Raw genomic sequence first — 72,089 nt, 5'->3', positions numbered from 1 at the left:
ATCCTGCACTAAAAACTCCCCCAGCTTCAACAAAAAAAAACCCAAAAAACGAAAACGTGCACAAGAGAAAGTGCCCGAGAAGCCAGAGAGATCGGCAGAGCCAACCAGAAGGCCCCACTCTTAAATCTGGAGCATGACACTAATGGGATGGAATACTCTCATTGATCAGCCTGGATGTCAGTCAAGCTCTGCGCCATCCATGCCCCCTTCCTCGATGCCTCACACCTGTGGGCAGAGCGCTCAGAGTGTCCTTGGCTCTCAGACCAGAGCCATTAAAAACATTAACTCTGTGCTGGGGTGTTATCTTCTTGTTCGCAAGCTAAGTCCAAATAATGAGCATGCTAGCTATGAAAAAGAAAGGTTTCTAACTGCATGAAGAAAATTAACCCATTTTCAGCCAAACCAGCACACTGTACTATGATGCAAATATGGCTTTTATTGAAGAAACTGAGGAAAGAGTTTAGACATGTGCTTGCCAGAGCCGTCCTTGGGCTCACCCAGTGGCTGAGGAGCCCCTATCGACTCGCTGCCCAGCCTCAGCATCTGGCCACACGTTATCCTACAGAATTGGGGTCAGCCCCCTCCATCCCTGTTCTCTGGATGCTCCTTTGTATCATTGCTCCAGCCAAGGCTTCTCGCAGTGTCTTAGGGGTTAAGGTGACATAAGACGAATGTACAATAGGCAGTGTTATTCTAATAGAGTATTAAGTATAGCTGGAAGGACCTTATCAAGATAAGGAATTAGCTCACTCAAGCACTGAATTGTGTAGAGACGGTCACACCGGCTTGCTTGCTTCCGGATCTTTGTTTATTTACCATTATAAAAAGACTGGATGACAGCCAGCTGTTGGCTCAGTGAGAAGGCAAAGGAACAAGATGTCTACATTTGCAAAGGACTTTGCAAGTTGTAATTTATGTTACAGTTGCAAACAAGTAGAGGACACAGTACCTAAATTTCAACTCATAAAACCATTCCTCAGCCACATACACACACCACAAACCACACGTTCACAAATTCGACTGAACAGAGACCACATACAGAGAGAACCATACCCAGCATATCCTTTCTTAGGTCACAGGCAAACATGCATTTGTCTGCACTGCAAAACAAAAGTTCAGATTGGCAGAACCCCTCATCATCCCCCCTGCTTGGTCAAGGAAGACAAGGGTGAACTGAGAGTAGCCGCCAGAGATCTATAGGGAGCCTTGGTCGTACTAAGGTGGGGAGCTGCGGATCAAACCCCAGGCAGAGGCTCAGTGTGAGCAGCTCAGCTCAGTACAGCAGTGAGAAGGGTTGAGGTGAGAAGGTAGTGGGGAGGTGCAGAACACACTTCACTCCCTGTCCCTTGCACTTCATGGTTATTTCTGAAGTCATGAGCGTTAACTGCCTTTGTAATATTTTCTAAAGTGATGGTCTTCATATCACTACGGGAAGTACAATGGCAGGAAGAATCAAGGGGGTAGGAGTAGAAAGGTGTAAAAGGAATGTAAACTAACCTCTGACATAGAGTAAATAACACACTCAGAGCAGTGTGTTACTGAGGAGTATCCTCTAGCCATGCACTTTGTAAAAAGTGAATTATATGTAAGTACTATACCAAGATTAAGAAGAATAATATGAAAATAATACACTCAGAGGAGTGTGTCAAACCAGGAGTATCCTCTACCTATGCACTTTGCAGAAAGTGCATTATATGTAAATGCTATACCAAGATGAAGAATGCTGTGATATCTGCCTATGGCACTGGATTGTCCTATTGCCTCTTGTGACGAATGAAGACTGCAGAGTTAATAAATTCCTTCTCCACTCCCAAGTATGCCATCGGCTTTTTTTCTTTCTTGTCCCCTGGGAGTTTTGTGGAGGCAGTATATGTCAAAATAGACTTGAGCACTGCGATTCAGTTCCTAAGTCTGGGGCCTGCTCTTCTGAAACAAGATTTCTCCCTTTTCTCTGAGCCAGCTCCCACTAGCTGTAATGTAGCATGAGACTGCACATGCCTACAGGGAAAATGGGGTGGGAGATATATTGAACATAGTCAGTTCAAGGTTTTATGGCAAGTCATTAAAGATTTTTTTAAAGTTAAAAGTGGCAAGTGAAGAGGGCAATTGTCTGAGCCAGTGCTAAAGGTTTATAAGTAGGAAAGAAAGCACTAGAATAAAGAAAAATTATTCTGGGCCACAGGGCAGGTATCTGTAGGCAGGTGGCAACTCTCTGCCTGGCAGGAGACGTGCTGATAGCTAAGTGGTTCAATACTTTGTTCATAAATTAAGTGTCAGACTGCATGGAGGTGGCAAAAATTCCATTTAATTTAAAGCTTAAGTTGCATTAAAGAAAACCAGATCTCCAAAGAATAGATTGCAGAGAGGAATCCTGCTCTGCCAAGTAAGAAGTGTGTAAGGTGTGATCTAATACCGTGCCTTTTCACTAGGCATTTGTAGGACCCTGTGAAATGCATATGCTCCAGGAATGCCTCCTGTGTGTGTTAGAACATGAGCTAATTGTTGTTAAACTCACAACAGCTCCCAGTGGATTGACAGCCCAAGACAGCAAGGCTGCTTTTCTAGGAGCTTGTGTCATATCAACATGGAAGAGGCTGAATTTGAAGCCTGCCTTCCTGTTCTGTTCTGATGCCAGGAGTGCCAGTGCGTTCAGGTGGGCTTACCTGGTGGTTGCATGTGAGACAGGAGAAGAAATCCATCAAAGGCCAACCATAATAAAAATTCATCTAGTCTTGCTTCCCTTTATCAACAGCAAAAGTTGAAGCATTGACCTTTTCTGACTGATTTCTGCCTGACTTTAAGCCTATCTGATCATTTACAAGACACTAACTAAAGAGTTAGGACATTACCTGCAGCCAGTTTCCTGAAGCAATGAAATCAGCCGATACCCAAACGATGTTATTGCCTGACAGCACATATACCGAGAGGCACACTGCAGGATGCTGTTGTCCAAGGAGACAGTTGCTTTCCTTCACCTGAGAGAACTTTGGGATGCTTCCTGAAGCCATTTTGCTAGTCCTGGCTGCAGGTTAGGCCTCAAAACTGTAATGCTCTGAGATTGACTCTCAAGATGCATTTTGGATGCTTTTATAAAGCCCTGTTTTAAATTAATCTTTGGGAGGGTTGTGGGGTTCTTTTTTCCAAACAAAAGCCTTGCTTCGAAATTAACAACAACAAAAAATTCTTTGTTTTCAAAATCCTGAGGTGCAATACTTGACTTTTCTGGGTTGTCTTCTCCTTTCTTCAGCCATGATTTCTCCCTAGATATGTCCAGAGCTTGCCGTTACACAAGTGCTGCATTTCTCAGTTAATCCATCCCAAAAGCCCTCTCTGCAGGTCCCTTGTCAGTGCACTGCTGTTCCACACCATATGAAATCCTGTGTGTGTCTCATGAGGCACCCTGCTGACAGAAGCAATTCAGCTCTCCTGCCCTAACCTCTGATGGTTTGTGATTATAAAATTTTGGAGGTGAATCTCAGCCCTCCTCATGAACATAAGGCACATTCCCCTTCACTCCGCCCCACTACTGCAAGAAGATGAGAGGTGGTGATGGAATTTACCTTCCTCTGAAACCATGACATATTTTGCATTGTCTGAGGTAATAAAAAATGAGCCAGTTCCTATTAAAGCAAATCCCATTCCCCTGCTCTACAAGCTAGCCCTTTTCCTTACTCCTTCTCAGGAATTTCCGAAGTCAGGCAGGAATCCTGCAAGGAGCATCATCAAATGCAGAAAGGCTGCTACACTGCCTGCACCCCCTCTTCCCTTTTGAGCTAAAATGCCTTTTTTTTTTTTTTCCACTAGTAACTCAATATGATATATCTGTGATCTGGCAGGGGGATTGGACTAGATGATCTTTTGAGGTCCCTTCCAATCCCCTAACATTCTGTGAAAAGCTAACAGGGAAGTAAAAAAGATTTAAAACGGAAAGGAAGACAAACCTTCCAAGGCCAGCGGAAACAATGGTTTTATCAAAACTCGTAGCTCTTAAATAAACAGAATAAAGCAGAAACAGGTTTGTCCAAGGTCCAACAATGACTCTATTCAGCCGTAGGCAGTAGATGGCAGTAAAAGATCGGGAAAAGTGAAGATTAGACCTGTAGCTGGGAAACAGCAGGCAAGTTTCTATTTCAATGCAGAGGCTTCAGCATAACCTGGTGCCATGCTCTGTTTGAAATTAAATTAGACAGGCATAGTTTCTCGAAGAGCCATTTTTTCTTATGTCTCTTGTCTTTCTCCGTAGGTTCTTTTGGTTCCCTAAAGAAGTCTTGCAAGCACAATGATGAAAGTCAGCTCCCCCTCACTGAAGGCCCAGTAACTAACTGGTGCGTATGATCCAACAACTGAATGGCAGCTCCCGAAGAAAGCAAAAACTACAACCAGCTGATATGCACATAGCCAGCTGAAGTGACCCAGGGCCCATTTGTCCACAGTAATGTCTGGTCAGCGTTTGGATTAGTGAATTGAATATGGCAAAGAAAAAACATCCTGGGACCTTGACTGACTATAGTGGTCAAAGCCCAGGCTGTGCACTTCAATACAAAGCAAAACTTTGTGCAGCAGAACACTGTGTACTCCTGCATTGTGTGAGCTGAATGAAACACTCAACATTGTGGTTTGTGTTTAGTTCTGATGCTACTCTGCAACACCTGAGCACTTCCCACCTGGGCATTAAAGGACATGTCTCTCATCTGTCACACTGAGAGGGATGAAAAATGGGAGCATAAGCCTGGAGGAAGTCCTGGGACCCTGACTTTGCGTACATCATCATCACATATCTTTAGGAAATGGATTAAACTCCATCCCAAAAATACTTTGTTCTTCTGTTCTTTCCCCCTCATAAATGCCCTCTGATTATCACCCGTAATATCCCATAGTTCTATGCTGTACTTTGCTCCAGCTGTGCATATACCATATACACATATACCATAATTCTATAAACTGCAATGAACATAAACATAATTATTATTATATAGTATTTAAACTGTAGAATTAATATAGTTAGTGCAATTAAAACACATTAAAAAGTCTAAATATAAATACTAAAATGTCCAGTTCACGTTGGAAGCCGGTTGACATTTTTCACAGACAATGGCTTTTGACAAGGGAAAAATGCAAAGTTCTTCAAAATCTAAAACTTTTTCAGCAAGTAAAACTTTTCAAAAAACTTTTTCAATGAAAATAGAGGCATTAATTCCACTGAAAAGTTTTCTCAGGGGAAAGACGCTTAATCACAAGCTATACGTAACACCTAGAGGAAGTAGCATCCTTAGCTGAGTCACCTGCAACCACAAAGACTCCTGGATTTTATATTCTGGTCCTGTCCCTGATGAGAGTGAGAGATCCCTCATGTCACGGCCCTGTGAGGGTTTAAATTAATCCAACCTCGCACACATTGTGCCAGGCTGAACTTAATTTAATGGCTTCTGACAGATACCCTAGAGGGATATGTATTCTCTGAAGACACTTCAACAAGACCTTTTGGTAAGTCTCAGTTTTTTTGAATTTCTCCTTGAAATGTACTATTGTTCCCTTTCCTCTCCTTTTCATAACCACCACTGTTTTAGAATCACAGAAAAATGTATATAAGAAGGCCATCTAGTCCTGCTCCCTGCTTAGAGCAGAGCTAACTTCAAAGTCTGATAAAGTTGCTCAGATTTACTTGTAGACCTGAGAAATCTAATAAAATCCTGTAACTAGGACAACCAAAAAGCTTATTAAATGGCAAGAAAATTCTTTGTCATGGCATGTCTTTAAGCCAGAGCTGAAGGCATTCACTGACACACATTTGTTAATGCAGAGTTACATGGCCCCTGTTAGAGATTCCGTAAAGAACTCATATGAACTGCACATGATTCCCATTCCTGTTTTGTACGAGGTATGACTATCACTTTGCATCGTGCTTATATAAAATGTAAGTTACAGTATACAAAGCACTAAGGCACTGAGATACCTGGACAGGTATTTATTTACTGCCAGTAGTGACTTGTCTGCTGTTTCATGCCATGTCGGCTGTTACCAGCTTCTGTTCACTGTCTGGTGAGGAGGTGGCTTTACCTTGCCAGCTGCTTTCTGGAGTTAACTTTGGGGATCAGCAGTCCTCTGGAGGAGTGCTAGAAGTGACTACCAGATTAAGCTATGAATCATAGGAAATGCTTGTGGGGTTGGGCTACAAGGTTTGCACTTGAATAGAATCTGCCTGGGGATAACTTGACAATGCTGTGAAAGCAGTACCTGGGGCAAGGATTTTGACTGAATGGTAAATCTTAGCCTCAAGGTTCTATAAGTGGCTGGACAGTTGCAGGAAATGGCTATCTAAATCTTCTGGGTTTGATCTACATTTATAAGTAAATTGAATAAACATGCTTCTTCAATTTCTGTACACACTGAGCTTGAATGTCTTCTGGCCTCTGCAGGTAAAGTCAGTTTTGTGGTTCCACAATAAGGTGCAAAACCTGACCGTTCCTGACTGGGGAAGTGGAATGGGGAGGGGAAGGGGCAGAGCTGGAGTGAAAAGGGCAGGGAGAGAGCCAGCAGGCCTGGATGTCCTTATCCTGCTGTTCTCTGGGGAGGATGGCATCTGCCTCCCAGTGCCACGATCCTCTGGGGACCAGCTCCCAAGCCCTCCCTCAAGTAGAGCAGCAACAAGGCTGGTCTCCCTGTGCTGCAGCAGGGGCAAGAGCCTTGGCTATTGCTCCTCCTGTGTACAGAGTAGACGTGTTGTCAGCATCTGAATATGGTAAATGTTTCATTTCCTTATTTTTACTTTAGTGCTTCTCTGCTGTAAAGGATGATTTCAGAGTGGCTGGTCAGCAGCAAGGCATTGTGTTCCTATGGGTGAGGGAAATCTCTACACAGGGGTACAGGACCATCTCCCCAACATCCAGCCTTTCCAGTAAAAGATTCATGGGTAGTGAGGCTGTTCCTCCAGTAAGCTCAATCAGGCAGAGTGGGAGCTGGTGAAATAGGATGTTGTAAGCCTTCGATTAGTAGATTTATCCAAATGCTCCTTGGCTCTCCTTCCAAGAGGACAAATCCCAAGGACTTCTGGGAAGGTTGTTGCTCAACCAAGGGTACAAATCTCCATATGAATTTATCACATCACAATATTTTAATCAAGATTTAGGCTTTCACTTAGAAAAAGTGTTATCTAGAAAAAGTGGTTTCTAAATGTTCTCTTTGAAAAGAAGACACAGGGATCACCTGAAGAGCCATCCTTGATCTCTGGAAAAAGCAGCATGGATGGGTTCAGTTGCTTGAACAGAAGCATGTACTTTCATCTGGGCTGACCTACTATTTCTGAGACAACTCCAAGGGCCTGGCAGACATTACACAGGATCTACAGGAGACCTTCCTCCTTCTGGGGAGGCACCTGAAGGCCAGAAGGAAGACCTAGGTCATATAAGATGGCTCTAGGTGTTCATGTTTAGGCATCCCACCAGTAAACTGTCTGTACCAAATGGCTTTTCCATTCTGTCAGCAGAAGGTCTTCAGGAATCAGTTTGCATCTTTCAGAAATGAACAATTTGACAGTAATTCAGGCCTAGTGCTGTGCCTTGTTGCTACTCTAGCTTCTGTCTGGCTTCAACCAGGCAGGACATTGCAACTAGCCACCTGACCATTGTCACTGTCTCTCTGGCCGCGATGGGGCAATCAAGTTCAGATGGCCACCTAGAAGTCTGAGGGCTAGGCTGTGAGCTTGAACATTTATTGCTCCATACTTGAGGTATCTGTAGGAACCCTACTAACTGCTCTGGGCTGTCTGACCCTTTGCTGGAGCCATGACCTGGACCCTTGTACCTGAGCTGCAGCAGGTAAACTCTCAGTGACCCAGACAGGTAGGAGCTAGAGGGAAAATGAAATGGCTGGAAACAGGGGAGGGGAAGGGGAGAGTAGGGATGTCAGAAAAACTTCCCTTCCTGTGAGTGCCATGCAATGATCTGTTTGGTAACTACCACATCCTGCTCCGTCCTAGAACTATTTTTATCTGATGACACTTCTGTGCTGACTCATCCCAGTACTCAGCTTCTGACACATGCCTATGAACCACCAGGCAAAATACCCACCCATACTCATGCTTTATCTCTAAACTCGCTGTTCTCCTGCCTGTAATGCAGCAGTGCTTTTAACCATGAAAGGAGCATAACAAGATTTCTTTTTAACAAGACGCAATGACATGCACTTACCCGGTCATCACAGCACAGTGATATTATCCACCAGCTCCTTAGATAATTAAGACATGCCCAAATATTCTTAAAATTACAGTTAATGTAAGTAATACTGTTATCATCTGGAAGAGGTGGACTTCTGTAGCACAGCCAATATGGTCTTAACCATAGCTCAACAACAAGCAGGTCACAGCAGTAACTTCAGTTTTGTCTACTGAAAGTCTTACCGTTAGGAGCAGCAATTGGACAGAGAGCAAAATACTTCACAGAGCCTGAAAGAGATTGGGCAAAACTATCTCAAATTCGGTAAAATTACACTCTGCCTTCCCTCTACCAGGTCTGTCAGTGCAGAGTTCCTCCCTCCTGGACCTGATTCACTCTCATTTAAAAAGACCACCAATGGTGGTAGGCTTCCTACCATAGTTTACACACTGTAAATTGCCCACGTTGATGTTCCCAAGTGTCAGAACTGATCAGACTTGGTTAAATGGAATCACATTCCCTGAGGAATAATTTTGCTTGTTAGTTCTGTTTGGTTTCTTTAGATGACAGCATCCTTTCTATCACCAAAGAAACTGCTATGGAATCGCTTCAACTGATAAATCCTTCTGACTCAGATTTCCTTCTAGCACTGTTACCTGCTAGTACCTGCTGTCGCTGGTATACAGCTTGTTTTGTGTGGCCTCCAGAAACATTCTCTATCTGCAGCTACAGCGTCCAGATATAGACAGGAAATAATTGACTAATTCACCCTCTAGTCATCTTCTGTGTGACAGACCATCTTCTTCAGTGGTCCCTGAACACCTCAGCCACAAGGGATCCTCTATGCCCCCCACTTCCTATCTGTGCCTTTCACTAAATCCCATTTCATACATTCTCTAGTAGCTACAATCCCTCTGTGCTGAGCCATACTTCTACTAACTTTCTGGTTTGGTGCCACTTAGATGCTAGGATTTTAGATGACACAAGTTTTTTATCCTCTTGAGTATATGAAGAAACAAGGAAAAGCAGTTAAACTCTTCTGCAACAGGCAAGGTGACATAAGAGGTGAAATGAAGAAGTTGAGAGTCTGGGATGTGTTAAGTGATGCACACAGAAGAAAAGGAATGATTTCTATCACTTGCCGTTCTCCAGATCCACTTTCCTAGCCATCAGACCTTCCACATCCTAGATTAAACCTTCTCAACTACTGAAACCTTACAATCTAGTCCACACAGGCCTCAGGATTTGGATGAGTCCTGTGAGTCTCAGGCAAATTTTCTCTTACATATATTCTTCAGCCTCAGTTCATAAATTCTTTGCCTGGGAATACTTCAGAGACAATCCACTGAGATTGGTACTTGATTCCTGTAGAGCTTGAGAACAACCTAATAAACTTAATTATGGGCTCAGCAAAATCCTGCTCCCAAGTGTATCATGAGTTTTTTTCATGGCTCATGTTTGTTGTGTTTAGAGGTCATTGCTGAGTAAACCACTGTGCCAGCTGAAGAATCAAGTGTCATTTAAAGTCCTTTTCACTTCCATTTTTTCCCCTAATCTATTATTGCTCAGCTTCTTTCTTTGTCTGCACTGACTCTCACTTTGTAGAACCCATGAGAAACTAGAGTCAGGATCAGGCAAACATCCTGCTTACCATTCTTTTCACTTTACATGTTGCAGTCTTGACACAAAAAAGTGCCACTGGCTTAATGAGAATTACACCTACCTTGTAAAATGCTGGTTCTCAGACAAGATTGCCAAGTACCAATTCCACCTGGTGGTCCAAATTAGAGTCACGAATTGAAATGAGAAGGATTGAACTTACAAGAAGGTCACAATAGAAGTCATCTTCTTGGCAATGAGTCCCCATATTATTTTCAGTTTGAATATTTTTCCCCTGGAAATGAAGAGACTCAGTGGATGCAGCCATACCTCTTCTCACTGTGAATACATCCAGAAATTTCACTGTCAAGGCCAGCTAGAAGTAATCCACTTAAACTCCAAATAATCAGACGTTTTCTGCATCACATGTGCTATCTTTTCTGAGATAACAGCATAAACGAATGGATGCAAAACCAACTGGCAAGCATCTGTTTTCCTTCATTTACCCTTATTCTGAAAGATCTGAAATGATAATTTTTTGGGAACCAGAAACATGGATTACTGGTTAAAGAGGTTCAGTCCAGGTCACTGCACTGGCATTTCATGAAGTTCTTCACCTTGTGATCACTTTAACAACAGGTGACTTGGCTGCAACATCAAAGCCTGTGTTTTGCCCTCCTCTGTGTCCCTGCAGAGGACACCCATGTCATCTTCCTCACAGGTGTCCCAAACAAATCCCTCCAGGCAACAAAAAAATGCGTGGCATCTGAAAAGCTTCTCACCTGAGGAGTCAGTCTGTCCTTAACACTAGGGGGATCCAGCACCCACATTTCCATCCCTGCTTTTTCCACAGTCCTCCTCCTTCCTCTCTTAAATGTTCAACCATGTCCCATGGAGATGATGGAGACTGAGAAGGAGACCACAAGTGCTTTGCAAATGCCCACTACACAGTGAGTGAAAGCTTACTTTCAATGCGTAGTTGCACAGACCAGAAGGAGCTATATGAGAATGCTCTGGAAACCAGTTTGTCCTCTTAACCTTCATGAGGGATTAATGAGATGCTCATTTAAAACAAATCTGTAGAGGGAAAAAACCAAAAACAAACACAAAATTATTAAAAAGCTCGAAAGTTAAAGAACATTTTTCAAGTTGTGTGTTTACATGATGTTGTGAGTGAGCTCACACAATACTGGCAACAAGAAGCCAGCTTTATACTCACCAGAAACTCTCTTTTGCCCCAAATGATTTTAGAACCATTTGCTACTCAGACACTTCTCCCAGGAGCTGAAGGAAGTTTGATGTATTTTTGCATTGCTCTCTTTTTGACAGGCAAAAATACAGCATATAGTGGTTTTCTTCAGTAATTTAGGTACCTGTTTAATAAAGAGCAAAGTGAGGCTTACTGCTTCACAGTGAAGAGAACAACTGGGCACTACCATCCCATGGCCAGACACAAATTCAAAACCAAGAGTGAAAAATTTCTCAATTTATATATATATATATAAAATCATTACTACCTTGTACTAGCTAATCTTTAGTGGTCCTACAGCTCAAATACATCCTGTTTGACCAACCTGATCTCCTTCTACGACAAGGTGACCCACCTAGTAGATGAGGGAAAGGCTGTGGATGTTGTCTACTTAGACTTCAGTAAAGCCTTTGCCACCGTATCCCACAGCATTCTCCTGGAGAAGCTGGCAGCTCAGGGCCTGGATGGGTGTACTCTGCGATGGATAAAGAACTGGCTGGAGGGCCAGGCCCAAAGAGCTGTGAACGGAGTCAAATCCAGTTGGTGGCCGGTCACGAGTGGTGTTCCTCAGGGCTCAGTATTGGGGCCAGTTCTGTTTAATCTCTTTATTAATGATCTGGATGAGTGGATTGAGTGCACCCTCAGTAAATTTGCAGATAACACCAAACTGGGTGGGAGCGTTGATCTGCTGGCAGTAGGAAGGCCATACAGAGGGATCTGGACTGGCTGGATCGTTGGGCTGAGGCCAATTGTATGAGGTTCAACAAAGCCAAGTGCTGGGTCCTGCACTTGGGACACAACAACCCCAGGCAGCGCTACAGGCTTGGGGAAGAGTGGCTGGAAAGCTGCCTGGCAGAAAGGGATCTGGGGGTGTTGGTTGACAGCCAGCTGAATATGATCCAGCAGTGTGCCCAGGTGGCCAAAAAGGCCAACATCATCCTGGCTTGTATCAGGAATAGTGTGGTCAGCAGGACTAGAGAAGTCATTGTGCCACTGTACTTGGTGCTGGTGAGGCCCCACCTTGAATACTGTGTTCAGTTTTGGGCCCCTCATCATAAGAAGGACATTGAGGCACTAGAGAGAGTGCAGAGGAGGGTGACGAAGCTGGTGAGGGGTCTGGAGCACAAGTCTTATGAGGAGCAGCTGAGGGAACTGGAGTTATTTAGCCTGCAGAAAAGGAGGCTGCGGGGAGACCTTATCGCTGTCTACAACTACCTGAAAGGAGGTTGTAGCATGGAGGGTGTTGGTCTCTTCTCCCAAGTAGCAAGTGATAGGACTAGAGGACATGGCCTCAAGTTGTGCCAGGGGAGGTTTAGATTGGATATTAGGAAAAAATTCTTCACGGGAAAGGTTGTCAGGCATTGGAACAGGCTGCCCAGGGAAGTGGTGGAGTCGCCATCCCTGGACGTGTTTAAAAGGCGTTTAGATGAGGTTCTTAGGGATATGGTTTAGTGCTGGAGTTAGGTTATGGTTAGACTTCATAATCCTGAGGGTCTCTTCCAACCAGAATGATTCTATGATTCTATATTCTGTATTATACATTACACATTATTTATTATTAACTATACTTCTCAGCTCATGTCAGCAATAAGGAAAAGGGTTTGTTGCACCTAAAACCACCACTTTTCAGGATATGGTTTCAAACATTCAGCTGGACAAGAGACAAGGAGAAGAGCTAAGGGCACCCTCACTTCTGTTCTTGCTCTGAAACTAGTGCCTTCAGTTTCTTTGCAACTGCAGAAAGGAACAGAGGTTTCAGCCAGTGGAGGGCAGCAGCAGCTGCACCTTAACAGAATTATAGTTATTTTAAAATTGACCGAAAAATCTTTAGAATTAGCAGTTCAGCCTCAGGACACTGAGAAGCAGATTAGTACAGTGAATAATTATTTTAAAATGTTTATGTTTCTAATTTATTAATGAAGATGGTAGTAGCAGATTTCAAGTAAAAAGAAAGATCAAACTAGCCAAAATACTACTTAAGACAAGAACCTGAGTCCCAAATAATTTTTTGGTATCTGACAGAAAGTGAGATTTTCAGTTACAATAACAAATGTCAATAATGCCATCAGCCTTCGGAGAACAGATCTAAGGTCCTGTCAGTGACAAAAACATACACATTCTGAGAAGTCTTTGACGTAACTGCATTAAAATGCAGTTAACTTTCAGGAAGAACTGCATAGAGATGGTACAAGGAAATTAATGACATCAACTAAATTGATTAAATACTTCAAAAGCATCATGCGTATTGTTGAAAAACGATCAGGGAAAGGCTCGTGGAAAATGTTTCAAAAAGATTCTCTCCTAATTTTTTCCTTCATAAAGTCTGGAAGGCTAAGCAGCACAGTAAAGGAGAAATTTAAAGAGTAATAAGCCATCCTGCAAAACGTTGAGCATATTTCCAAGCAAACAAAGTAGAAAAGAATGCATACTTAGGCAAATATACCACAAAACCACAATTAAAATCTGGAGGGAGAAAAATTTCAGTAAAACCTTCCCCATGATGGCATAGGAATTACCTGATGATTAAAGCTTATGAGTCAGGAATCTTACCAGAGGGTATGTAGAGCCAATTGGTGATGTAAAGGAAGAATTCAAAAAGAGACAAAAACATGGCAAAAAAAGGCAAAGAAACTCTTGGCCTGTATTGTGAAGGTTAAGGAAGTTCCTAATGAGGGATGAAACAGAAGACCTGTCTCAAATTGAAGTATTAGTTGATGGGATTTTAATACGATGTAGGGAGAAGAGGAAACATGACTTTTAACAAGGGCAATCATAGCTCATCAATGTGCTGTAATGCTGTATATAGGCATGGGTGATCTGATTTATATAATATTTTTGGATGTTTTAAAATGTTTATAAGGAAATCTCTTGGAATGTCGTAAATAAAAGAAAAAATAAATTGAAAAGGTCATATTCTGTAGTATTGTCTAGTTAAGAGTAAGAACTAAAGATGAGAGATACAATGCCCGCATTCCCATAGATGAAGGTGACTGTTTATGTCCTGAATGGTACTTTGCTATAGCCTGTAGTGTTTTACATACTTGTGAATTATCTTGAAAAATGGGTACAGGGAAGGGTGCAAAATCTACTGACACCACATTGTTTAGGACCATAAAAACAAAAGCAGGTTATGAAAAGTTAAGAAATACTAAGTAAGTAGACAATAAACCAGCAGATATTCATTATTCTTTATTGAAAAATCCAGAGATGCACATGATGAAAAACAGTCGTACACATACAGATTGATCAGCTCTGAACTAGCTGCGGCCAGCTGGAGGATAGTGGTCTGAACACACTTGTCTTACAAGGACAGTATTGGACATTTCTGGTTAACAATTCTAGCTTATAGGAATTCACCAGGTGGCAGGGCCCAAATAACAAGAGCAGGAACTTTTTCCATGTTGTTAAATTAAATTGTCAAACACATGGTTATAGGATGTTGTACAAGCCCCAAACTTACATTTACACAAGAGAATTAGATAAATTCCTGAAATTCCTTGGAGGATTAGTACACACTAATATGCAAATCTTGATATGGAAAGCCACTAACTAACAGATTCCTGAAAGCTAGGAAGTAGGACCAGGGTTAGCAGCACTGCATAATTGCCCCATCCTTATTTTCTACCTTTCTGCCTTATTTTCTACCTATCTGCTTTTGGCCCCTAAGTGTGAGCAACCAACAGTGTAGGCAAATGTACTATCTGCCCCTGCACACAGCCTGCTGTGTAGCAAAAGTACACTACCGCTGATAGATATGGACCAGTTGAGTGACATCGCAGCCCTAAATGAGGAATGTCATCGCCAACTCAAAGCAGAGGGGAGCCCCATCCAAGAGGCTTTTCTTAAGATTTAATTAAAGCCTATCCAAATTGATGACAGTGAATTTGCGAAGTAGTTTGGCCCCTTATTTTAGAGAGGAACAGTGAGACTCGGAGCATGCGAAAGCCCGAGTTTTAGAAACGCTTAGATCACAGATTCAGGGGGCATTTTTGGTGATTTGCACATCCAAAACCAAAGCCAATGGATCTGTCACAGAACCTGTGACAACCTTTACTCACAGCCACCAGACCACCATGCAGTGTAGCAGCCTCTTGATACCTTAAAAGATTTTACTATCTTCTTCCATACTCTATCTGCCTACCCATTCCTCTCCTGTTGCTATTCCTGAAGAGGATGAAATTCTCTTACAGATCAAAACACCTGCTTTTGCAGCCTGCAGCCTACAGCCCCAAAGGTTTTATCCTGTGCATAATCTCTTTTGGTCCTTTTTGGTGTCTAGAACAACAATTCATTTCTTCCTCGTGGAGCTTTCAGCCTGGGATGGCACCTAAGAATTGGTAGCAAGAAAAGTAAGCCATACTAGAAAACCAAGTCAGACGGAGCACTGAAGAAGACAAGTCAGGTAATGCTCTTCAGGGTCCCAACACATTTAATCTGTGTCTGGGGAGCTGAAGTGATCACTATTTTGGCAGTATACAAGAAGCCAATTATGCTGCATCAACCAGAGCTGTAGCTTTCCATCCCCGTTCATCTTTGACTTGCCAAGCCAGCCAGGAAAAGAATGATGACATAGACTGAAAAATGAAGTGGTTTTCTGAAGGCTTTCCACAGAGATTCCAAAAGTGATTTTTGGTTTTTCTAGTTTATTTTATTTTGAATTCAGGGCTTTGGATGGTCCATTTTGTTGCTCTTTAAGAATAAGTAGAAATATTTCCAGCCCACAGCACATTGTTATCACCCCTAGCAAGGATATGGATAGAGCATCTTTTACTGCTTGCAGGGAACTTGACCTCCAAGCTCAGCCTAGCAGCCAGGGTTCTCTATCTCTTGGGCCTCTTACTAAAGAATAAAATTAAGGCACTACAGCATGGCAGGGCAAACATTGTTGCTGATTTATTGCAATCCAGATTCTAAGAATAACACAAAGGGGATTCAAGGCAAATTTTACAAAAGGATTCCTACCCTACAAAACAAATTCTGTACTTTAGCAATCAAATGTTCCTGTGATGAAGCTGAAATCACCAGCTGATGACCAGGTTTCTTCACTCTGTGCACCTCTTTCTATATGGGAAGAGAAGAGTTAGATATCAAATCATGAGGTAGCTCTCAACTGTCCCAGCATGATGTAACACTAAGGAACTGATCCATCAGCTGGGAGACGCTACAGATATCTGTTAATCTTCTTTACCTTACTATCTCATAACAAAGGTTCTTTAAAAAAATATGCAGATAAAATGCGTAGTTATCTTGGTTTGGATGCCTACAAAAAGCGTTCACTTACAAGGCTCATCTTTTCCTCCGGCATTTTCCTCACCATATGTGGATCCCTCTGTAACAAGACGTGAGAAGGGTCACACTGCTGGACAGTACCCCCTACACACACCCAGTGAAGGCAGCAATACAGCACCATGCCTTGATCTGCCAAGCAGGACACAGTGATGCCCAGGAGGGTTGGCACAGGTCAGGGCAGTCACGAGAGAACAATGAAGTGAAAGTACAAAAATAGGATGCTCTGGAAGAGCCCAGGCTGCCTTCTCAACTGAAAGAGTTTATTACCTAAAACGACAGCCATGCAACAAGCAATCCTAGGTAATTTTAGTTTACCCAAAGACACCTTATGCTTTTCTCTTCATCCAAATTACACTCAGAAGCAGACATAACCCTCCATTTTAAAATTAAGATTTAGAACCAGTTCCAGATCTAGACATGTTTGATCAGATGTGTCAGACTCAGCCCAGTCACTAATGAGCCAGGACCCAGATATGAACTTGAAGTAACAACTTCTGCCCTTCCTCATGCACATACAACTTCATAAACTTCTAGTGGTGGGAGAAAGTTGCCTTTTTTTAAAAAAAAAATTTACACAACAGAGCACTCTGCCTAGATCATGAAGATCTGGGATCTCTAAATTGATCGAGACCCTGAAGAACACAGGTAAGGTAACATCTGTATAAAAAGAAAAGCAGGATTTTCACTGTAGAGGAGAAAAAAAAAACCAAAACAAAACAACAAAACAGAACTGAAAACTCACGTAGATCCCCAGTCACAGATCCTCCATTCAAACTGATGCTGTGCTCAACTGCTGGCATAAGGAAAAGATGTTAGAAAACAAAAGACAAGCAAAAAACCCAAACCAGTAAAGCCAGTTCTTTATAACAAATCACTTTACAATTCAGTTGGGTTTTCTGCTTCCAAACTGGATGAGGTACTCAAAAGAAAGTGATCCAGAAGCCGAAAAGCCAAGTAGTGTTGGTAATTGGCACACTGCATGGACCACCTGCTGCTGGCATACAGGACCTGATGCTTCTCCAACTATGCTGTACTTGCATGGAAGAAGGAAGATGCAGCTATGAGAGCCTATAATGGTAAAATCAGGAATCCTTGGATTGCAAGGTACATTTATTCTCTGGAGATAACCCACATCTTAATTTTTGATGCTTTATGGATAGTTTTCCTTGTCCTGAATTTAGATCAGCATCCTAGCACAGCCAGGAGGCCTTAATATGTGATATTAGGACAACTGCTTTTTATTTATATTACCAGAATATCTGGGTACCCTCATTTTGAACCATGGGACTATTTTATTAGGCACTATTTTTTAATATCACAGCAAAAATACCTATCCTTGCCATGTTTTCCTCAGACAAGAGTTACAGATCTCATACATATCTTTATCAATTGATTGAGGCAAAACCTACTGCGTAATGCTCCCTCAGTGTAGAGAAATTTCTGTGGATTTTAAAAAGTCCTCACAATTACAAGCCTCCTCTCCAGCATTTTTATGGTTATAGTTCTCTGGAATGTGCCTGAAAAAAATAAGTTTTTCACACAGTGTAACAAAGACACAAAGATAAAAATAAAGAGGAAACTTCTCACATGTTCTCTTCTGCACATATTGCTCAGTGGAGATGATGCTAGTCTCACCTACACAAAAAGAAAAATCAGAACTCTATGGAAATGTATGTTTCACATCCTTTTCAGCAAAACTCTTTGTAAATTGCCACTGCAGGGTAGTGTAACGCTGGCTGTGCTAAGCAGAGGGAGCAGAAGTAGCAAGCCAGCTGAATTTCCCCACCCAGCAATAGCAGTAACTGGTAAAAGAGTTTTTCATGCAAAGCTGGCTGTTTCTCACACACGTAAACCAGTCTGTGCTATTTTTGCCTTCTTAAAATAAGTGCCCACATATACTTTTTCCCTTTGCTTATGTTTTATATACGTAACTTGTACCTGCTGCAAGCTTAAAGAATTTGCAACAATAAAAATTTGTAAAATACTGTCAATACAACAGACAAAAATGAAAAATATGCCAAATGAGAAGGATATTTGGATACTATTAAACAGGGTTTTGGAGTTCTGCTTGCATTTATTTCATTTCCGTAATTACAGCTGGAGAAAGGAAATGGATAAAAACTTTGCTTTTTCTCCTATTTCCAGCATAATATAGCATACTAAAAACAACTATCTCATCTCTGAGACCTCCAACAAATTTTCTGACTTAAATAGCAGACCAGATTATGAAATTTTTTATATTTTTAGAATGATTAAAAAGGCCAGAAATAATAAAAACCCTCAGTCCTTCTGCCTTTCATTATACTTCACAAAGGAATAGGCTAAGAAGCCAAGATCTAGGCAATGACCATAAAATTTTCCTTCTCTCCAGAGGCCATCACACACTGTATGAATCCAAGGTGTGTGTGAGAGAGGGTAACTGTGAGGCTGTTGGCTGAAGACATTTGCAGGCAGAAGGGTAGAAGAAACAGAGCCCCCTGGACATACCAGTCATGTAGTCTTCCTCTGTGACAGAGTCGTATTCAACTATTAAAAAAAAAAAATCTAATTATTAAAAATAATAATGGCATATTTTAAAAGGCAAAGCTTTCAAAAGTCTTCAGAAGAAATCTCTGCCTGTGAGAAGTGCACCAAGGTTCAAGTTTCATTCTGTGGAAGAACCACTGAAGCCAGATGTAGAAGAGGAAGACAATAGGATCCTGATCCGCCTGCCTCTTCTCCCCATCATCCCAACTCTGCTTGAAATCCGTCCTACCAAGCAAAGAGTATTAAATATTTTGCTCGCTACCAAGCAGATTGAAAAGTAATATTGCTGGTGGGAGCTAAAACCATCAGATTTCTCAGTGCTTTTGTCCAACTGCACAAATGTTGCATGACAAGGCAGGGAAACTGCACTCCAGGTGGTCTCCTCCAGGTGAACATCCCACCAGAAGGCACTCGCTTCCCACAGCATGCAAAAGAAGCTGGGAGCACGCTGATCAACTGTGAACATTTTGGTTTCCCCCTGGATTTGGGGATCCTGGACATGAAAGAAGTTTCAGGGTTATGCTACCCAAGCACAAATGCAAGAGCAAGGGCAGGAGCCATAGTCAAGGGCCAGATGAGCAAGATGTGTGCAGACTGCATCAAAACACAGATAAACATGAATTCTGTGAGGCAGAAGAGCAACCACTGAAGCATCAAGGTCATGGAAAAGCTGAATTCAGAGCTGTTTCTGTTGGCATGGCAATTTGCCAAGATTAATAGCAACTCTGACCTATTTCATGTGGAATACTGTGCCTTCTTGGGTTTTTTTTAGTCAAATCTTGAAAAGAAAGAAGATAACCAGTGGCAGAGGACACAGCTGGCAGGGCAAAGGGAGTATAAGTCAAGACTGGAGGGATACTGGCAGTATTATTAAAGGAAGAAGTATTAATGGGAATAAGGTCTTCAAAATTAAGCACAGAGGACTCTGGTGGTGAAAAGAGAAAGGAATCTGAAGAACATTAATTGATGACTTGGGCTGAAGCGGTCTTTCCCACAGTATTCTGGTATGAAAACATGGCTTGGTGGCCCAAGGCAAAATCTACACACATTTAACAGCCTGGGTCTTAGTCCCTCTGTGGCCCCTGCACCCTCCCAATGGAATTACAGCCTTTCATACAGGTATTACAAGGATATGTATCACAGTAACAAGAGTTAGGTACCTTAAAAGTAGCAGAAAGTACAAAAGCTAACTTACTGTATTCACTCCTCCTGCCTCTGCTTCCACTGGTGGTTACTTCATCTGCAGCAAGGAATACAAGGGAGTACATTTAGGTCAACTGTGATCTACTAGCTGCTCTCCAACACCTACAAACCCTTAGGCACATCTAGCCAGCTGCTGTGGCTACATGCCCGAAGAACAAAGTGATAACATCTGGGCTACTAGGAGAATATGACGTCTAAGTGATGCTCTGTTGCATCTCTGGTATTACAGCAGCAATGCCAGTTTGTGTAAGCTGTTACCTCTTGAATAAGCTTTGGGTCCTTTTCCTGTACTAGAAAATGTCCAGCTTCCAGTTGTGATGCCTGAATTATCAGAGACACTATGCTGTGAGCCCAGGCAAGAGAACTGATCCAAATGGGGGGAGGAAAAAAAGGAAAAAGGAAAGCTAGGGTTGCAGCTGATGCTCCAATAATTAATCAAGAGCTTTAAATAATCAATCACAGACCATGGCTAACAGGTAGCCCCTTTCTGAAAACAGAAGGGTCTTGTGCAGCACACCAAAATACAAAATATAACACAAAATAAATATTTAAGTTGCAGGATATTCACTGAGCTCATCTCGATTGGGGTGAAGGGTGAGTTCAGCTACACAAAAAGAAAACATTACAAATACATATTGCGAGGATTGACTGTTGATTACTTTATTCTTTTATACAGAATACCTTTTTCTTAAAGATGCTTAAAAACCATCTAGTAAGGAGGCATTTCAGTGTAACACACCATCTCAGACTAACCTGCAATCACACCAAAAACTAGAAGGGAACAACTGCTGCAGGGTGGAAATAAAGTGTCAGCACAGCAACACAAAGTATTAGAAAAAACTCTAAATTGCCCCAGGACGTACTGAAATGTGTAAATAAATCTGCTGGGGGACCCCTGGACTGGGCTAGCAGGGGGGCTTCAGGGTGGGAGTGCAAAACCCTGGTGGAGCTATGTGGAAACAAAATTAAAATAGAAATTATGTCTTATTTTAGGATTACTGGACTCAATTATACATATATTCTTCACTCTTTAGTATCACACTCTAAAACTGAACTAGTACACTTTAAAATCATTTTAATTTGCTCCTTAGACCACTGGCAAAAAGAATAGGCTTACGCTTTTTGAAAAAAAATCAGTTTGACTTCTGATGAGTGATCAGGTAGAGATAACAGATATCGAGGCTAAGAAGGTTTTGAAGAAAAGAAGGGTGACACTAATTCACCTGTTTACATTTCCAGCTGAGTCTTTATCCTGAAAGGTGATATGTAGGGAAAGCTAATTAAAGCAGACAAATTAGCCACCTTCTTTCTAGTCTTGTGCCCTTGCCAGTGTTAGTCAAAGCTCAAAGTATGGAAGAAAAAGACCCAGGTTTCACAAAAATACTTCTGCCTATTGTTCTAAAGATTGTTTGCAAATGCTTGCAAAGTTTTCCTTATACTTCCTTATACTTTACTTTTTCCTGACAATTTCTTTAATGTAGTCATGGCAATTAACATGATTGATAAAGCCACAACTACGGGAAGCTCCTTTTTATTTCCTGTGTAGGTTTAGAGAAAATCTTTGAAATTGCTCATTTCTAATAAAAACCACAACAATGTCATCTCTAAAAGAACAGTTTTCATGACAGTATGGAAGATGCAGAGTACAGTTAGATTAAACCGAAGGAAAAAGTAATATAATTACCTATAGCAAACCACCAGAGGGTAAAGGAATTTTTTTTTTTTTTTTTTAGAAAAAAAAAAATAGAAGCAGCATTACCAAAGAAATGTGTATTGCTGTTAATTAATATGGTATGGGTTAGGAATTGAACTACTTTTTTTTAGAGAAGAATTAGGACAGGTCAGATATGGATTCACTTCTTTTTTCTGTACTTGTTTCTTCTACAGAAGAGCGGAAATTTGGGATAAACAAAACTAGCTTTCATTGAAAACCTATAATACATGTTGGAAACTAGAAAAAAAAGTATTTTACTCAAAAATTCACTTTGATGGTGGAAATTCATTATCCCTAAGTGTAAGATTTTAATATTCTTTTCCTAAACAGAGAAACGAGAAGATCCATCATTTAATATCTATGCTTTTCCTTTAATATCACTAATGCTGGGATATTATAGAGACATTAGCACACTTCCATGGAATACTATCTTTCTAGGAAATAAAATAATGTTGTAATTTAGGTGGAAACTCACTGAATATCTTTGTTATTCCTTCCTCAGTAAAAGATCGGGTGAAACCTGGTGAAACAAAGAAAAGGAAAGACTCAAACCCAGTTGGAAACATTTTAGAAAAAAAAGATTACCAAATTTATCTTAGTTACATCTATCAGACACATGTGTGGCAAGGACTAAATGAGATTACATGAACAAATGGAAATTTTGCCAATACACATATTTCTAAAGAGTTCATTTCTAGTAGCAGCATTCTCCTGGGAAGTGCTGCGATTTACTTTACTCAAATCTCTTGAGCTATACTAAACAACAGTATACATTGTATGAATCAATCCTGCAAAGACCACAGCAGGATCAAACCCATACATAATCAAATCTCTTACATATCAAATTTCTAGAATATTGTGTTGCTTCTCTTGGGCATTTTTAAAGACTTTTAGCTACACTGGATACCAATGTGACCTAATATAAAATCTAAACCAATGTAAAACAAGACTCAGCACATGTATAGGATGTTACTTCCACTATGTTAAGAAGAAATCCAACTACACCACTGAGATGCAGTCGAGACCTGGACCCAATTTCCATGTCAAATTAAAGGTAGCAAAGCCCATACAAGATCTAGAGGGGAAAATAAGTCAGGAAACTCCTTGAACAGGTCTAGACATAAAGAACAGGGTTGCTGCAGAACTGAGGTTTCTGTGCATTGGTACCCGTCTTGCCCAGCCAGCTTCTGTTAGAAATTGTTCATGAATGCTCACATAGTACTGTGAAAACATTAAAGCCAACATTTAAAAGAAAAATGGCTTCACCCACTCTGTTTGGGGCTCAGACTGAGATAATTTACAAGGAGACCACTTTTCACTTGCTACAGTTAACATACAAACTATAATGTACTTATAATATTTCTACAGGAAAACTTACATATATTAAAAAGTGAAACTGTGTTTTATGAATTTATGCGTGACTACACAGCATTATTTTTGTTTTCCTCAGCAGGCTGGTTTCCTCTCTGGAGTCACAGTTTTATTTGCTGACTTCAGTAGTTAATATTTGTTTCAATTCCTATTAACTTTACAGAGCAGATGGACACTGGTTAGACCTCCACTGTAGGAACTGGGAGAAGTAAGTTCCAGTGCCTGTTTTGTTACCGAACTTGTGTCTGATTTTTGTCAGGATATACAGCCTTTGTGTGTGCCAGTATCCATGTGCAAAATGAGTATTGGTAAATATATTAAAAATGATATGAAAGTGATGGAAGGCATGTGAGTAGTCTGGATGAAAAGCAAGCAGGGTTTAGAGAGGGAGCTGTATCCCATTTTTTGAAGAACATTTTTCTTCTGTTAAGGATCGGTTCTGAAGTTTCTGTCAATAATATGCATTTGAACTTAGTGAAGTATATGCCCTAGGGGCTGAAATATTCTAGAAAGCATTCTAGTTATCAGTCATCAGTTTTCCCCATTTTTAGGGTTGATTTTTATGGTAGGACATTTACACTGCTTAAAATGTCATGTGAGTCAGCACTCCTCTGCATAGCTCCCTAGGGAGCTCCTGGTCTTGGTGTCCATTCCTTCTGCAGTTGGTTAAGGGGAAAAGAAACTCACCAGTAGCTTCTGTGGTTGTGTCCTCCAGGTAAGCAGCTGTGATATCTGAGGACAATAATGATGATAAATAATTAAATAATTGTGATGAATAATTAAATATCTCCTGTATACTCAGAGGACATGAAATACTTTCTGGAAGCACTCTCCACTGTCTCCACTGTGGATCCCTAAGAGCTGTTTTGATCTCTAGGGATCACAGGCATATACAGTAATGAGACCAGCTGAATTTTCCATCATTCCTTCCCAACAGCATCTTTGGTCTCCGTGCTGCACTTGTGTCACCATAGAATGGTTTGGGCTGGAAGAGACCTTTAAAGGTCATCTAGTCCAATCCTCCTGCAATGAGCAAGAACAACTTTAATTAAATCAGGTTGCTCAGAGCCCCATCCAGCCTGACCTTGCTCAGACCTTTCTGCACATGGTACATGCACAAGAAAAACATCCTGTTCAGATTTCATCTTAGAAAGAAAATATGATTGAGCTATTCCAACAGTATCTCATCTGAGTGGGAGATGGAGCACATCAGGTAACCACCTGCATGCGAACCCACGAAGATGGGAATGCCAGGGAAGAGCCTGTACCACAAACATAGTCTGAGACTGTGAGACCCCACCAGATACAGTCACCTGGAGAAAGCGGCTCTACCCAAACGAAACCCAGCGGGCAGGCGCCCGGTTACCTGGTGCCGTGGCGGGGAGGGCCAGCAGCGGGGCGAGCCAGGCCAGGAGGAGCAGGGCTTCCCTCGCCATGGTCCGGGTCAGCCCGCCGGCACGGAGCGCGGCCCCGCCGACACTTGAGGAGCAGCCGGGGGGCGGATCCGGGTGGAGGGGGGGTGCTGAGCACTCCGGGGCCGCCCAAACGCATTCCCGCATTTTAAGGCCAGTGGAAATTCCAATCTTTCGCCGTCCATTGGTTTGCAAAAGCATAGCCCCGGGGCAGCGCTCCCTCCCGCCCGCTCCATCGGTCCGCACCCGCCGGGCTTGGGACCGGCCCCATGGGAAACGGGGGGAGGCGAGCGCCGGCTGTGCCCAGCCCCGCTGGCTCGGCACCCACCCGGCTGATGCGGATCGAGGGAGCTGCTCTCAGCTTAGTCTCGGCTTTGGGGTCTCCAGCTACTATGCCAGGCCAGAAGGGCCAGCATCCCTGAAAGCACGGATAAGGTTTTTGCATGCTGTAAGCTCATCTAGCAGAATTTAGTATGTTGTCTTATAACCCCAGTTTGGGAGGACATGTGAAGTTTTCTGGATGGTTCTTTATTTTTAGTAATCCTTTCACACATTATTATATTGACATGAAATAAAACCGGGTTTTTTGTTATTTTCTAGAGGAAAATTAAGGCGGCAGCCGCCTTCATCACACCACAATTTCAGTCTTCACGTTTCTTTTAAAGAGCCTGTCTGTATCATCCAGATTTGATCCTTCTGCCTTTACGTTTACGAGCAGCCCCATCAAATTCAAGGGAATTGCTCATAGATAGTCTATGACTGGCTTCCCAAACTGTGAACACCTCAGGAGACATCTGTTGTAGTGTGACTAGAACCCCTGTCCATGACTGCACACAAGTGAGCACCTTCAGAGAACTACCTTCTAATTCTCCTCATCAAGAAGGAGTTGTCTCTCTGCTTTGGGAGAAGCAACTGCTAAAAATCAAGTGACTTATCTTAATTAACAGCGTATTGTGCTTTTAAACATGGCACACTTTGTCCGCATGAGACATTAAGTGGTGACTAAAATGTATTTATTAAAACCTAGATATTCTTCAATATATGTAACAGGTTTCATACAGCACAAAATAACGATATTTTGATGTGGCCCTAGAAGACCTCAGGGCAGATTTACTGTGATGCCACAGCCTGTTCTCGGTATCTTTGCTTCCAAGAAAGTGCCTCTTCTTTTTGCTCTGTAACAGGATATAAGAAGAAATTACACAACTCTTAGGAAAAGAAACAAACCCCCAAACACCTGGATCAAACACACAGAAATTCTGAAGCGTTTTAATGGAAATCCAAAATAGGGAGACACAATTAAACAGTATCTGCAGAAGAATATGACTTCAAACTGGAACGTGATAGATCCCCTGCAACCTCCTTTGCGGAATACCAGAGTGCTCAGCATAGCCTGTATAATAGATGGCATGGGCTTCAGCCAGTGTATGCTGCAGACAATTGAAAGGTGAGCATTCTAGTGTTTCCAGACTATGGGATGACATGGCCTTTTTGACCCCCAGCTTTTCCAGCATGTAACTGATGTGGTCCCGGACAGGAAGCAGCGGAAAAATGAAAGGAATTTCCTGTGGGGAAAAAGGAGATGCAATTATGAAGGGAGAATCAAATGAAGTGGAAATATGTAGTTTGTTAACCTCCATTGTCCTTCCTCACTGAAGCCATTTCTCTGGTAACTAGATCTTGCTGTCTTCTTTGTAGATTAACTACCACCTTCTTGCCCTGCTCTTTTACCAGTGACCTATCATCCTTCTTCTCCCATTCTGACACCTCACTGATTACTTCGTGTTATCCTTACTTTGCACTTTCTTCTGTTGCCCATCTAATATATCCACCCTCTTGTCTTCCACTTGCTAAATGCCCAGTCTCATGTTTAGCCTGTGTCTTGGAATAATTTCTGGCTTTATGGGCTCTATCTTTATGCTGACGAGGGGAGGGCTAGGGTAAGTCTGAAAAAAAGAGGGTAAGTAGCAAGATCTGTAAAACAGATGTGCCACAAAACGGCTTCCCCACAAAACTTAACAAAGGAAGAGCATTGTGTTACTGCTGCTGGTGCTGCAGGTTACACCAAGTGCTTGTTCATGTATAGACTCCTCACCTATTCCAAACCTTTTTGCTGCAGATTAGGGATGCAATATGAGCTGTGCTTACAGGCTTGCCTTTGCCACAAGTTGTTATCCTGGAAACCACCAGTCCCATCTCTGGGTTAAAAGAGAAAGTGTCTCATTTTAATATTCACACCATCCACGTGTTGTGGTGGACAGCTAGCCTCACCATTTGTTACTTGCTTCTTAACTGCAAGACATTTTATACAGTTATGCAGGACTTTTATCTTTCTTGGTGCTGCATGACTATTTCAACCCAAGTAACCACCAAGATTTAAAATAAGAAGCAAGGGAAGACGAAGACACTTCTGCACAAGTCCCCACTCTGAGGCCAGGGGACCATGAAATGCCCTGAAATCTCAGGATAAACCCCGTGTCTCCTTACGTATTTCTGTAATGTCAGTTATTAAGGCACACGCATTTGCTAAAAAGGAGAATGGCGACCAAGGAGAGAACATGCAGCCAGATGTGCTGAGACATCAGGGCTGAGATCTATACACTATTCAGGACACATGCCTGCCATCCTGCCTCAGCTGCACTTCCTACCATCTCAGGCTGGGTGTTAGAGTGTTCCGCCATTCTGATTTTAGGGGCTGTGTTTTGCTATTTGCTGCTTGTTAGCTGGCTTCCTGTTCAAGCACAACTGACTGAACACGGGAGGCTGATCCGGTGAAAAAAGAAGTCTGCATTTTGCCTTAGAGTTACACAAGGTCTGGTTAAAAAGCTGTGGAGCATTTTGACCATTGTTATGAGGAAATAACTAAGAGTTCATAATGAAAGCACACACTGAAATCAGCTTAGAAATATGTTGGTTTTTTGTTGTTGTTTCCTTTCCTTTCCTTTCCTTTCCTTTCCTTTCCTTTCCTTTCCTTTCCTTTCCTTTCCTTTCCTTTCCTTTCCTTTCCTTTCCTTTCCTTTCCTTCCCTTCCCTTCCCTTCCCTTTCCCTTCCCTTTCCCTTCCTTTTCCCTTCCCTTTCCCTTCCTTTTCCCTTCCCTTTCCTCTGAATATATATAATGATATGGCTTCAAGAACATGTTGTAAAAGGCAGTATTTCAAGGCAGATTTTTTAAAATGTGTGGTTTTCACTGAATTGTAGAAATTTGTTCTTAAATTTCCACCTGTTTTTGAACCATCTCCATTCCGTACGCTGCAGCTGAGAAAACTCTGTCGTGCCTGAACACAGAAGGAGGGCTGCAAGCAGCTAAGGACTGATCCAGCTCCTGCTGCAACTGATGTAACTGTCAAGGGTCAAGAGTTCTACTGCTGAATCAAACCTTTGAACTGGATAATGTTGGAGCCTGCGGTTAGAGGCAGCACAGCCAGACAGGGACAGCAGCTTTGCAGGAACCCAGACCTGAAGTATGGCTGATGAGAGGCAGAAGAAGTGCCTAACGCTGCACATGCACACCAGATACCCAGTTGCAGGCAAGCAAGCACTATGAAAAGGTGCAAAATAAATGAATGCAGCTTACAGAAGTTCCCCCATGTTCACGGCTCAGGTCCTAACCAGATCCTTGGTCTCCCAAGTATTTCCATTGGAATATTTGCTGGGATGTACTGTGTATCCCTTGCTGCGCAAGCAGCCAAGGGTGAGGGATGCACAGTTGTCTCTTCTGCCCACAAAAAGGCAGGAGACAACTGAGATCAGATCTCCCACCTTTAAGTTCTTCTGCCTGTAAAGATGGCTTTGCTCTGGGCAGAAGTATCTGAACAGAAAAAGCTCTTTACCTGCCTCCACAGGCAGGTAGACAGCTTTTTCTGATCAGCTACTTCTCACACTGGTGACTTAATGCCAGATATTAGCCAGAATATCATTCTCTTGCTTTCCGCGTAACTGGACTTTGTTACAGCTTCTCTCGGGAACTGATGCAGTGGTGAGAATTGCTAGGCAGAGCCTGAATATTGAGTATTCTGCTAGCTCAGAATTTTGCTACCTAGGGAAGAAGGTGTGCAGGGTTGAAAATATGAATGGTAGTACCTCCTTGTCCATATGAGCTCCTGTCCCTCCTATTCCCACACTGCAACCTTTAAAAAGAGTCTGTTGAATTTCCAAATAAAATGGTTTGAAGCTTCCCCTAGTTTAGTATTTTAGTTATTCTTACATTTTTATATTTACGTTCATCAAGGTCCTAAAACATTTGTTCTAGCCTGTGCAAGTTACCAAAGCCATGTCTTGTTTGCATTCTTTTAATTATCTCCTTCAGTCTTTACACATGCACTACTGTGTCCACAAATAAAAGTGCTTTAGCAAGGGCTGAAAAGCCAGGGGGAAAAAAAAAAGGCCAGAACAGCAGGAATGAGTGTCACCCATAGCTCTGGGATGTGCCTGAAGACAGAAGGAGAGAGAATGCAATATAAGAAAATCAGGAAATCTCCAGAGAAAAGGAATGGGGCAAGAAACACAGGAGAAAAAGACAACTCCCTAGTGCCAGATTTACAGTCACATATGATTTTTTAGATGTCATGTAATATGTATAATGTCATATATACAACCAATGACCAGGCAACCTTATTTAAAACATTCAGTAACAGGGCATTTTACTCTCAAACTGTGTCAAAAAAGGATTTTGCCTTTACATTTGAGAGCAGGAGGGTGTGAGCATGAAACAGATGGAAGGGGAGAGGCATTTTGTTTGCCCATATCCTTATATTGTTAGGATGAGAACGAAGCACAGAGCTGATCAGCTGATGTGGCTCCATGAACCAAGAAGTAGCTAGAGCTTAACAAGAATCCACAGGAGCCTGACGCACACCTGCCCATCCACCATCCATAGCTTCCTGTCTGCCAAGAGCCATCAGCCAGGAAATACTTTCCATTTCAAAGATGCTAAATAGATAATAATCATTGATAAACTCCTCCAAGTTCAGGGAACACAATCATACTGCCTGCCTGCAGAGCATGAAATTCAGATTGAAGTTTGTTAAACTTGCCTTAAATGCTATGGTGCATTGCCAAAACCACAGGCCAATGTCCCAAATTCTCAGTAACCAGAAAATCCAGTCACTTTGGTTTTAGTTAACAACTTGTCATTTTAATCAAAATATTTTTCTCTCCTTCAGAGTGACTGGTCAGCATACAGTATAGGCATGGTTCTTACTCAGTTGTCTACACAATGCAAATGATTCCCTTTCAGATGCTAGGACCTGCCATTAAAATTCCTGGAGATCTGCCTGCAGCAACTGAGGACCTGGTTATCTGCAGTGAGTCCCAGTCTTACAAACAGTGATGATTTCTAATTGGTCCTGAAATGTGTTTCCCATTTCTGTGTTTGCATATGCAGCATCTGGGTGGATGTGCCTTCAGTTCAGCTCCTGGTCCTGTAATGAAGACTTTCTACTCGGTAGGGCCTGTGTGCCAGGAACTAATGACTGCTGCTGCTGCATGTTCCTTTTCAATAACCTGCTATATCTGAACAATTATATACGCAAAACCACATCACTTTAGCTCTCAAAGACTATGGAATTTTGCTTGGTTCTAAAGAAAGATGGAGCTAATTAATCTGGACTGGTAATTTCATTCGGTTGTATAGGTTATCTGAGAGTCTGATGTGAAAGACAACTATCTTAAGGATCTTCCAGCTAAGATCAGATCAGGTTAGCGAATGACAACAACATGCAAATCCATTTCAGATCAAAATGCCATCTGGTGCTTCTTCTTTTATTATGCCTGGTGTTTAAACATTTCTTTCTCCACTGGTGTTTGATGACCTGGATTTATCCCAGGGCACCTGGCAAACAAAACGGTGATCTCTAGAAAAATGTAACCGTTGTGTTCTACTATTCCTTTCATGCTGGGTTCTGTTGGGCAGGGATTCTGTCTTTAGACAGTACTTAACAGACCAGCATCCTGCTTCATGACAACAGTTCAGAGGTGTTACAGTGATACAAATACTAAATTTTATTTTTCTTCTAGTCTGACTAACGTAAGAACAAACACTGGCATGTCAAGAGCTTTACTAAATATCTTTATTGATTTCTGGTGCATATACTATAAAAATGTGGTACATTATCAACAGCAATAGCAAGACAAATACAAATAAGCTTAGATACAGGTAAAAATTTTAGAAATAGTTGCTACACAGACCCATCCTGCTCAGGGTCTGAATATCACTGATATCAGCCTGCCCCCAAGGAGTTATAACATAACTGATGAGAACTGAAAATAATATAAAACCAGACAGCAACGTAATAACAAACAAATGCATTTGAACCTGAAGTGGCTTAGTTCCAGTGGAGGACTCTGATTTAGCTGAAGGTACAGCATTTGGGAATAAAACCAAAACAAATACAAAATTAATTACTGACCCAAGAGAGCATATTGTATCTCTGTGAGATACTCTCTGGACAAGTAGAACAGAATAATTTTATTCAAGCCTACAGGGGGGTGAGACTGAGACTTTACCAGATTAATATAGTTTCTTGTACCTTCAATACCCCTTTCATACAAATCCCACTAAAGGCTGTCAGGAGACGAAAAATCACATCTAAATCTGGGCTTCATAAAAAAGTTGAACCTTTCACATTCCCTGTTTTATCTACAAATTCTTGTACTTGCACATATTGAAATAGAAAAGCTTATCTATATTGCAAATTATTGGAAAAACAAGTCAGGTGTGAACTAAAAGCAATGTCTCAAATTGGTCCACCTGGTCATCTGTGTTGTCTAGACAAGACCCAAACCCAACTTTTGATGTAGCAGCTTGAACCTATGCCTTGTTACATGCACTGGTATTGTTTGATGGATGCTGGTATTACAGGATTAAGCAGATTCCAAATAAAAGTAATAATACATGTTTTGTCCATATATATAAAGGTTAGAGGTTTAATGGAGACCCTGGAAAACATAACTGAACAGTGATTGGACTGACGGCATGTCTTCTTTCATAAAGGTCTCTTCAGAAAAAATAATGTAAAAGTAAACAAGCATGATGTCTTCTTTTGTTGACGAAGCAGAGCCTTCCCAAGATGAGTTACCTGCAAATGAAAAAGACAAAAGCTAATAGAAGTAGTGTATCTTAGTGAAGTTCAACCTACTGTGAATGTCCTATGAGAAAAGAGAGGGCACCTGTATGCCATGAGGACCACGGCAAGACGTTCTGTGCCTTGCATTGGAGGGGTGGTACACGTATGTGTGGAGGGGTGCACATAAGACTAGTGAGCTGCGCAGTGACACAGTCACTATTTCTGGCTCAGGATGGGACATGACATCTTCATTATGGCCAGTGATATCTTCCAGGGAGAAGAATCTGGAGGAGTAATTAAACACGCTTTGGTGCTCTACAACAAGTACTAGGTGTGGATGGGAAGGTTTTCTCTGGAAGGCTGTTCACTGCCATTCCTAGTCCAAACCAGACAACTGTTCTCATGTTTTCCTTCAAATACCAGTCTGAACAACACAGCTGGCTCGTCTCCTGTCACTTTACCAGGTTACTGTCAATCTTGGCCTGAATAGTGGTTGTGGGAACCACCTCCAGCTGCACCCAGCCATGTGCTTGTTTCATCATGGCAGGCTTGTGGGGTTATTTCATGCCACAGCTGGGAGATACTTACAATTAAGTGATGAATTTTCTTGCAGTAAAACCAGCAGAGCCCAATACTTGCTTCGGCAGGTGGTTTTTGCCAAAGCTGCTCAGTATCTAACATGCTCCATTAAGTGCAGCATGCATTGGTGGCAGGGAGCTAGGCATTATCTAGTGGGACTGTAAATTGCTGGCTGGGTGAATTTGTGTGGTGACTTCAGCCTTTGGTTTTGGACTTTTCCGTGCACCTCCGTTGATAAATGCAAACATACTGTATGAAAATAGAAACATGGCTAAAAATGGCTTACCCTGTACATCAGCAGGACAGCAGGATCTGCCTCAGAGATGGTGACATTTCACTGCCAAGAGGATGACAGTGATGAGCAGAATCACTGCAACGAAGTACAAGGTGATAGCAATGTAACACCAGGGCGAGTTCTCCAAGCAGGTCACTGCCAAAGGGACAAGGGAGAGGGGTCTCACTACAGGCAGCATCAGATTTTGTTCTGAGTTAATAGGAGTGTGCAAAATCATTTTAGCTAGGCCTTCAGCAGAATTGTGTTACACTGTGTGGTATAGATCTAGCACCTGTGGAAAGTGAAGAGTAAGTTTATGAGGATGCCCTTGGTGTGCTGCAGATGCAGCTGAAAACATTTATGTTTGTTTGTTAGTTTTTTGGTTGGTTAGTTGGTTTTGGTGTTTTTTTTGTTTGTGTTTTTGTGTGTGTTTGGGGTTTTTTTTTGTGGTTTTGTGTGTGGTTTGGTTTGGGGTTTTTTTGGTTTTGTTTGGTTGGTTGGTTTTGGTTTGGTTTTTTTTGGTGTGTTTTTTGTTTTTTTCAGCTACATATAGAAGCTAAACCTTGCTTTGGAAATTCTTTTCTTAACCAAAAAATCCCAGATTCCTGAAAACTGGAAAGCTGTGAGTCCTAGCATTTTAGTTATTAAGTGAAAAAAAAAATTATATATGTGTATAGGTTAACATGTATATAAACCTGTATATATGTATGTTTATATGTGAAATCACATTTCTAGGATCAGGAGAACCCTTTTCCTGGCCAGTCCCAGTTTTTATCATCATAGCTGTTGAGAAGATACCTCAAATGTGACCTCTCACTCTCTGTGGCAGTGCACAGCGTTGCCAACACTGCTGCGTCAACACCTGGCCATGCAGTTTGCCTACAACTCCTGCAAAGCTCTGCCAGTGCTTCTCATTCTGGAATATACCTGGCTTTTCCCTTGGAGAATGGCTTGCAATGGTCATTGTATCATGGGTTATTTTTCTGAAATTATAGAACTGAAGACCCATAAGGAAATACTGAAGTTCACATACAGGATTTTTTAAAAAGTTTTGTAGGTAATTTGAAATTCTAGAGACTCTTTTTCCAGGTTATCATCCTTTTTAAGCACAACAAAGAAACACATGTTGAATTAGTCATGAAATCCCTGCTTTCATCATTTTCTGCTCCAGCTGTAATCCTGTCCAGGATCCCTGTGCTTTTTTGATCCCCATTCCTTGATACCTCCCAGACTGATCTGTATGGTAAAAAACTAAAAAAATCTTTAAAAAAATCTAAAAAATCTAAACCAGAATTATAACAAACACCTGACTTCTCTGATTTCAAAGATGTTTCAGGGAAGAATGTGAAGGGACAGAGCTATTATTTATCCATATATATCATACATGGATTTCGGTATTCCTAGATTAAAATCCTGAAAACCTGGAAATAAGACAGTGTAGGCAGAATCAGAGAAAGAACGGAGGAAGTGAGGACTGGGGTACAAAAGGCAGTCGACAAACAGATGTGCCTATGGCGATACATCAAAACTGCATTACTAACAATACTTTTCATGCTGCAGTTCAGTCCTGGGTTCACTGGCATAAAATCAGAGGACATTTAAATGAAGCCAGTAAATTGGTTTTGCCTTTGTAACAGCAGGACGAGGATCTCTACTTGGCCCACTCTGTTGTCTGCTCGACTGCCACTTTTAATCAGAAACACCATCTGAGGCTTTCAGTTTCTTTTACCTTGTGGTAAGGCCAAATTAAACCACCAATGGAAACACTTGTTCTCACTAGAATTTTCTGAATCTAACATTTTTTTGATAAAAATCTTAATTGTTCTTATGCATTGCAGGGATGCAATTTTTGTTTCACTTCATTATTACTTCATACAAAAGAGTTCCAACTTATATCCAATGTATTATTTCACTTTTCGAAACAAAATTTACTTTGAGGGCTGGTTACACAGTTTGAGAAAATAATTTAATGTATCTTAAAATTTTCACTTCAGATAGACACAAGTTATCGGAACTTGTCAAATAACTGTTCAAAACCTAATTTTTGCTCCCTGGCCATTACTTTCTAAAAACAACTCAGTTTCTGTGCTTTAAATACTATTGCTGACCTGTTCATTCACCCTAAATGCATCTGGAAATTAAAACCAATACACATAAATTGTTTCTAAAAAGAACAGAAGAGTTTGTGAGTGTCTCCACTGCAAAATAAATTTTAATCGTGTTCTGAGCATCTCCGAAGAAGTAGGGAGCAGGAGAAAATGGATTGAAATCACCTGCAGCCAAGATTGAAAGTGATACCATCTCATACCCGGGAAAAGTGTGCTATTTGGCTGGTGAATGGGTGGGGAGTTGCTGTGTTTTGTGTGATCTGCTTACTAGAGGCATGGAATGGCAGGCTGTCCTGCTACCACATACTGGTCCTCCAGTGAACCACACTGCCTGTGTATGGTACACATTCATTTACTTCTGGGATCCTTCTGGGATGAACTAACTGGTCCCTTCCCAGAAGAAAGCTGGTCGTGTTTCAGAGAACCATTCCCTTCCAACAAGGCAGGCACAGACAGTGCCAATTTTAGTCCTCCTGCTAAGAAAAGTTCTCTAGCAGTATCACCGCTGGACATACCTATGGCCTACATGAGAACCTTTACTACATTCTGTGCAGTTGGAAACCTTTCTTTTTCATAGCTAGCACAGGCGTTTGAATTTAGTTTGAGAACAAGAAAATGAAACCCCAGGACAGAGTTAATGTTTTTAATTGCTCTGGTCTGAGAGCCAAGGACATTCTGAGCGCTCCGCCCAAAGGTCTGAGGCAGCTGGGAAGGGGGGCATACATGGGGCAGAGCTTGACTGACATCCAGACTGATCAATAAGAATAATCCATGCCATTAGCATCATGCTTCATATTTAAGGATCTTCTGGTTAGCTTCATTTGGAGTTGGGATGGAGACCTGTTTGGGGGAGTTCTGTTTGGGAGTTTCTTTAGTTTGGCCTTTTGCCATCCTGTCATTTTGCAGAGGCCTCTGGGCCTTTCTGCCTTTTCTCCTCTACCCAGCATCAGGTCCTGCTGCCTGGGACTGCCTGTTGGGTGCAGATGGAGTCTGGGAGGAATTGCATTGAGTATCTTTTATTTTATATCCTATTTCCATTTTATATTATTATTACTACTATTATGTTAGTGTTATTTTGTTATTTTAATAAACTGTGTTTATCTCAATCCATGAGTTTCTTCCTTCCCTTTTGATTCTCTACCGAATCCAGGAGTGGGAGTTGGGGGGAGTGAGTGAATAGTTATCGTGGTTATATTGCTAGCTCGGGTTAAACCATGACACATTCCCAGCAGCATATTGCAATGTATTCCATGCTATGCATTCGAAAAAGAAAGTACTTTGGCGTGGTGCAACACAGCCTTTTAAACTCAGGTACTTCTGAACCAGAACACCTCAACCAAACAAGTCTCATGGGGCCCAGAGGAGATAAGTGGCCAGGGGCTACGCTGTGCAGAAGCAGCTGGTTTGCTCTAGTGTGGCTTGCACTGAGGAGCATGGATGCCAATTCCTCTGCACCAGCAGGCCCAGGGGCCACCCTTTGCTCCCAGGTGCCATCCATACCGGCAGTACAGACACAAGCCAAAGTCCTGCTAGACTGAGCCCCAGAGACAAGGACACCCACACCCTGAGTCCTCAAAGACTGAGGGAGAGTTTAGCCTGAGGCAAACCTGTGAGCGTGGGACTCTACCTGTTAACTTTGCAAACACTGTCACCAGTAGCCTTCAGGCACCCCCGGGGCAAACCAGCAGCTGGGAAAGGTTTTGAAGGTCTTTTAATTTGCCTAGATCATATCAACACCTCTTTGGGCATTAAGCCCTAAGCAACTCCTCTACTATATGTAAATACATAATTATGATGGCATACAAAGAAGATAAAATAGAAGTAGAAAATGTGAAATGTCCTGCAGTGCTGCAGTACCTGTATGTGTAGTCTTGGGTGTGCTATCAGGTCTGTCAGATCTCTGTTTCACATTCACCTCAGTGTATGTGTTTAGATCACCTGTAGAGACAAAAAGTACTTCAATTAGAGAACCTGCCCGAGGCCAGCACTTGTGATTCTCAATGCCACCATCAGATCTTCTCTGAGAAAATGGGGAGAGCAAGGACATGCAAGAGAGGTTCCTTCTTTTCTTCTCTTCTCTTTTCTTTTTTTTTTTTCTTTTTTCTTTTCCCTTTTATTTTCCTTTTCTTCTTTTCTTTTCTTCCTTTTATTTTCTTTGTTTTATTTTCTTTTCCTTTTTTCTTTTGCTTTTTCTTCCCCCTCTCCCTCTCCTCTCCTCTCCTCGCCTCTCCTCGCCTCTCCTTTCTGATAAGATTCGTGTGTTGCTGAACGAATGGGCCAAAAAGAAATTACTAGAAGAGTTCATGCAAATAATTGTCTTCCCGTGCAGTTTTCCAACTAAATACAAAAAATGTTATTCTGTTATTAAATTTTAGAAAATTAGAAAAAAACTCCACAGTTTATCACACACTGAACTATTGCTATTTTTTAAAATTATTATTCCATATTTATACAAACAAGTATACATTCTGTCAATCTTTAAGCAGAAGTTAATCAATGGCAAGTTTTTTGGCTAAATTATTCTTTTTCTATGTACTTCTTAACTTTTTCTTCCTGGTGAATTCAGATCTTTCCCATGGGTACGAAGCATGCCTGGTTTTACTGTTTCTTCTTTAACAAAGAGGAACACAGTTCCTATTGGAACAAAGCTATGTTATACTGCATGTGCATAGAGACAAGCTATTTTTCAATAAATTTTGAATTAAACATAGTTTTTACCAGTTTGCAGTAAAGCACCAAATGTAAAACATTATGCAAAATCTAAACATACTATTTTCATTTCATCCACAGATTTTTCTTCCTCAAGTTCACTCTTCCAAGTATTTAAATGAGATTTTAATTAGTGGTTGGTAAGCACCACTGCAGACAGAGCACAGATATTCAGTACAAACCATTAACTCAATTTTCTCTACAAAAAGGGGAAATAAAAGCCTGTCTGCAGTTAATTCTCAGCCAGAATAGTCCAAATGCAGGGTGGTTTTTTTTTCCCACCCTGTTGTTACAGAAGACAGAAACTTGGAGAGAGAAGACTTAACAGTAGACTTATCTGAATCTTTGCCTTGCTAATTTATGACCATTCTCATTTGCCAGCAGAGGAGGCCCTCGCCCCTCTTACGTCAGTGCCCGGACGCATGCTTTCCACACCAGTTGCAAGGCAAGCTTTCCATATTCGGTGAAGCGCTGGCACCACCGCTTGAACTGCAGCAGCAGTTGTCTCCACTAAGTCAAGACACCCATTCCTCCAGGCTTAGAAATACCCATTTCACAAATCAAGGACATGGAGCAGGTCTTTATTTCATGGTGAACATTTATGCTCTTTGTTGTAATGAGCTCTAGAAACCACAGGGAACAGCTAATCTTCTCCTGGTCACTGTTTTATTTCTTTCTTCCAAGTGTTATTTGTCATGCTCTTTCCTGACTTCTTCCTGCTTGTCAGCTGCTCATCAGGATGAAGATCTTCCCAGGCCATCCTTGTTCTCAGATATCTGTTTCCAGGATTTATTAAAAAAAAATGCTCCTCTATCCTTACACATCATTTTGCACATGTCAGGAAGAAATCTTTGTCAGATGCTTGTGCCTCAGAGCATATACCTGTTCCCAATGAAAACTACCTGCCATCTCCAGATTGCTCAAAAAGATTGGCCTACACAAATTACACTAGACTAAGACATGGCTGCACTGAAAAAACTGTATTGGGACAGAGCACATTCTGGCAAAATAAACCATGGCTTTTCTATTACTGAGAGACACTCCTTCCAAGTGCAAGAGGATTGCCTCTTGCTATGCATGGAGCCTATGGCAAGCACTCCAACACTTTCTATAGGCTTTCAAATGTGACATGGCAGAGATCGGCACACATGCCAGTGGCTGCTGGAGATCTCGCCATTTCGCGTCTGGTGGTCAGTCAGTAGAAAACCCTCATACACCCTGGCAACCACTAGCATGGCTGTGACACTTGTGGTTACAACCATTAAAGAAAATGTTTTCACCCAGTGTTACAAGATTTTTACAAGCAATGGAGCAAACAGTGTTTTCATGGTGGGTTTCCCCAAAGGTGTGGGATTGCCTGAAAAACTGCACGTTCTCTGCCTTTCCAGACTCAATGGGGGAAAATTGCTGTGTGCTGCACCATCAGGAGTGCTTGATCACCTGGGCAGATTCACTAACAATAGTAGAAGCATAGAATCATTTTGGTTGCAAAAGACCTTTAAGATCATCGAGTCCAACTGTAATGCAAGCCGTGCTGGAAAAGGAACTGGCAACAGGATTTTCATCAGCAGCCATTCATTTTCTTAAGAAAGAGGGTGGTTTGCAAAGATTGTTTTGCTTTAACACCAAAAGCTAAGCATCGCTCTCCTTATCTTTGGAAGCCTTGCCTACACTTGTCTGTTATTATGCATGGATGCTTACACTGGCTATCTGCATAAGAACAGAGGTCTGTTTCACCATCTGCTGCAAAAGCACCGTATCCTTTGGCTATTTACTTCAGTGGCGAGTGCTAGATGTAAAGGTCAAGGAAGGCACAGATGATGTTTGGGCACCTTATCTCTTTTATGTGGTCAAGCTGCATCACGTAGGCAGTGCTTTCAAATTCGTATTCTTAAAGGAACATCCAGAAGACATCTCACTGACCAGAGGGTCTCTACAAGACTATTGGCGCAAATCAGCAATATTGTACAATCGGAAAAGCTCACAAGGAAGAGGTATAAGTAGGAAGATGTGTAATAAGGTGGGGGAATACCCTATGGCAGTTTCTCCTCCATCTTGTGATATTAAATCCACAGATGAACTGTCAGAGTAAGAGGGAGAGGGAAAGCAGAGTGGTGGGACATGCCTGACAGAACCCCGCAGCTTTTGGTAGGTGTGGCAGCGGAAGGAAGGAAGAAGCTGTATTTTTGTATCAACTGCAACACACCACCTTGTAGGTTGCCTGCTTTGCATGTTCTGCCTCATTTCCCAGGAGATACTTACATCAAATTTGCTTGCTGATAGTGTATGAACTAAGATGGGTATTTCTCTTAAGAGAAACCAAACAGATTTTTCTCTGAAGTGCCATGGGAAGGATGAGCAAATGCAAACCTAAACTGTTAAAAATGTACAAGTCCAGCAACATGGATGATTTGCTCTATCCACCACATACAAAACCTGAAGGAAGCGGTTCAGGCAATGAGGGGGGCTGAAGGGAGGAGAGGAGCGGGGGTATGGAGTAGCTAGGGGAAGGGCATATTTGCCATGGGGAAGCAGACCAAACTTAGAGCTGTGTAATCAGATAAAACAGCACAAACCTTGACGTCTGTAATGCAAAAAATGCTCAGAGGTAAGGCATTATGAAACCCCTTTTCCTTGCTGGCCTAAGCTGTTATTCCTGTTTCACAGGAGCCAGTGGCCCTTCCCAAGTGGTGTTGTATCAATCGTCTAATGTAAAATATTTATGGAGTAAGACAGCAGCTGCTCCTTTGAGCTTTTTCAGGCAGGTGGTTCATGGCTAACTCAACTGCTCTGAACTCATCATAGCATGGCAAATACCAAGCCAAGAAATGCAGCTTCCTAAGGGTGCCACAGCTGCTGAGATCTGCCTTAGACTTACGAAAAATGTCAAATCTAAACCACTATTTACTACCAAGCATGATCAAATCGCTGTTGCATTGAAACGCAGCATATTTCTCATGCAGCAGCCGAGGAGTCAGAGCAGTTCACAGTGTTCGGCAGAAGATGAGGACCACGATTTCCTGCGTTTGCTATGAAAGCAATGGGACACTTGTAGAAATGAAAAATAGAAATCGTAAATACATATAATGGAAATTTATATATATAAGAACACACACACAAAAATATGGGTAGGTGGTTTTTTACTATATCTGGACACACTGACAATATCAATAGATAGCAAATTCAAGATTGATTTAAAGTATTTCTTCCTGCAAGATATTAGAATCAGCCTGTAGTAGTAATTGTTTTAGGGTGTTATTAAAGTAAAGCATTTACTAGGACACTAAAAAGGATGCAAGATTCACAGAAGTGACAAGAATATTGGTATTATTGAAAAGATTTTTCAAAAGTATTATGACAGGGTAAAACCCATGCCATCATACTCTAAAGCACAAGAAAATACATTTTGCCTGAAATTTGGTTACTTATTTAGCCTCATAATTTGCCATGAAAAATTTTCAGGCACTGTCTTTCCAAGGAGCTCATATTGGCAACTTTCAGAAGTATGTTATTGGGTTAGGGGGCTCTCAAGGTAACTTAGAGCAGCAATTTCTAAGTATAATTCACTGAAGTGTATTAAAAGCCGTGTGAAAACATTTAAAACTATAAATTAAAACTGAAAATTTAAAGGATAGTCTCAGGAAAAAAAGAGTTAGGTGGAACAGACCTTTATGCTCTCAAATTTTGAAACTTTTTGTGGAGATGGTTGCACTAGGCAAGTGCGTGCATCTCCAGTAAGTACTTATGGCGTAGTTCTACACTGGAGTACCAAAGATTGTCCTGGCAACGCATTTCTTCTATGGTGAACTGATCACACAATCTAAGGAGCAAGCTGAGTTAACACATGAAAGACATCATACGTGTACAGATGGTTTTAGTACTGTGTCCCAAGGAGCGAATCTACAAAACTAATTTTTATAGAGTAAATGTTACTTTGCTCACATATGCAGGACACATTTTTCTTTCATACTGTGACCTCTAAATTTTATAATTTTAAATAAATTTCCCATGCTTAATTGTATTAGAACTAGCAAAGATCTAGTTTTTAAATCAGAATCTAAAAAATATAACTCGATACATGAATTATTTCCTACTAATATCCATTAATGGCTATCTTTTGCTCTCTATTTATTGAAAATAAATTTTAAAGTAATGCAATTTTATAGTTAAAGACATCAGTAGGTCATACACAAATTGTAGGACTAACAATTTTCAAAATTATAGAAACCTCCATTGATTCTTGACTTGTATTTTTCTCAACATAGAACCTTTAGAAAAGAAAGAATGAGAGAAAAAGAAAAAGAGAAAGAGAAAGAGAGAAAAAAAGAAATAAAATACAAATAGACCTATCCTTTAATAATTTTAAAATATTTCTGTTGTCTAAGGAAGTGAATCAAATTAAAATACAAAATGTAAATGCACTGTGAGAGAGAGAAGTCTGTTCAGTGTCATCAGTGCACTGTAAGTGCCAATGAGTTTCCAGTAAACCATATTAGCATCTTCAATGTCTGATCCTTAATATGTTTCAGAAACAGCACATTTCAGCCATACTTCTGAAATCCAGAATGTGATTTTAAAGGTCATTCTTTACTTTTTCTAGAATTCAGTATTTCTTCTATTAATAAACACGAATTTGCTAAATAAATAGATATCTAATAAGCAGAGGTAGATGTTAATAGTTATAAACATGTTTTCAACATGACTTCAGCTTCTTATGAGTGCTTCAATTTAAGAAAGAATGAAAGTTTTAAGAATATGTCACTGAGCAAAGGAAGAGTAAGTAATATTAAGATGACTACTTATTACCTGTGTCTGAAGTTTGTGAAGTAAAATGCACTCTTTCCTTGGGTGATACCTCTGCATAAACCACCTCACTTGCCATTCTGAGAAGATGCTTTCAGATCTGCAATCAAAATGGACTCATTGAAGGAGTACCCTGTATTACATCCTTTCCGGCCTCCCCTCACCCTCCACACCACATTAGGTCAAAAGAAATGTTTAGATGTCTGCAGAACGGAAGGAAACTAGACACATTATTGTTTTTTCAACTGAAAATTCTCACGTTGTAGCTTTTGATAAACAGTTCTTAATGCTTATCCCCTTCTGTTGTTGTATGTTCTATTAAAAACAATATAGGTGTGATTGTTACCAACTTTCTCATAAATTGTGACCTTCAGCCCACACATAATTCTCATGTGGAACCTGAGTTGGCAACACATGAGTATGTACATATCCTCCTCAAACCAACTGGACACTAAAATGTATTTCAACAGAAAACTCAGATCGTGATTGCTTTGGTTTGTGATTATCAGATCACTTCCTCTTAAACTGCATTGCGTTAGTTCAGTGTTGAAACAAGAAAGCAATGATGAGGAGAGGAATGGAGGGAATATCTGACATTACTGAAACATCTCATTTCAAGATTTTAGAGAGAAACGTTTTCTGTATTTTATTTTTTTATATTCCACACTGAATAAAATTCAGTTTTAGAATTGGATTTGAAACAAAATGTTGCTATTAAGCCAACTTTCCTTTTTCTTCAAATTTTCCTCCACATAGAAATGTCAATTTTTTTGTTTGTTTGTTTTATGGTGGCTTAAAATGATGCCAAAAGTTTTAGTTCTTCTCCTGGAGAAATTTCTGCTCTTCAACCAGCTGTAGACCACATGCTAATCCTCATATCCCAGGGGCATTATTAAACTCAGAATTAAACCAGGGTGGAGTCTGACCTGTAACTGTTCTGCATGTTGGTCATCATTTTCTCATTAAAGGCACACAACATCCCTTTTTCCTCTAGTAGAGGTGTTAGTCCAAGATAAAGTCAATGTAGTTACCATGGTGGTAAGTCAAGAAGTTAAATATTTTGTCCTTTTGGGACCAGCCATGGAAGTAAGATGAACAGCATTTTGGCTTTTTCAGCTTAAATCATTAAACTCTTTTGAGAATGGGCTGGCACAGTCCTGGTAACTAAAAGACTCTGTACAATGCTGTCTTCCAGGGAAAGGTTTGAGGTGGGACGATTTTCTCCTGTCTGTCTTACCTGCTAAGGCCAACCTTTTTATGCAGCCTGCGAAATCAAATACTTTGAACAGTCAAAAGAGGAAAGATTAAGGCAAAGTGTATTGATTTCTTTATTCTACTGCAATGATCTGGAGTAAATGTAAACTACTCAGCCATACTGGAAGACTTGCTGAAAACTGTCAGGTTCAAACTGGAAAAACAATGATAACCACAGAGATGATTTCCCAGAAAGGAAAAAAAACCCCAAAACCAAAAGAAAAGAAAAAAAACAACAGCAAAAAGGCAGAAAACCAGCCATTTTGGAGACAAAAAGAAGAAAATGAATGTCCCTAGATGACATGTATTGGGCCAGCATAACAACAGGACTGGGACATAATGCAGCTACTTTTTGTTTGAAAGATCTTTACAAAACTGTTGTACGTGTGCCTCAATAGGTATATATACATTTAATATATCTGTAAAGTAAACACATATTTCTATTTAATGCCATGGTAACATAGAGTACGTTTTCAGCATCTTTATTAACCATGCCAGAGAAAGGGCCTTCACCCCCAGGCCAGGCCTCCAGCTGCTGCTGGCACTGTAGACATGCCTACACCATTCAACGACAACCACTCTGGAGACACCCGGATGTATGCACACTGTATATTAGTTAGTATAACTGCGTTCCACATGCCTCTCCAGCACATACCACACTAACAACTCACCCATGCCATGCACAAATACTGCTGCCCCACCGTGCTCCTTATCTGGGTGCTGTGCACTGTGCAAGCACATACACCACCTCTGCTTTTGATCAAGTTGTGTAATAGCACATCTTTGCCTAGGACTGTTGCAACATTTCACTCATGCGATAAGATGATTTCAGGTGAGTTTGCTTTTGACGTCATGGCATCATTGAGCAGCCTGTAGGGGATGGAAGAATTCACTTTCTAAGGGCATTTTTAGTAGCTCTGGTCCATCATGAGCAGTCTGATTCATGTTCACAATTCAGAACAGTCTTCCTCTGTAGAGTGGAGGCTTCTGGTAAGGGAGACAAGCATCATCAGCTTGGCCTGCATTATTTTACACACTTGAGATGACAAGTGGTGGAGAGGTCACACTCGAAACATCCCTTGGAGCCAGCTCCTGCCCTTCAGCAGCCGCCCGGGACACCACAGGAACATAGGAGATACTTCCCCCTGGCACCTAGTCTGTTCTGTCAGGATACATCCAGGGACCATTCCTCTGACTCTTCAGGATAAGATGATAGGACCCTGGGGGTACCTATTTCTCTCTACTGATTGGAAAGTAAGAGTAAGTAAGCAACTTAGATTTAAACACCCATCCTTAGGCACCTACATAAGAAAGCAGAAGATTTCAGAGTTAGTGCATTTCTGTCCAAAGGAACATAGAATTACAGAATCATAGAGTGGTTTGGTTTGGAAGGGACCTTAAAGATCACCTATTTCCAAGTCCCTTCCGGTTCCAACATACTTCCCCTTATAGTTTCAACATCCTCTCCTTCCCTTAGCAGGCAGATGATGATTTAGTTGAAAAAGACACTTGCTGCCTGACTTTGCAGCCAAGATGTTCTGGGGCAGATACTTTACTTCAGCAAAATAACACAAGGAAGGGGTTTGTAGTGGTTCTTAGGTACTGAACTGTGCCCTCAGTGCCAGTGATGCAACGCTAGACTGGTTTTGCTAGTATTCCTCTGGATTCATTCATCATAGCATCCAAGGCTTTTGAAAACATCTGGGGAAAGGAGAAAAGAAGCTCTGGAGGCATGGAAGCCAGTGCTGTTTTATCACTGTTTTCCATCCTGTGTATTACTCATTGCAAAGAATTGACAAAATTATTTTGTCAGTGGATTTGTGAAGGGCATGTAAAGATGGACCTATCACTAAAAAAAATATTTCAAAGGTTTGGAAAAGGTCTTTTGCACTCTTATGTTTTCGTTTTAGTAACACAGAATAGTCACTAGATGTCTCTACTGCACCATAAAATATATCAGAAATTTTATTCCATTCAAACTGAAGAAAATTTTATATGCTTATTTAGGTTTTTTTTTAAAAAAATATTTTTTTAGTATGGGTTGCATAAAATAACTTGTCAGAGATAGCTAGAGTGTGAAGGAGAAAGAAGCCTGGAAGATAAAAAAGGAGTGGAAGAAATGGGTATTGGCTACAAATTCATGAAGCACAGAAGACTTAGCAGTAAGCTTTTCCTAACCGATGCCAACACAGTGAACTACTGTAGAGATACTGGGATATAACTGCACCCCTGTAGCTGGGGCATAAGCTAAATCAGTTTAAACCAATCCTAATGAGAAGAAAGGAGTGTGGGGGAAATGGGGAGCCAGTGTTGTAGACAGACATGCAATAGCCATATCCTATGACTAGTGATGATGGTAGCAGAGATGGAAGACGGCGTCAAAGACCACAGTACATATCTCAAGATCTTTGCCTAAACAGACCATGAAGATGGTGTCTGGTGGCAGGACTTCAGTGGGACACAGCAAACAGCGTGCTGGCAAAGCTCATACGGAAGCGAGTCAGAGACTTCTTGTACCACGCAGCTCTCTCCCAACTACCCATTCACCTGAGACTGACCTGTCTGGTTCCTTGACTTTCTGCATATAAGCTTGCTCTCTCCCAGGGCCCGAAGCTCCACCATAACTCCTAGTTAAAGGAAATCCTCTGGTTTAGGTTAAAACAAACAAGCTTTTCCCCCTGGAATAGATAATAGCGAGTGGTTGTCCCTGCACTGGGGCAGAGTAGGGACGGGACAACCTACGCAAATCCTTTCTCAAACTTTTCAAGATTTTTTAAAATAATTTTTTCAGGTTTTTGAACTCTTCACTATGGCGAATAATTTCATAGCATTTATATCCAAAACAAGTACATGATTTATGTATATAAATCTCCATGGATATAAGCCACTGTATCACTCTATATCTTTAACTTTTGAGCATAAGCTGAAGAGCTGACTAGAGCTGAATAAGCAAAATAATATCCACTGAGAATAATTTTAAATAATGAGTCTTTTTTTTTCTTTTTCTTTTAAGGAATCTGTGTGAGGTGGCAGATGCAAACTTAGTGTGCCTGGGAAATAAATCCAGTATTTTCAGGAGGATGGAGGCCCTGCCATCTCATAATTATCCACCATTTCCTGTGAGAATTCTATGCTTTCCTAGCAGAGGAACAGGAAAATACTTTCATTATTGCTTCTGACCAATATATGTCTTTAGAATGCATTCAAAAGTACTGGAATTTTTTTAGACTGTCTGCAACTTGATTTTTGTCTCACACATGTACTTAGTGAAAAGACCATGACCAAGTATGATGCTGTACTGCAACACATTTAAATAAAAGTAATTCTTTTCATAGTAATTAGAGGCAAGAGAAATGTTAATGCATTGAGCTTTCTCTGTTTAGTGCCTTACCAGCTCCTGTTTATTTTTAGTGACAGCAACAACAGCCCAGGTGTGGACAGTACGTTTTGAGTGGATTCCCAGTCTGTCTGGGAGACAAGAGACACAAAACTGCTTCATTCTGTAGTTATCAGGAGAAAGCTTCAGGGAAGATTTCCTGTGACTACCATATTTCAAACATTTTAAGATCTTCCTAAGCCTGAGCACAGTAGTCTGCATGTGTTGCACAGTGTGTGTTGTAAATGGTGCTAACAAAAAGGACATGACACCGGGTTGAAATAATCAGGTGCTTGCTGCCAAAAAGTAATGAGTATTTTACATACAACCTTTAAAAAAGCCTTGATTTAAAAGGTTTTTATGATCCATTAAAAAAACCTCTGAACTGTTGTGAAATACCACTAGAAGCAGTGGTATTTCAGTCAAAATTTTTAGGAAAATATATTAATGAAAGTTTTAATAGACAAACCGAAATCTCTAGTACTGCTGTGTTATTCTTGTAGCAAATGTCGTAGTAGTTTCTTCATCTTCTACTTTTTCTTATTCCTCTTAGTCGTCTTATTTCTTCCACGTTCTCTTAGTTTGCATATGGGCTTAAAAAGGCAAACCGTTGAATTCTGAACTATCCCTTGCTCAGATCACCTAAACTATCATTTGCAAGCTGGCATAAATTATTTTTGATGGTATAATTTGAAACCAGTATTATTTAGATATTAAAGAATTAAAATAAATTAAAATGGTAATTCTACAATGAATAACATCCCCTGTTGTTTCAGAGGTTACTGTCCTTCTGTTTCAATCAATTAAAGCCTGAATGGCTCCAATGACTTAGAAGAAAGCACTAAGATAAGGCAGGTATTCCATAAATTCCAGGAAATGCCAAAAGAGAACCTACTGAGAAAGACAGGTACTGCTACCTGTGCTGGTTTGACTAATATTAATAATAAAGTTAATTTTCTTATCACAGTTAGAAACCTTTCTTTTTCATAGCTAGCATAGTCGTCGTTTGAATTTAGTTTGAGAACAAGAAGATAACACCCCGGGACAGAGTTAATGTTTTTAATTGCTCTGATCTCAGAGCCAAGGCCTCTGAGCTCTGCCCACAGGTGTGAGGCAGCTGGGAAGTGGGGCGTAGATGGGGCAGAGCTTGACTGATCAATAAGAATATTCCATGCCATTAGCGTCATGCTTCATATTTAGCAGAGTCAGGATCTTCTGGTTAGGTATTTTTTTTGGAGCCAGGACAGAGACCTGTTTGGGGGAGTTCCGTTTGGGAGTTTCTTTAGTTTGGCCTTTTTGCCGTCCTGCCATTTGCAGAGGCCTCTGGGCCTTTCCGCCTTTTCCCCCCTTCTCTCTCTGGGATCGGCTGTTCGGGACCAGGGTGCTGCTGCCTGGGACTGGCTGCTCGGTGTGGATGGAGTTCATGAGGAATTGTATTGAGTATCTTTTATTTTATATTCTATTTCCATTTTATATTATTTATATTTATATCATGACAAGTAGTATATTAGTATTTTGTTATTTTATTGAACTGTGTTTATCTCAATCCATGAGTTTCTCCCTTCCCTTCCAATTCTCTCCCCTATGTGGGTGTCGGGAGGGGAAGTGAATGAGCGGCTATCACGGTTATATTGCTAGTTCGGGTTAAACCACCATGCTACCTTTCCCTGTAATTTCCTTCCTTTGGTAATGCTGGTCTAGACAGATATTTTCCTGTGGTATCCAGAAAAAACATACACAAAAGAGTTGAAGACAATGAACAACAGAGCGATCACTTTCCTCTCCTGTCCTCCGCTGAGGCCTGCCCTGGATGTGCCATCCTTGGTCTGAACAAGTCCCTTGGGAAGCGCAAATCATGGAGGGGCGGAAACTTCATCTGCCTGAATTACACATTTATTCTGCTTCAGTTGTTCTGCATTACTACTCATTTTGTCTGCCAGGGAGGGAGGCAAGAACACAGGAAGGGATGCAGCATGTGCTGTGTGAACTGTGGCCAGCGATCAGTGTCCAGATTTCAGCCAGGCAAATGCACACTCTGCAACCTTGTTCAGCTGTGCAGGGGCACCTGAACCATACCAAGGCACTGTCAGGATGCATATATATTGCTTCATGGCCAGGGCAGTGCATACAGTCACAGGAGAGGGTATGCGCTTCCTGTACCAATCTGCCTGAGACCATCTGGAGTGGCAGAGCTTCTCCAAGCTTACCCCATGGAATAATTGCTGAATACTTGGGAGGTTTCAACTCAGCCATGGCATCCACTGCAGACAGAGTATCGACCAATCCACAACATCTCCAGCTGTAAATTGCCCAACACCAAGCTAAGCAGCTATAGGCAGCTGGGGAGACCACTAAGGGTCACTGGTTTCCAAATATAACGGCTACTTCCCTTTTCACCACAGTGAATGGTGAGCATACATGGGATGCTACCTTGGCAGCCATGTAGCGAGTTAACCCCAGAATTCTGAAAGGTCGCCTTGTACATCCAAGATGTCTGAAGTATAATACAAACCTTTCTCCATCAGTCTCAACTGGAAGCAGTAAGTCCTTTTTTGAGCCTTTCACAGTACCTGTAATCCTTCCCTGTTGAACTGTGAAGATCCATTCAGTTCCTCTGACCTCCTCATCATCACTGGAGGTTAAGCTTCTTTTCCCTTCTGCAGCCTGCTAGTCTGGAAAAGGAAGCAGAAGTGACTGGAAGCAATTGCTAAAGTGGTTAGTGGGGAAACAGCTGTGCAGAAGCAGGGACCATCTTGCCTGGGACAAAGGAGTGAAGTTGACTCCAGCCAGCCCAACTCAGAGAATGGCCACGAGGAGTATGAATCCCCTCTGCCCAGAGGCAGCTGCACCACTGATATCTCCTTCTTTGTGGAGATATTGTAGAGGAGCATCCAAGGGGTTCAAGAGCTGTCCTGGACCAATAGACATCCTATCCAGCTCTGCAGGTGGGACAGGCATGGATGAAGCCAGAAGTGATTTTGCATGGTAAAGCTACATATTGCATATCTGTCTTGTGCATCCTGCTCTCTCCCTGCCTCGTTTTTTCTGGTAAGGGCTATGGAGAAGCAGCATCGAGAAAGAGATCCAAAGCAGGAAAGAAAAAAGGATTTTTCTGGGTGATGTTTTGGAAGACTTCACACCCAATCAGATTGTGCATGTCCATGCTGCAGTGCCTCTCTCCTGAGTCAGATTTCCCACAGCAAGCACGAAGCCAGGTGTAAACACTTGTCTGTGTGGTTTGCCACTTGAGAGGTATAGAAGTTATGCCAGGCATGGTGAAATACAACAGCATCTGTACCAGTGCAGACCTGGCCTTAACATGACATGAGATCATAGTAAAATAGTTTTGATAGGAGCAAAAGATAAATCTGGGAAGTGGGTGAGCAGGGGAAAGCAGGGGGAAAGGGCAGGGTTTCCATGAGATGACAAATGGGGCAAAATTCAGGTTAAATAAACCATTCCATAGATATAGAAGAACTTTCTTCCGTCATATTTTGGTATTTCTGTCCACTTATTTTGAGGAACTGCATTGAAATTTTGAGGCAGAACAGCATTTTAAACAATATTGAGATATACTTTTGATCTGGATAAGTGATGTACAAATTGGGGGAAAAAGCACCCAGACAACATTTGCTTTAAAATTTATTCCTGTCCATCACCTTACTACTAAAGAACTTTATAACCTAGAAGAGCAAGAAATAAATACCTATCTAGCCCATTTAAATTTTAATCACAGTGGTTAAATAATCCAGGAAATGTACACAGCTATTATAAATATCCAAGTTTTGTTTCCAACTTCCGTTTCTGTGGGTTGCTAATCTGATTGAAAGCTTAAAAGAAAATTGCATCAACAAGTCACCTATTAGAATGCATTACAAAATCACTTCTTGTATGACTCTGTTCCTTGCCTAACTTCGCTTGGTGCCAAGTTTTCCTTGACAAAGAGGTTGAAACGAGGGAAGTTCATATGGGGTTTAGTTTTCTTAAAGCGATTCCAGTTAGCTATTAGCAATTAGCTGTAATTTGGCTGCCACGTGAGACTCTTAAGGTGAACAGCGAAGATGCAGTCAGTAGCATGGTGGCATAGCCAAGTGTCCTAATCACTAGGACAGGTCTGAGGTCAAGCAGGGAGATCAACAGATCCAGGCTACCAGGGGCACAGTCAGGCACCAGGGTGGATGGAGACAAGCGCACCCACAGCATGGCTCAGGCAGGGGCTGAGATGGGGTCCTGAGCCCATGGGCTGAAGTGTGCAAGGACCAGGTGGGGCTGGTCAGGGCCACTAAGGCCAATTAATGCCCTCAGGGCCCCAGCAGCCATGCTGTTCTGGCCTTCTATGGAAGACGCTTCAATGGAAGAATACATTGCAGTGGCTGGAGCAAGGATGATGCCTAATGCAGAGGAGCAAGCTCAACTGAAAACAGAGACCCAAAGCATCACATGGAGCAACTCCTGGAAGTATTTATTGGCATATTTACAAAGGCAGTGTACAGAGACGACAAAACAGACTTCTCAGCCTGCCTGGCACTTCATGCTGATTCTTTCAGCTGGACTTCTGACATATGGTGGGAAATATGTACCTACTCTGGCGATCTGAATCCTGCCCATGGTTCTTTGTAAGGTGATGCCCTTTCTGTTCTTGTGCTTTCTTGGGGAACAAACATATATTGAATAGTCTGTTCCAGTTTCTCATCTCACCTGTTTCTTTCCCTTCAAAGCAGTTCATCTTCTGGATAAATACCAAGTGTATTTATAGCAATTTGCAATTTCTTATTCCCATTTCTTTGAAGATCAGTATGCCAGACTCTCCATCTTCCCTGTGAGCTCTGATCTTAACATGGTATTCTGTTTCCAGATGTGAACATTTTCATAGTTTAGAAGGCCTTTCTTATGGTTCACATTTTTAAAGACAGTAAACACCCTCTGTATTATAAATCATGCATTTTGGGAAGTAGTCATTGTACAAGTATCTGCTGAATCTGAGAGTGATCAGGCAGGAAACAGCCACAGGTCTTGCAGGTGAGCCTCTCATGTCTCCACTGCCCATTTTCAGGGCATCATACCAAGAATTTTAACAGATTAATCCAGGTTGCTATGCTATTTAGCTTTAGTGCATCTATCCTTGCCGACACAAGTCACTTGATAAAATAGCTGCGCTAGAGACAATGAAACCTTTTTTTCCCTTACATGGGAAACCAGATAAACTCCAGATCACTTCACTTTAAGCTGCCCTGGAACCCTTTTCCATGCTAGATATACACGCCTCTTCCCTCCTAGACCCAGGTGACTTCGTCAGCCCTCCCAAAACAACAGTTGCGTGTGATTCAGTCTGGGAGCTTTCCTATTGCAGCCACTTATTCAGGGAAGTTTTGGGTAATAGCAGTTGTGTTTCCAGATCAGTCCAGAGGGATAGCGAAGAATATTTATAATTTGTTCCCCCACTCCATATGCCCCATAACAGCAGTGCCATTTGCTTGAAGACCTAGTCATTATCTGCCTTGCTGGTTTTCAAAGCTCCGATTTATATCCTTGCACATTACATACCAATCATATTTGAAAACCCCATATAAAAAAAAAAAGGAGGGAAGTCAAAACACCTCAAGACATCTAACTCACCACAAAGACAAACTGAAAGTTCTCAGACAAAGAAATACTGAGCTCCATAAAAAAGAGGGAAAAATACATTGTTAGTTCACTATGAACCGCATTTCCAATAAGACCTCTGTGTCTAATGACATTTTTAGCTGCAGTAAAAAATTAGTTTTGCAAGTGCAAAGATTTCTCAAAGAAAATATCTACTGCCATGTCTTTCAGCAGATTAAACATAGAAATTGTATTACCAAGAAGCGACTTTTGTTCTTTGCCACGACCATTGTGTCAGCATTTCCTCTCGGTACTGCCACTTCTTAAACAACTACCTCTTTCAGATGGAGTCACTGCTACTCCCTGTATCGCTTCTCCTGGAGGAGTTTGGATATCATCCTTGCCACAGCACCTCTTGGCCTTATGGACCTCCTTACAGGAAGGACTTTCAGTGTTCTGAATTCCAACGTCTAATGGAGAAAGTCTCTGTATTCGCATGTCCAGCTTTTCCCTATTAAGAGCTTTTCTTGGGATTAAACTGACCACTGCTGCATAGCCTGTTCCTGAGTGAGGAGCAACTTCTGGTAGAGATGAAGGCAGACTCTATATGGACACAGTCTCCGTCATTTGTTATATTAACATGAAATCTAAAAAGCCAAGAGAAAAATAAAAATTAGAGCAGAACTTTGGTCTGAAAATTAGAAGACCTATTTCTTATTCTTTGTAAAAGTGGGCCTTAAAGACTGGAGGCAACTAAATAGAGAATGATCTAAAACAAGCCCCACTTCTCCCTGAGAGGATCAGAATTAACGTGCACATGAAACATATGGTGATGCTCTGATGCACCTTAAATTAAAGCAAGCTGCTTTGATCCCCACAGAGATCTACCATGTGTATTTGTACTTCACAGTCTACAATGCGTTGTGAAGCACAGAGGGCACAATTCTCCAGAGCAGGAGAGGGAGGATCCCAGCAGGACCCATGGCAGCAGAGCTCCTGCAGCACAGCATGGGGCCCTGCCGCCTCTTCCCATTGATTTTGCTGAGTCTCTGCAGAATAGACAGGATGCAGCTGCAAAGAAAGCTGGTCTCCAGAATACAAAGTGGGCAAAAGCGATGCCTTCTGAGGCACAAACACCCAGCCCAGTGACCTTCTGATTTGGTCCTGAGCACCTCAGTTGGTCTTAGGAGCCCCTGTCTACACCAGCTGGGTGTTGAACCCTGCAAGACCAACAGGGCAAGCTAATTCAAACAATTTATAAATGTCCGATATCAGTAATTGTTCCTGATAAGGCAAATGTTATCCAGCTCATAAATGGCATTGTACATAAGCAAGTTATTCTAGGCACAACCTCACAGCCACTATGCAACCACATGAAAAAGCAGGCAATGATGCCCCTTTCTCACTTCTCTGGAGACCTAACTAGTTTTATTAGCATAGTATTAGCATTTTTACAGCTGTATGGCAGCCCTCATTTGGTAAGATACACAGGTTTATCTAGAGTGGAATACATAACACAGAATAACTCTCTATTTGGACAAAGAAGCTACTGACTCTCTTCCCACGTACTATATTTGAAATAAAACTCACAAGTTTGTGTCAAATGACTCTCCATTCACCCAGAAGAACTTGCTTCCTTTCCTGCGCAGCCCAATCCAGAAGTCTGTTATGCGTATTCGATACATTATAAAGTTCTAGACAAAACACAGAACAAAATGACATATGGCTATTATTTTATGATGATGATTCTATAGCTTTTTGTATAAATACTGCACAGATATAAACTGCATCACAGAGTATACAATGGCAGACTTTTTTTTTTTCCACAGGTCACTAATGTTTTCTGCTAAATTTATTTAGACAAAATACTGAAGCAAGCCCAAGATCCATTACTAATGTCAGTGAAGTCCCAGCTATTCAGTTGGCATTCATGCAGGGTGTTATTGACCATCCACCATCTCTGCCTCACCTGTCATTAAAAACATCCATGTATGTTGTTGACACACCACATCGCATTACATAATCGTCAACTAGTACAGTGGTTTCACTGTATCACAAGGAAAATGGCCTTTCAGTATAAGGACATGTACTTAGCAGGGACACAGTGCCTGACTTGGCACAGGTTGCCTTGACTGTTATGCCACCATAATTCCATGAATGTCAATTATGTTGTGTCTTTATTAAATTGAAGTCACACACTTAAAATCCCCCAACTTCCCAATTTTCGCACTTCTACTTTAGACACTAATTGTGTGTGAGTTCATTCCATTTTCCTTTTCCTTATATTCCTCATCCTAAAGTCAGTTGGGACTACCTAAACCCAAACTCCAGGACATTCAAGGGCACACACAGAGTTAACCATCTGCAGAATGAATAAAACAAACACCCTGAATTGGTAGGACACTACAGGAGACACAATGAACATAGTAAAAAGAAACCTGGTTCGAAAAGAACAAAAACCACAGGTAGAACTTGCTGCACAAACCAGGTATTTTCAACACCATGGGTCCCAGCCAGTCTTTGCCTTTTGTGGAAGCAGGTATATTGACTATTTTGCACAGAACTAACACCACATTGCTGTTCCTCAGATGGCCACAAAACCATTTGTTATGCTAAAGAAAACACTCTTTAAAAAGAACTGTGTCCTTTAGGAGTATCAAGGAGATAAAACACATACATGTGTGCAGTGGTCTGCAATCTCAAAATTAGTTTAGACGTTATATTTAGTGTAGGAATTGCTGTTGACTGTACTTTTGGGTACCTCGAAGACAGAATGAGTATCAAGAGGGTGTGAGCGGGGAGGACAGGCTAAGTAGCCTGACTTAAAATGCACACATAAGTTGCTAGTTTAAAAAAACCCCCACACCTTCTTTATTAATAATTATTTATTAATAATAACAATTTTAATATCCTTTCAGATTTTAATTTTATACAGAATTTGACTTTTACATTTCTGAAATACCTTCTAAGGTAATAACAGAATTTCTACAGTGGATTTTAGTCAACAGATCACATCACACTGAAGAAGTCTGTAGGTCATACTGACTTGCAACAAACAAGTCTACCACACAGTATGCTGGGTTTCAAGCTATACAAGAGAACAAGTGATGGAGTTGCAGAAACTGTTAGGGCAGCAGGCATAACACCGAATTCAAGACACCAGACACCTTACCAGCTCTTGGTGGCTGTCAATCACTGCAAGGGAAGCTCCATAGTCAGCACAGGACTCTTGACTGGAATTCCAATCTGCCATGGCTTCTGAATGATAGTAACACTTCTTCTTGTAGTACAGCCAGTCATCAGGGCACGGCTCTAGATGTGGTAATTTAGGTAGATCTTTTGTTCAAACGAAGAAATGAAGAGAACATTACTTACTTATCATTATGTATTTAAAATACAATTGTATACACATTTACAAGTTCTGGACCTGCTTCCTCTAGCTTAAATATATCTGTGACTTGCACTGAATTAAGCAGGAGATGGGTGAATACAATATAACTGAAAGATTGTGCTCAGTTTTTTTTCCAGTTATACCAGCTACGGGGTGCCCAGTGATTCCTGATTACATGCTCACATGCCAAGCATGTGCCAGCAAACAGACATGTGCAATTCCAAAGCTCCAACTACGCCAGAGACATCATGGGCGAGAACATCGGGGTAGAAGTGCAGACACATACACTAGTTATCTACTGTGAAGCACCTAGAAGCTGACCCTAAACAGGTTCTGGTTCAGTGTACTCAGCTGCAAAAATAACTCTCCAGGCCAGAACCAAGCAAGTTAAGAAGTCAGGCCTGCCCCCCTAACTCTACTTATGGCTTTGCTATTCCTTGGCATTTTGCCATGCTGCAGTACAATGGAATCCTGCTGAGATTTTTGAAAAACAAGTCAGTTTAGTGCTACCAGAAACAGCTGTCTGAGGAGGACCAGCCATATCACAATTCAGTTTCACCTTCCTTTCTGGATTATAACCTCTCTTTAATGGCAGCCACAACAGTGTGTGAGCGACAGCTCAAATCTGTGGGAATGCCTCTTACTCCTCAGCAATGAAGAGGCAGCACAACAACAGAGAAGATTACTGAGCTTCTCTTTCCAGAACTCGTGTTGTAAAATTAATGAACTCACCTAGCACGATCCACGTTAAAAGCAAAATCACAGTAATAGCGATGACGAGTCCCACAATTCGTTTCCAGAAATGGAGGTGTGAATACATATCTGAGGAGAGAAAGAAATATTAATGCACATCGGGGAATATAGCACGTGTAAGGAACTGAAGACTCGGGTCAAAAAAGTGTCGGCTCTCCGCAGCCGCCGTCCCGCGCCGCCCGGCTCACCCGACTGCGCGTTCCTTCTGCGCGGAGCCGCCGCCCTCCCGAGCAGCTCCTGTCCCTCCGGTATCACCAGCGCCAGCGACCCGCGGGCCCTGGGGGGTCCGTCCCCGTGGGGCAGCCGGGCCAGGAGCGGGTCCACGGCGAACCGCCGCCGGCATCGCCGCAGCTGCCGCAGCTGATGCCGGCGGTACGCCGAGGAGATCAAGATCTCGCCGCCGGTTGCCTCCATCGCCGCCGCGGGGGGAAGCCCTTCTCCTCCCCCTCCCTTTCGGTTTCGCCTCGGAAAAGTGCGGTAGAAACGGGAAGGGCGGGGGCGGACTAGCGTTGGCAGAGGTCGGTTTCCAGCCCGCCGGGGTCGCCGGATCCTCGCACGAAAGCGGCAGTGCTCGGCATTCGGAGACCCCCGCCAGCCGCGCCGGGAGAAGGTAGGGTGATGCTGCCGTGGCTGAGGCAGGGGGCCCGCATGCATCCCCCGCCAGAGCCAAACCCGCGGGGAAGGTGGGACTGAAGAGGAGGAGAACGTGCTTGTTTAAAGTAGAGGCAGCCGGCATCTCCGAGGTTCACTTTCAGGTCTTGTGGCTTAGGACAAACGGAGCTTTTGCTGGTGTTTCCTGCAAAGGAAAAAGTTTGTCCCAAGAAAGTGAGAGCAAATGCCTTTAGCTAAACAAGCGCTCAGAAATGGAGAAGTTTTTTGTGGCTCAATGAAAAATTGCTGACCTTCAGGCTGCGTGTTTTTCTTCAGTCTTACAAAACGCTCTCTGAAACACTTTTACCAGCATTTGCCTTCGAGAAACGCCTTGTGTTACAGAGAGTGGTAGCTCACCTGAACCCCAGCTGGCTGACTTGCTCACTCTTATGTCCCAAAAGCCAAGGGTGGGGAGCAGGCTTTTTCCCCTGTGTGGATGAGAAGGTTCAGGAGAAACTCCTCTGTGGCTGGAATCAAAACCAGTGCTTTTTCAGTGCAGTAACAAAGCATGGCACGCTTGCTGGAGGCAAGAGGCCTAGACCATGAGCCAACATGCATTCATGTACCAGTGATTATCCAGGCACTCAAATGGCCAAAGTGTTTTGCAGATGTATTTGGAGCAATCAGAAGAGGCTTTGGGGAAAGAGCACCTTGTTGGAGAATGTGATTCCAAGCCCCAGTTTCTTTCAGTTTTTGTAGGATGGACCAAGAGCAAGTGAAGTCTGATTCATAGAGATATCTAGGCACCTAATTACTTTTACAAATTTGTGGAGTTGAGAAGTCTTCTTAGGCATGTGCCCATTAACATCAATAATAATAGCAGTAATGAAATTTAAGATGTTGAAGAGTTTTCTAAAAGGGAGTGGGTTTTTTCCCTCCTGTTTTAACCTAACTCATGAACATGAATTGACATGTCTGTGCTGACACAATACTGTTTATAGCTGCATATTCTTCTCTGTTTGACTTTTTCTGTTAAATTTATGTCATTGAAAGTGAGATTTAAGAAAAACTATAAGGAAAACATCACTCATTGAAGTGAGCACAAAAGTGTACAGTGAACATCCCTCTGCAGACCAGATTAAGCCTCACTTGGGAAACTGCCTGAACTTTTCGCATGCAGACAAAACTACTTAAGCTACGTAGTGGTAAAGTGGAAAGCTCTGCTTTTTGTGGCTTTTCCCTCCTGGCTTGATATGCCCCATCCTTTCCTGTTCCCATCTGCTCTGTCCTCCCTAACCCTGCATTACAGTCCTCGTTCCCCACCAGCCTCCCACCAGGAAGGAGGATATGTGCAATGTATTTGAGATCCACCTTCTCCTTTCTGTGGCCCGCAGATATGTTGTTGCACAAGCTCCTTCTTTTCTGTTTGTTTCCTCGTTTCTCGGTCCACCCTGCCCTCATCCCATCAGGTACAGGCAATAACTAAGGCAGCTTGGGGATTTCTGATATTCCTCCTTGTTTATAGACAGTAGGGGAAGCACTCATTAAACATAGCTTCTTTCTTTGTTTCCCAGCTGTAGATGGCATCTGAAGACGAACAGGAGGCTGGGACCACCCAGATGGCACAAGCACCTGTTGGGACCATAGGCTCCACTAATGTCAATCAGAACATGGCAGCTATTTCATGGCAGTGGAAGCCATGGAGGCACTATAAATGTAAGATTTTTTTTCTTTGGTGTTAGGTAAAACATCTTCATGCAGGAAGTCTGAAGTTTAACTCCAAATCTAGTTCTAGGTCCCCCAGCTTGGGCAAGACAAAACATGGGAGTTTACTTCTAGGCAAAGCTGTAGTCACGAAGATTAAGATAACTGTTATGTTTGATCCAAGTGTAAACTGTTTACGTTTGATCCTTCTGTGTGAAAATGGGCATTTTTCCATGTGGTAGTTTACCTGTGTGAAATACTCTTGGATAAGATGTAGGAGGTGAAGCCAAATTTCATTAGTGAAAATAGTTTGTGCTTTTGCAGCAGATGAGCTTGCACCTCTGCATTGACATTTGTGTGTGAAAGACAGCTTGTGACAAAGAGAAAACAGATTTGATTGAAGACTGTAGCTGTACTCTGAGCCTCAGCTTTTAATGTTTGAATTGTGTGAGAACATTCTCCTGTTTTCCAAACCTGGATGTAGCTAGATTGGAGTTAGTGATGACCTATGAGTTCTTGGCCTCTGGAGGTTATTGCTAAGAGGTCTGCAAACCATGGAGGAGATGCTAAACTTGGGACTGGAAGGTTTAAATTTGCATCTGTGGAAAATGTAGGGATCAAAAAAAATGCATTTGAGGTGATAGTTGGCCATTTTGTCGAACTGTCCAGTTACATAAATGTCAATCGAGGATGCCTTGTTTGACTTCAGTAGTGCTTTGTATTTATATACTTGGAGCTTAAATGAAAAGCTATCTTGCTGCTGTCTCACTGAATACTGAAATACAGTCTGAGCCTGTGTGGTCATGTGTACGAAACCATTAACGATCTTCTTTTTCACAGGCTTTTGGTCATGCCTACTTTTGGTAGTTCTGGTTGTTGCCATCATCATTATTGCATTTGGTAAGCTTTTGGAACTTTTTCCATTTGAGATATGTTTCCTCTGACTACTGGGCTCCAGGATCTCAGCATTCAAACACACCAGTGTTAGTACTCTGCACTGCCTGCTGAGTCACGAAACCAGGAACTTCCACCAATATTCCTGTTGTTCTGATGTCAGTATAAGGTTGAATAACCTTCAGGCAATATGTAAGAGGAGAGAAGATTCTCTTTACAGGTAAAATCCAGATGATTCAGCTATGAACTTTATTTTTGGTTTTGCTGCATCCTTTCTACACTGAAGACTGTAGCTTCTCGCCTGGCCATGCATGTGGTGTACGCATGTCTTGTCTGTGCTTACCGCCAGTAACTTACCTGATTATAGGAACTGGTGCACTAAGTCAGCATCACATCTCCTGGCATAGACTCCAGGTTTATTGGGTGGGCTGCTCATATATCTGGTCTTGAGGGCTCCTTTATTGTCATACGTGGAAAACTACATAATACAGCTAGCATCTCTTTTGCACAAGCAGTCTTTGGAGATCATTCTGCCTTTTTGTTTTTAAAAATCCATTCGTGTGGCATGCTGTATTTTTAAGAAGTCAGCCCCACCTGCCACTGGAACAATAGGGGCCAGATGTGCTCACACTGTCCCATGCAGAACTCTTCTATAAGAGCAAAGGCTGCAGTATACTGCCTGCAGTATTACCCAAGGTACCCAAGTTACTGGGTGCATGTGTATCTCAATGGAGCCTCCACAGCCCTGTCTGCACAGGGAGCTCTTGCATTTCTGGCTTAAATATATCTTCGGTCTGCCTCCTGAAACAGCACGAGGTACAGTAGTGAGGTCCTCTGCACATACATGGAAATGGAGGACGATGGTAACATCTGTCCCTGTTGACTTTCCTTTGCTTTCTTAGGCTATTATTAAAATGGAATCAGTTACATTTTCTTGGAGGGTGTGAGGGCAGTGCTCACAGATGACTTGCTTAGGGTTCTCTAATTATATGTAGCAAAGAGAGAAGCTGATTAGAAAGGAGAAGAAACCAAGCATGGCAACAGCAGGCTGCAGAGTCTGGGAGATTAATTCACTTTTCTGCAAGCCCCTGTACTTACATAACGGCCAGTTAGTTTTGTTCCAATATTTGCTGTCTCCAAGCTTAAGCAATGGGTAAATGAACTTTGGGTGCAGAGGTCTAGAGTTGATCCCAGCAGGATGATCCAGGAAATAAAATTATACACTGTTTGAGCATGGGTGTGTTACAAAAGACACCATCCTGCACAGAAAAGGTCACTGTAACCATTCAGTAACAATCAGGGCAGATTATTTTTGTTTGGAAAATAGAAACCAAAGTAAATGCAAATTAATTCTCTTAATTGCAAGACATGAAACTCAACACTGAAAACAAAACATGCCAGTGAGTCCTGTCACTTCCAGAGATCTATTGTGACAGAAAGATGAAGAGAGGGCATCAAAATGTGCTGGGGAGCAACTTCAGTGAACCATTCTCCAAACCATTATCTCCAAATAATAATGATTTTTACCTCTTTATTAACAGACAAATAGAACATAACACCTAATTTACTTAACTTCACACAGATTTATCAAGTACTTAAAGGTCTGATACAAATTCAAAGCAACTTGTCTTCATGAAATACTTAATCGGTTGTAGATATTCAAGCAAGTTCATTACTTCAAATAAATTAACAGTATGAGGTTTATTGCCCTATTACTGGATTTTAAATATGTTGAGTGTAAATCGTCAACTGTCAATGCCTGTAATTCTCTAACATTCAGGAGTGTTTTCCAAACCCTACTCATTTTCCACATACTTTAGTAATTGGGCTGCAGCCCCCAGCTCTCACATTTCTCAGCTGAAGACAATGCCTGAAAGGCAGGGAAGTTTCAGACCCTTGCCCTTCCTTTGGAATATCTTCTGGCATGTAGTGTGGCACTGGCTTTCAAAAAATATATTTTAGGTTGGGTTATGCTGATGAATGCTAAAATTTTACCATGCAGAAATGTTGTTCTATTCTTTCCTTTGTAGTTGTAAAACCTGAGGCATCTGCTCAACACTGCCCCAGCGAGTGGGTAGGCTACAAAAAGAAATGTTATTTCATCTCAGAGGAGGAAAAAAACTGGACATCTAGTCAGACCTTCTGCAATAACAATGAATCCTTGCTAGCCACTTTTGAAAACCAGGAAGAAATGGTAATGGGAAAAAAAAAAAACAAAACAGAACACAACTTTCGTCTCTCTCTCCTTCCTTGACAAAACTTTTTTTTCGTGCAATATTTATCCTTTAAAGCTTTCTAAAATAAGTAAGATGTGTGAATTCAGGTAGTGGGAAGTACCTGCTCTATGACTGTAAGTAGCTAGCTGGCTGGCTGCAGCAGGTGCAGAGCAGCAGTACCAGCTGATTCACATTGCTTTTGTGCCTAGATTTGACTTGAATGACTATGAAAAGCTCTTTGTTATTAATCAGTTTGCCTAGTTTTACTCTTCCGTCCTATGGACTCTTCTGTCCTGTGGACCTTCATCTTCAATGCAAGTATGATGTCCAACATCCAGTACAGACAAATAAATGGATACTTTGGTTTCTCTAAGAAACCAAATACTTAAAACCATTTCTCAGCATAGTGGAAATTATCCATCTTTATCTGCTTCGATCTGTTTTTAGATATGCCGTAATGCCTCTTAGAGATGCATGCTTATACTGGTCATGGGAATATACCCCTGCTGAAGCTGGTTTGGACATTTTCTCATGCTAAGAAGTTTGTTAAAATACTTACGTTTGCCTGTATTATGGTCCAGGTGCATTGAGCTGGTGAATGCTAGTGATATCTTCCTACTGCATACTACTGCAACTGTAATATGCTTTTACAGATCTGCTGTCTTTTGAGTATTGTCAATGAGAAACTAGTTTAATCAAAAAGTTAGGTTTTAGATACATTGACATTTGAACTTTCTTCTTCCTGTGATTGTTGAATAGAGGTCAAAAGGCTACTTTTCCAGTTGGCTGTAGCAGACAGCGGACAGGAGGAAACCTCAGTGCAATTACACAGATTAAGTCACATTTGAATTTGACTTGAGCTAATAAGTATTTTTACAGCTACAAGAATTTCAACAATAAGAAATTTATTGCTTCATGTATGAGTCCCTTACTGAATGTGGTCTCTGATTTTATCACATCATCAGACCCTTTTCTTTGCCAACAATTCCAGCCGGCTTGTCCCTTCTCCATAAGCCCCTTCTGCATTGCTGCCCTGTGAGTGATCACCCCTTCCAAACTTGTAAATACTTCTCTTCCTTACACATCTAAACGCTTCACTTCGAATTAAAGTGCCTGTGATACTCAGCTGATAATTGGCTAGGCAGAAATTGGTGTTGTCTAAACTGCTGCTGAAATACCTTTTTTTCTACAAACCGTAAACACAGCTATGAAAGAAAAGCACGGGAATACTGACATTGGCTTACTGGGCCAGATCAGTGCTCTGTGGTGTGCATTGTCTGGTCTCCAGCACCGGATAGCGTGAGCCACACCAGAAGAAGGTACACCAAAAACTGCAGAAATGGCATTGGGGCCATACTGAGACAGTTTTCTTCTGAACTACATGGAATTGAAGTTGCTTGGGAAGTGTGGAGAAGTATCAAGCTGCACTCTGTCCATGTCCATTAGCGTCCATGCTGACAGCGAATATTTATCTCATTTAAAAGTTCACTGAATCTAATGATAGCTTGTGGCAGGGAGTTCTGTAATATTAACCCATTGAAAGTGCTCTTTCTGTTATCTTCCATTGTCTTTGCTGTGCTTGATACAGGTTGTGGCAAACTTCTGGAGCAGTCTTTTACTCTTCTTATCTGCATATTCACAGATAAAAAAACTTTAAATTACTTAAATAATAATTGGGATGAGGAGGAGTGCCTGTATGCCCATCTGAAATGCAGGGAACACCTGTGTGTACTAGCTTATTTTGACCAAGCTGCATATGTAGAAATTGATAAACATGTATAGACAGACACAACCAACACATGGTGTTTGGCTATTTTTGTGTGTAGTGAACAGTATTAATTTTCAAGGGTATGGAACTGAATAATTTTGCTGAAGTTTGTGATGCGATAAGGGTCAATTAAAAGGCAGAACTAGGCTCTTAACTGTCAGTGAAATGCTTATGAAAGTGTTCTAAACGGCATAGTGATGAACTAGTCCTCCTCAAAAGTCACAGGAGGGATTTGCTTCTCATTTTGAGAGCTCATGTTGACAAAAATCAAAAGCGCCTTTTTTTTTTTTTTTTTCTTTTTAGCATTCTTTAGCCAAGCTTTTGAAAATAGATGACTGCTGGATTGGATTGTGCAAGAAAGGTGAAAGCTTCTACTGGGAGAATGGTATTGCCTTGAAGGAGGAGTTGTAAGTTCTCTGTGACTGTCTAATGTAGTTAAGCAAATGTAGAATTATGGTTTACAGCATGTTATTTCTGTAAGGACTCTTTTTTTTAATATGATTTATAACTATGACCTTGAAAACAAACTCTGCAGTTATTACTGATCCAACTCCAATAGCATCAATGTAGAGAAGTCCTTGATTCAAGACAGGTTTTTTGCTAGCTCAGCACATGAAGATAATATTATTGATCATATCTATTTACCTTAATTTAGAGATATTTTTCAGGACATAGTATACACATTTCAGTCTCTTTTCAGATCTTCAGAATTTTTGTTTTCGAATGTGATCCTTTGTGCTTGTCTTCCTGAAATACACAATATCTAGCAAATACACATATTTTTTAGGGATGAGAGCGAGTGAAGTGACAGGTATGAGGGAACTATCATCTTCAGATGGATGAAGCAGCCTCATAAGAAAAATCATACCTGCTTTAGTGAGTTTGTCACAACCTGCAGACAACCAGATTTTCCCCCTGTTTATATTAGAAAATGTATTGGCCAGAACAGCTCTGTATCAGGCCCATCAGAGTTCCCCTTTGATGTAAGTAGTTTTAGGCAGGATATATCATAAGCTGTCTTTTGTCTTTCCTCGTGATATTGTACAATACCTGGTAGGGACCATTCATTGAAATGGAGATTCATGCAACACCGCATCAGCTAAACAGGCATTTCGGACATGGTTTGTCACTCACCTTGCTTTTGTCAGCTGAAACTACCATATCACAATGGACCAAAGTTAACTGGAAAGTACTTCAGCAGAAGCTTTGTTTTACAGCAGGCTAAAATATTGGTCTCAGTAGTAGAAATCATTTAGTAATCGCTATTTTTTCCTGTATTTTTTCAGGTTCCAGATACGAAATCACTCTGAGTGTGCCTACTTGGATGGCTTCACTATTTCTACATCAGCATGCTCTTTGCCCAGGCGCTGGATCTGTGTCCAACCCCATAAAGCAATGACGTAGATCTTCATTTGATAGTAACAGTTAAAACACATCTGTGGGAGACTACGGTGGGTCCGTGGATTCCCTGATGGAGGGCATGGGAACCGGGATTAGCCTTGAAGATGTTGAGGCCTACCCATGAGAAAGATGGGAGTAAAGGACTATCCAGAGGTATTAAGGTGTACGCGTGAGAGAGAAGGGAGTAAAAGAGTAACATTGACAATAGCAAAATTAGCCAATGAGATGTTACTACTGCAACTTGTAACCAATAGCAAAAAGACGCATGAGCTGGTAAAGACTATATAAAAAGGTGTTTGTGGCAATAAACGGAGGCTGCTGTTTGTACAGAAGAACTTGGTCTGTGTCGTTTGTCCATCTCAACCGTGACACACATCCATTGTATGGTCACTTCGAATAAGACGCCAGGCTTGCTGCAGCCACACTGTCTCAGAGCATCTGGAAGGCTAAATTGGGGAGAAGAGGATTTTCTCAACTTCCCAAATGAGCTTCTAGGTGTTCTGTCCTAAGACAGAGGAGGAATTTGCTTAGTCCAGTTTACAGATCACCTACAATGGTTCACCAGTGCTGGCTGACAAAGCTGATGGTTCAGAGGGATTCCTGCTAGTCTTCTGATAAAGAAGGATCTCTTTCACGTTCTCCTTCCTCTCAGCATGTGGCCTTGGGGATACACAGCAGCCAGAGACACCAGGCAGCAAGTACGCCTACAGAAACGGCTAAATCAGGGCTCTTTGGTTTCTCCAAAAATGGCTTGTGCTCTTTGCCGAATTTTGTCCTGACTGATGATTTCAACACTGCATTTCCCTATTTGCCAATCTGCTGACCTCACCTTCAGCCCCCATTTGTCCCTTTTACCTCCTTTTATTTCTGCTGACCTATTAATCTTATGTTTTTCCATGCTACTTCTGTTCTTTTAACAAAGGTACTCAGTTTGACCGGTCTGTGGCCATCACCGTCATCAACACTTCCTATGGCTGGAGCGTTGGGAAGTTCAGTACTTACTAAAGGAAGTTGCTCATGAGAGTCTTTCCTGCCCTGCCTGTTTTCTGTGTGGGCTTTCATATTAATGTTTACCAGGCTTGTTCATGGGAAAATTTGAGCTTGTTCAAAAAAGCAATAGGCACCTCCCACCCCAACACAGCAGGATTATTCTTGGCCAGTTGCATTATCTGCATATCTAGTGCACAGTAATCTCAGGAAAAGGGCATGTTCGGGTCTTTTTTGCACCTCTTGGAAGCAGTGTTTTGTCTGTGCAAAAAATCTGCTGCCACTGGAAAGAGAATGTGGTGTTTACTGATCACAAAGTGCGGGAAAAAAATGTTTTGAGCAGATAGCTGTGGCAGACTGGGATGTGAGAGCTGTCACCATCTGCTGGTGCTCCTCTGCTGAAGCTTCCCAGGCATTGTCAGCACAGCACCTCAGCTGCTCCATTCCTGGGGTAGGTGTGAGGTGTCTACTTTAGCTTCTCACAGTTGTGCTGTGTTGCAGAAATCTCCAGGAGATGAGTAAGGCAGATCACTGAGGGCATTAACCTGATTTGCCTCAGCGAGATCTGCTGGAATTTCTGTTGGAGCCTTCAGTTGGCTGGTTACTGAAAAGACATCAGCAGAAGGCTGTGCATTTCTCTACCACTTGCATCTTATCTGCTAATGATGATAGAGTCATAGAATCATTTAGGTTGGAAAAGATCCTTAAGATCATCAAGTCCAGCAGTAAATGATGTATCAGCCTGGTAGGAAATCCCTGTAAAATGACCAGTATATATGTGGTGCTAAGGGTGACAGGCTGTGTCACTGAATTACTTCTTGAGATGCTGTCTGTAGGGACACTAGTCCTGAATGGAGTCCCACTGATGCCAGCTTCGCACCCAAGTACTTCCACAGCCAACTGCACTAATGTTGTCCCTGGTTTACACTGCAGCAAATGAAGTCAGAACTCGTACTCTGCATTTCAAAAGCTATGCAAGTCATTGCGACCTATGTAAATAATTTTTTATTATTAAATTATTATTATTAAACAGAATACTAAGAGGAGTATAATAAGAATGTAAGGGGACTTGCAATGTGGAAAGCTCCTTTACTGAGTTCCTAGGAAAGGGTTCTTTGAGAGAGGAGAGGGATGTGTAAGCAGTTTGAGGCTCTTAGCTGCTGTAACTTGACCGTTCCCTCTGTGATTCTGAGACAAAAATGTAACCGAGAACTGTCTTGAATAAAGTGCCCTTGAGTACAACTACACATTTTGTTTTGTGTTTGTCTAGGCTGAACCAAACTATTTTCTGTTACTAAAGGCCTTCCCAATGTTGGCAGTTTTCAGGGATCATTTTTATTGTTAAAATAAAGGTTTGACTTGAGATCAGGAGCTTTCAGGCAGCACAAGCAACTGGTATGCCAGTCAGTGGTATTTGCACACAGACACTCTCCTTCAGCTTGTTCTTCTGAAATCAGTGTTCAGGGTCAGGTGCCGAGGACATAGAATACATGTGCACAGAAAGCTCCAAAGGGAGGGAATTATCAAAGAGTGACTGATCCAGCAACAGTGACGCAATCTCACAAGCCTGTGTTAAATAAACAAGTATTGCAATAACTGATTCAAACATTTCTAAACAGAGATGGGAAGGCCTAAATGTTTAGTTATGCATGATTCATTGAAGTTCAGCAGAAATGTCATTTTTCTCATAGGTTCAATTTTAAGTTGCATAAGAACTTGTTAAACAGATGCCTTGCTGGCAAATATCTCAGTTTCAGCAATTTTCCAGCTTTGCATGGTAAACCTAAAAACCAGGAAGACACTTCAGAGAGATATTAATGTCAGTGCCAGCAGTCATTCAAATGAAGTCTTGAGTGTCCAAATAATTTCTGTCCAGAGGTCACTGGACATGAAGATCCTGATTCTTTTTCCCCACATTTGAATTTTGCCTCTGCAAAATTACAGATCCTCTTCTATTCAGGGAAAGGGGAATCTCTCCAATGTGTACACATTCTGCAGCATCTTTAAGTAGCAGGTACAGTACTGCATTGCCATTAGAAAGAGTAGTACTGCAGTGGGAGTATATGAATCTAAAGTGATTGAAAGACATTCTTACTCCGCCGGTTACAGAGAGATGAACAAAAGGCATGGTCCACTGCACAATCACTGGCACTTCCCAAAGACACCAATTTTGCAGGTTATAGAGGCTCACTGGATGGAGTTATTTTCATCAGAATCAAACCTGATGGGCTGCTTAAGACCAGTTTCAAGAAAATAAATGCCTCTGTCCCCAGAAGGAGGGCATTTTCACCGTGTGAATGATAATTTCTCAGTATTAAATGAAAGTAAAGGCACTTCCAGAGAGCTATCAATACCTGGACTGGGGAAGAAAACACAGAGAGATGACTACTTAAGCATCCAAGGTTCTTAAATTGCAGTTTATTCCTATATTCTAAAACCTTTATATTCTGTATCTCACCTTATAATCTGTATCATAACTATATTTTAAATTTCTGTTCTTGAGCTTTCTTTAGTCTGACTTATCAGAACCTCAGGACCAGCAAATGTAAAAGCAGAAAAGTGGACTGCTTCTGGAAGGTGATGTTTTATATGAGGGGGATGAGAAGAGAGGTTAGCAATGTGAGTGTTAGGAAGAAGGAAGGAAAAGCATTGGTTTACACAGTATGGTCCAACCAACAGGTCAGAAGTAGCCTCTAGAAGCAGATACTTTCTCCTTGAAGAAGGCAATATACAACTGTTAGATATTTCCTTCCTTGTCCAAGTAAAAGAAGCAGTGGGAACAGAGACAGAGGCCATATTGCTATAACCTTCACATTAAGACATAGACTGCTACAAAGGACTTGCAAGTGTAATAGCCTTGTTGACTCTGCAGTTATAAAGTAAAATTAGTACGGAAAACTGAACAGACGTGAAGAAAAAGTAATGAATACTGAAGTTCAATTTTATCTGTATGTTGAGGTGGCCAGGAAGCTGATGAAATACAGTCGTCTTGATTTTCTTGTGGCATTAGATGAGCTTGATTTTTCTTGTGCTAATAAAAGTGACATCTCAGTCATTTTCCCATAATCCACACCCCTGGCAAATCCCATTAGGGCCAAGGAGGCTGAAGCCACGAAGACAAATGTCCCATACAATCCGTGTGCATAGGGAGCTGAGGCTGACCTGAAAAGAGATTGTCTTCACCAGTGAGACTGAAGTGATGTATACAGACACCTCTGTGAAACCATCAGTGCCCCTCTGTGATTCAATGGGTTCTGAGGTATGAGGGGCAGCAGTGACACCCACCCAGGGAAAGGGGTCAGCAGGAGGCAGAGTTAGGAAACACAAAGGAATGGGACACAGAGTGGGATGTACTATGGCATACAGCAATGGATTTTGCCCTGGTAGAGTGTGAGCAGCTGCCCTGCCTAGACACCTAGAACTTGAGAGGCTCTGAGGGAGAGTTCATCTCAGGTATCTTAATATATGGGATACTTGGTCCTTGGAGGGTCTGGCTTCTCACTACTGCTGTAGAGGAAACCTAGACATAAAAATTAGACTATACACCTACTTTTCTGGCACTTCTAATGTTAAGTGAGGTAAATGTAACATTACTGTCTGATGAACTCCCACTTTCTGAAAAACTACCGTCTCGCTGAAACCTGATGGCAACCACTACATTTAGTTTATCTGGCAACTGCTTCCGTCCCATGTAACTATCCTGTTTCTGCTTAGCACTACCTGAAAACTCTCTAGAAAGCATGTTTATAGGGATCCACTGGACCTAGAGGTTTTAGGGTTCAGAAACTGTAGCACCTGAACAAGGTGAACACCACAGCCCTCCTGACAAGGCAGGTCTCCAGGACTCACAGCCCCTGTCATTCAGAGAGGAAAAAGAGGTGATGAAGTAGACACTGTCACACACGGCAACACCGCAGCCAGACAGCTAGGCTGTCTCATTGCATCATGCAAGGATGTGGTGGTTGCTGGGGCAGGGCTCTGACAAAAGCAGCCACAGGAGTTTTTCCCACTGTCAGGGCTGAGGGATATTTACACCCACAGAGACAGACCCTTCCTTCCTTCCTTCCTTCCTTCCTTCCTTCCTTCCTTCCTTCCTTCCTTCCTTCCTTCCTTCCTTCCTTCCTTCCTTCCTTCCTTCCTTCCTTCCTTCCTTCCTTCCTTCCTTCCTCCCTCCCTCCCTCCCTCCCTCCCTCCCTCCCTCCCTCTCTCCCTCCCTCCTTCTCTTCACCAGCTTCATCACCCTTCTCTGCATTCTCTTCAGCACCTCGGTGTTTTTCCTGTGCTGAGGGGCCCAAAACTGAACACAGTATTTGAGGTGCAACCTCACCAGTGCCAAGTACAGTGGCACGATCACCTCTCTAGTCCCTCTGCAGAGCCTTTCTACCCCTGAGCAGATCAACATGCCCAACCAACTTGGTGTCATCTGCAAACTTACTGACGGTGCACTTGATCCCCTTGTCCAGGTCTTTGATAAAGTTATTAAACAGAACGGGCCCCAATACTGAGCCCTGGAGAACACCACTTGTGACTAGTTGCCAACTGGATTTGACTCCACTCACCACAACTCTTTGGGCCTGGCTGTAGCATTTTACCCAGCAAAGAGTACGCCTGTCCAAACCATGAGCTGTCAGCTTCTCCAGGGGAATGCTGTGCAATACAGTGTCAAAGGCTTTATTGAAGCCTGAGTACACAACATCCACAGCCTTTCCCTCATGCACTAAGCAGGTCACCTTGTCATAGAAGGAGATCAGGCTGGTCAAGCAGGACCTGCCTTACATAAACCCATGTTGACTGGGCCTGATTTCTTGGTTTTCTGTCTATACCACGTGATGGCACTCAGGATGATCTGCTCCACAATTTTCCCTGGTGCCGAGGTCAGACTGACAGGTCTGTACTTCCCCAGATCCTCTTTCTGGCCCTTCTTGTAGATGGGTGTCACATTTGCCAACTTCCAGTCAACTGGGACCTCCCCAGTTAGCCAGGACTGCTGATAAATGATGGAAAGTGGCTTGGTGAGCACCTCTGCCAGCTCTGTCAGCACCCTTGGATGGATCCCATCTGGCCCCATAGACTTGTGGGTGTTCAAGTGGTGTAGCAGGTTGCTTTCCTTTTCCCCTTGGATTATTTGGGCTTCATTCTGCTTCCCATCCCTGTCTTCCAGCTCAGGGGGCTGGGTACCTGGAGCAGAACTGGTCGAACTATTAAAAACTGAGGCAAAGAAGGCATTTAGTACCTCCGCCTTTCCCTCATCCTCCGTCACTGTGTTTCCCCCTGCATCCACTAGAGGGTGGAGATTCTCCTTAGCCCTCCTTTCGTTGTGGATGTGTTTAGAGAAGTATTTTTTGCTGCCTTGTATGGCAGTAGCCAGATTAAGTTATAGCTGGGCTTTGGCCCTTCTAGTTTTCTCTCTGCTTAACTTCATGGAATCCTTGTAGTCCTCCTGACTTGCCTTCTTCCAAAGGTCATAAATTCTCATTTTATTCCTAAGTTCCAGCCAGAGCTCTCTATTCAGCCAGGATGGTCTCCTTCCCCATGACACACAGGGATGGCTGCTCCTGTGCCTCTAAGATTTCCTTCTTGAAGAATGTCCAGCTTTCATGGACTTCTTTGCCCTTCGGGGCTGCCCCCCAAGGGACTCTGCCAGCCAGCCTTCTGAACAGGTCAAAGTCTGCCCTTTGGAAGTCCAAGGTAGCCGTTCTGCTGACTTTCCTCCTTACTTCTCCAAGAATAGAAAACATGATCATTTTATGATCGCTATGCCCGAGGCAGCTTCCAACCGCCCACAAGTCCTCCTCTATTCACAAACAACAGGTCCAGTGGGACACCTTCCCTAGTTGGGTCACTGACCAGCTGTGTCAGGAGGTTGGCTTCCATACACTCCAGGAACCTCCTAGACCGGGGGTGTCAAACTCATTTTCATCATGGGCCACATCTGTCCTAAAATTACATTTGGCCCTTTGAAGGCAACCATGAGGCTGATGTGACCCTCGGTGAAAATGTGTTTGACACCCCTGTCCTAGACTGTTTCCTCTCTGCTGTGTTGTATTTCCAGCAGACATCTGGTAAGTTGAAGTCCTCCATGAGAAAAAGGGCTAGCGATTGTGAGACTTCTCCCAGCTG

General features: G+C 41.9%; 2 protein-coding genes across 2 annotated transcripts; one reads left to right on the top strand and one right to left on the bottom strand.

The window, feature by feature from the left end:
• Positions 1-51,137: 51,137 nt before the first annotated feature.
• On the bottom strand, positions 51,138-56,842 carry LOC135998713 (C-type lectin domain family 2 member L-like). The gene is made up of 5 exons (XM_065651878.1): positions 56,597-56,842; positions 56,388-56,477; positions 55,437-55,600; positions 53,855-53,958; positions 51,138-52,911 (listed from the first exon to the last, which is right to left on the bottom strand). Exons 1-5 carry the CDS (start codon positions 56,820-56,822, stop codon positions 52,779-52,781), a joined length of 717 nt encoding a protein of 238 aa, XP_065507950.1. The 5' UTR covers positions 56,823-56,842; the 3' UTR covers positions 51,138-52,778.
• On the top strand, positions 56,843-65,286 carry LOC135998722 (C-type lectin domain family 2 member L-like). The gene is made up of 6 exons (XM_065651888.1): positions 56,843-57,018; positions 58,574-58,715; positions 59,544-59,603; positions 61,628-61,791; positions 63,885-63,988; positions 64,868-65,286. The coding sequence occupies exons 2-6, from the start codon at positions 58,580-58,582 to the stop codon at positions 64,983-64,985; spliced, it is 582 nt and encodes a 193-aa protein (XP_065507960.1). The 5' UTR covers positions 56,843-57,018; positions 58,574-58,579; the 3' UTR covers positions 64,986-65,286.
• Positions 65,287-72,089: the final 6,803 nt, after the last annotated feature.

Source organism: Caloenas nicobarica, chromosome 1, assembly GCF_036013445.1.
Source record: "Caloenas nicobarica isolate bCalNic1 chromosome 1, bCalNic1.hap1, whole genome shotgun sequence".
NCBI lineage: Eukaryota > Metazoa > Chordata > Aves > Columbiformes > Columbidae > Caloenas > Caloenas nicobarica.
The sequence above is the reverse complement of the archived record's forward strand: the minus strand, read 5'-3'. Positions and strand labels throughout refer to the sequence as shown.

Coding starts and splice junctions, on each gene's coding strand:
- LOC135998713 (XM_065651878.1), bottom strand. CDS start 56,822: ATGGAGGCAACCGGCGGCGAGATCTTGATCTCCTCGGCGTACCGCCGG. Junction 56,478..56,596: donor CAGAAGGAACGCGCAGTCGG/GTGAGCCGGGCG, acceptor TTCTCTCCTCAG/ATATGTATTCACACCTCCAT. Junction 52,912..53,854: donor GAGTCATTTGACACAAACTT/GTGAGTTTTATT, acceptor TTGGCTTTTTAG/ATTTCATGTTAATATAACAA.
- LOC135998722 (XM_065651888.1), top strand. CDS start 58,580: ATGGCATCTGAAGACGAACAGGAGGCTGGGACCACCCAGATGGCACAA. Junction 59,604..61,627: donor CATCATCATTATTGCATTTG/GTAAGCTTTTGG, acceptor TTTCCTTTGTAG/TTGTAAAACCTGAGGCATCT. Junction 61,792..63,884: donor TTGAAAACCAGGAAGAAATG/GTAATGGGAAAA, acceptor TTTTCTTTTTAG/CATTCTTTAGCCAAGCTTTT.